Raw genomic sequence first — 72,089 nt, forward strand, 5'->3', positions numbered from 1 at the left:
CCGTCTCAAGAACCGCTGAACAGGGCCCTTCAAGCCAAGCACCGCTGAACAGGGCCCTTCAAGTCAAGAACCGCTGAACAGGGCACCGCCGTCTCAAGAACCGCTGAACAGGGCCCTTCAAGCTAAGCACCGCTGAACAGGGCCCTTCAAGTCAAGAACCGCTGAACAGGGCACCGCCGTCTCAAGACCGCTGAACAGGGCACCGCCGTCTCAAGACCGCTGAACAGGGCCCTTCAAGTCAAGAACCGCTGAACAGGGCACCGCCATCTCAAGAACCACTGAACAGGGCACCGCCGTCTCAAGACCGCTGAACAGGGCCCTTCAAGTCAAGCACTGCTGAACAGGGCACCGCCGTCTCAAGAACCGCTGAACAGGGCACCGCCGTCTCAAGAACCGCTGAACAGGGCACCGCCGTCTCAAGACCACTGAACAGGGCACCGCCGTCTCAAGAACCGCTGAACAGGGCCCTTCAAGCTAAGCACCGCTGAACAGGGCCCTTCAAGTCAAGAACCGCTGAACAGGGCACCGCCGTCTCAAGACCGCTGAACAGGGCACCGCCGTCTCAAGACCGCTGAACAGGGCCCTTCAAGTCAAGAACCGCTGAACAGGGCCCTTCAAGTCAAGAACCGCTGAACAGGGCACCGCCGTCTCAAGACCGCTGAACAGGGCCCTTCAAGTCAAGAACCGCTGAACAGGGCACCGCCGTCTCAAGAACCGCTGAACAGGGCACCGCCGTCTCAAGACCGCTGAACAGAGCCCTTCAAGTCAAGCACCGCTGAACAGGGCCCTTCAAGTCAAGAACCGCTGAACAGGGCACCGCCGTCTCAAGACCGCTGAACAGGGCACCGCCGTCTCAAGACCGCTGAACAGGGCCCTTCAAGTCAAGAACCGCTGAACAGGGCCCTTCAAGTCAAGAACCGCTGAACAGGGCATCGCCGTCTCAAGACCGCTGAACAGGGCCCTTCAAGTCAAGAACCGCTGAACAGGGCACCGCCGTCTCAAGAACCACTGAACAGGGCACCGCCGTCTCAAGAACGCTGAACAGTGCCCTTCAAGTCAAGAACCGCTGAACAGTGCCCTTCAAGTCAAGAACCGCTGAACAGGGCACCGCCGTCTCAAGACCGCTGAACAGGGCCCTTCAAGCCAAGCACGCTGAACAGGGCCCTTCAAGTCAAGAACCGCTGAACAGGGTACTGCCGTCTCAAGAACAGCTGAACAGGGCCCTTCAAGCCAAGCACCGCTGAACAGGGCCCTTCAAGTCAAGAACCGCTGAACAGGGCACCGCCGTCTCAAGAACCGCTGAACAGGGCACCGCCGTCTCAAGACCGCTGAACAGGGCCCTTCAAGTCAAGAACCGCTGAACAGGGCACCGCCGTCTCAAGAACCGCTGAACAGGGCACTGCCGTCTCAAGACCGCTGAACAGGGCCCTTCAAGTCAAGCACTGCTGAACAGGGCCCTTCAAGTCAAGAACCGCTCCGCTGAGCCCTTCATCTCAAGCACCGCTCCTCTGGGCACCGCCGTCTCTGCACCGCTCCGCTGGGTCCCTTCATCTCAAGCACCGCTCCGCTGGGCACCGCTGTCTCTGCACCACTCCGCTGGGCCCTTCATCTCAAGCACCGCTCCGCTGGGCACCGCCGTCTCTGCACCGCTCCGCTGGGCCCTTCAACTCAAGCACCACTCCGCTGGGCACCGCCGTCTCTGCACCGCTCCGCTGGGCCCTTCATCTCAAGCACCGCTGAACAGGGCACCGCCGTCTCTGCACCGCTCCGCTGGGCCCTTCATCTGAAGCACCGCTCCGCTGGGCACCTCCGTCTCTGCACCGCTCCGCTGGGCCCTTCATCTCAAGCACCGCTCCGCTGGGCACCGCCGTCTCTGCACCGCTCCGCTGGGCCCTTCAACTCATGCACCGCTCCGCTGGGCACCACCGTCTCAAGCACCGCTGGCCCATTGGCAGAAGGGGCAGGCCCGCATCTGTGTCGGGCAGGGCTGCACGAAGCACTCTGGGCACCATGCCTCCTCCAGAACCAGTGGAGTCTGTAATCCACTTGTGAGACTGTGGCTTTGCACTCCCCAGGATTGCACAGTGGGCAATCCACCCACTGTAGAGACTCGTGAGACTGTGGCTTTGCACTCCCCAGGATGGCACAGTGGGCAATCCACCCACTGTAGAGACTCGTGAGACTGTGGCTTTGCACTCCCCAGGATGGCACAGTGGGCAATCCACCCACTCTAGAGACTCGTGAGACTGTGGCTTTGCACTCACCAGGATGGCACAGTGGGCAATCCACCCACTGTAGAGACTTGTGAGACTGTGGCTTTGCACTCCCCAGGATTGAACAGTGGCCATGGAGGCCCCTCGTGGATCTGGCGTCGTGGACTCATCTGGCTGAGGTGCCCCCCCTTCCCTTCCCCCTGAGGTGCCTGTAGTTTTGCTATCTGATGCCCCTGCAGTGTTCTCTCCATTGGAGTCAGGTATCCTGTGTGGGCTTTGCCCATGTGTTTAGGCCCATTGGCCCACGAACAATGACTGATACCCAATTTGGACAGGACAATTTACATATGTATATATAGTTATAGATGTTTGATATATTTTTTGACTTAGCCGTACAATATACTTCAAATTTCATGGTCATTTTATTTTGTCTTTGCATTCTTCCGGGAGGTTTGGGGGTGTCACTCTGAGTTGTTTCTCTGCATTGATGTGTATGTAGTTGTGGGTGAGGGTGAGGGTGGGTGTGTCGCGTATGTGTGTCCCCGTAATTTTTTGCCTCCCCTGTGTCGTAGGTGCAGTACTCACCGTTGTCTTCTGCGCCGGCATTCGTGCTCCTGGTAGAGGAGTAGGAAGACAATAGCTGGTAGGATGTGTTGTTCGGGTTCCATGCTGTCCAGATTCCTCGTGGAGTGTGTAGAGGTGAGCGTTTTCCGTTCGTAATGTCTGTTTCCGCCGTGTTTTTATCGGTGGGGCTACCGCCCCGGAAAAGGTGGCGGATTGGTGGGTTGTGATAGGGTGGGCAGTACATTGTCTCCCGCCTGTCTGTTGGCGGTCACCGCCGCGCTGTTTGTTTGTCCCGCCGTGGCGGTCGGAGTGTTAAAGTGGCAGTCCCTGTTGGCGGTTTCCGCCAGGGTCAGAATTCCATTTTTTTTACCACCTGCCTGTTGGCGGGTTGGCCGCCGCTTTAACACCAACCGTCAGGGTTGGAATGACCCCCAAAATGTTGTGGTGCATGGATCTAGGTATTCAAGAGTCACATGCCCGTGAATTCGGTGTTACTGATATGTGAAATGGAGGCAGTAGACCCTCTTACATCACAAACGATGTTGCTACCATACTTGTAACTACTGTCTTTCTTTCTAGCTCTGTGAGTTACATTCCAATGGTATATGTAGTGGAAAATGAGTAGACTAAGGAGATTCAGGTGCAAAGTATTTTATTGGTGCTATTTACAATGTGATGATGATTGTACAGTCATTATGTGTAAAGGTTCTGTACTATGTAGAGTCTCCTGTGAACTCCTTGAGCAGTATTATGTAGCTCCCCCTCCAATTGTGCTGCACCGTTGTCATCATCTTCCATGTTGGGGACATCAACCAGTTCATCCCAGAGAACATTTGTTCATATACATACATTATGCAGGATTGAAGATGCCAGTATGATCATACATACCAGTGGTTGAGCATACAATAGGCTTCCTCCTGTCAGGGCCTGACACCTGAACCCTTACTTCAGAAGCCCAATTGTCCTCTACACCACATTGTGTGTTCTTCTGTGCCCTTCATTATATGCATGTTCTTCCATCATTGTGGGTTTGGCAAATGGAGTCATGACCCATTGGCTGTATGCCATAACCTTGATAGGCTGCAAAGGAATGAGAGGAGATGTGTTGGTAAAGCTTGATAATGGTTTGGAATACAAATGGCAGTTGTTAGTTGTATGGGGAGTGGTGACTCAGCTTGCTTCTGGTATAGTGTATGTTCCTGTTTTGTGAAATGGTTTGATAGATTTGTGATGATGAACATGACAATCATGGGTTGTGGTTCACGGACCTGGGAATTGTCAAATTAAATTCAAAGTGATGGCTAAACCATTACAAAGATGTGTTGTGTAGTCCATATTTGAGGCAGTCCCCTATTGTTGAATAGAACCTACTACCCCCTTGCACCACAGTGGTGTCATATGCAGAGACACCATGGTAGCCTTACAAAGCCAAACTCTGGCCTCTATATTACCATGTGGCACTACACATGCAGTGTGACACTTTGTGACCTTTTGTGCAGATGATGGTTGTGTCAGCCATTGAGTGTACAAGGGTATGAATCACACATTTGTAGGATGATCAAATTTAGTGCAGTGGAATATTTTTGCTTGCAATATATGATTTATCACAGACACTTTCAACACATGCACAGTGCAGGCTTTGGGAGGGGGAACACCATTTCTTTACGTGTGTCCCTATGTGCGGTGCATGAAAGGTCATGTATGTCCTCTATTCTCCTACAGAGTCCTACTATGGCATCCATTATCTTCACAGTTTTGCACAAACTGTGCACCATGGTGGACTGTTTCTTGTATATGGAACACACATGGTGGTGTTAGGGGACACTAAGGGGCGCATGTGAGGTTGCACTGGAGTAGGTGCTGCACTATTTCTCCTTTTTTTGCTCCATGGTCTTTTATGGCAGGTTAATTTTAATTCCTATGTGTACGACACAATGCAGTAGACAAATGAATGTGCACACTACAGGTATGTGTAGGTGTTGGAAAATGGGTTATTGGTAGGGCAGGTAGGTACCTACACCTAGCAACAAGCCACTAACCTCCACATAGGTACAGTTAGGTCTCAGTAAATTAATCCCAGCTCAACCCTTGGTAGCTTGGCAACGAGCGTCAAGGCTTAACTTAGGAGACAAAGTGTAAAGCATTCAAATATCACAAAACAGTAATTAAATAAAACACAAGAAACAGTTTAAAAATCCAAAACCAATTTATAAAAATAGTTTATATTTTTATCTTTAAACTGACACAAAAACGATTAAAATCGGTTCAGGGGAACCGGAGATATGAATTTTTAAAGTATTATAATTTTTCTAGCGCTTAGAAACAAAAAGGGCCAATTGGGTCATCTGGTTGCACCAGGACCGGGACAAAGTCAAAGTTTCAGGCCGACCGCGATGGAGCCCTGCTCGGCTACAAGTCGCGGGAGGCCTCGGTTGAAAAGATACCTTCTGACTTAGTCTTTATTTTGAAGTTTTTTCTTCACTGGGACGAACCTGCCAGTTGAATCCGACCTCCTGGAGCCCTTGTCCGGATACGCGATGTGGGTTTCCTCGGTCGTGGTTTCTACCTTCGGACTTAGTCGTTTTTTCGAGATGAAGATCCTTCGACCGGGGTAAACCTGGATCTTGATCCGACGTCCGTGGAGCCCTTCTCGGATACGATGGCTGGGAGGTCCCGGTCAACTTTTTACGTTCGGACTTAGTCTCTTTTTTGGATGTTTTTCTTTACCGGGACGAACCACGAAGTCAGGCCGGGTCGCGGTTGAGGCAAGCCGGCTAGAATTTCCGCGGCGGGTCGGTCCCTCTCTGGAGCTTTTTTCCAAAAATTCTCAAATCTTTTCCAAACTTCTGGGGCTTCACCCAGATGTTCTTTTAAGGTTCTTTTGGGGTCCACAGCTCACCCCAAGGGTCCAGAAGTTCTGTGATGGTCCTTGGGGGGTGCGGACTTCAACTCCCAGAATGCCCCTGGCGCAAACTCCTTTTTGGCCACTGGACAGTGGTCAGCTGGTCGCTTTCTTCAGGAGTTGGTGCAGGGGACTCTGGTTTAGCAATTTTTCACCTGTAGCAAACAGGGAGTCCCTCCTTGAACCAGTTGAAGCCAGGCAAAGTCCTTCTTGTGGTGAAGCCCAAGTGTGCAGCTGGTGCAGTCCTTCTGAGTGCAGGGTCCAGGTGCAGGCCAGGGGTCCAGCAGGGCAGTCCTTCTTCTTCTTTAGTTCCTTTCTTGTTGAATTCTGGAGGGGATCTGAGGTGTGGGTGCAGGTCTGCCAGTTTTATCCTTGCTCCTGGGTGAAAAGCAGGGGGGCCCTGGTTCTCCAATCAGGGACAGGGTCGTCCCCCTGTGATGACCACTTCCTGGGAAGTGTGGCAAAAATCCATCCCAGAAGGCAACAGTCTCTAAAAATCCAACATGGATGAATCTGATTTTTGGAGGTTACATCTGGCTGAGCCCACCCACTGGTGTGGCTAAAAATCATAAACACACCCCTCTCCTGCCCTCTCCTAATCTAATCAAGGGGGCACCTAGCTGTCTGGGGTTGCAGGATGTGGGGGTGTTGCTGGGTGCTGCAAATGTCCTTCTCTGCCTTTGAAGACTAGTTTGGCAGCCCTCCCCCTTCCTGCCTCACCATCTGCTGAGGGGAGATTCTCTCCCCCAAGCACATTCCTTTGTGTGAAGTCTGGCCACTTCACACCTCATCAAGGCAGCCTGGCAGAAGCTGCTGCAGGCTGGCCAATCAGAGCACAGCAGCAAAAACAATGCAGAGCTGAAATTGGCAACTTTTTAGGTAAAGTCTAAACTTTTTACCTGGACAAGTTATATTAAATCCAACAACTGGAAGTTGTGGGATTTATTACAACAATCAATTTGATACCAAATTCTTGGTATGTAACATTTAAGGAGACTTTAAAATTTAAAATAAAGTCTGCCCATTCTAGCCTATGAAGGCCATTTACTTCAATGAGGGAAAAACGAATTTGGCTGTTTTTACCTCACCAGGGCTTATAAATCTATTTTTATAAAGTCCCTGCTTATAGTTACATGGCACACAGCCCTAGGGGCACATAGGGCACACCTTAGGGGTGACTTATATGTAAAAATAAGGTAGTTTAAGACTTTGGAAGTACCTTTAATTCCAAAGTCGAATTTGCATATAACTTTAATTTAAAAGCAGCCAGCAAGGCAGGCTTGCTTTTAAAATGACACTGGGCACCTCAGCAATGCACCTAGGTGTGCACCACCTATGCTGTGGTCCCTAAACCTACATGCCCTACCATATACTAGGGACTTATAGGTAGGTTAACTTAGCCAATTATAATTAGCCTAATTTGCATATCCATTTTACACAGAGCACAGGCCCTGGGACTGGTTAGCAGTACCCAGGGCACCTTTAAAGTCAGGAAAACACCAGCAAAAAGTGGAAAATGGGGGCAAAAAGTTATGGGGCCTCTGCAATCAGCCCTGTTTTCTCACACAACCCCCCCCCAGCCCACACGCCCAGGAGACTCAGCCCAACCCTGGTAGAGTCTTCCTGGCTTGTTAGGCGAGGAAGACAGTGAAGAAAACTGGCTGTCCCTTTGCATGGCCTACTCTGCCTTACATCCCCCTGTCAGGGTCACTCCCTCTGGGTAGTGAAGCCATCCCAACAGTAAAAGGACCCAACTCAAACTGAAACTTCCCTCTAGGGGGGTCTTCTTCCTTTCTCTCTGCCAACTTGGGTAGTGAGGTGCCCACCTCCCCTACTCCAAACTTTGCTAGGGCAACACCTAGCTTACCCAAAGAGGTCACCCAACACTTGAGCAACCCCACCATGACCAATAGGGTCAGGGGGCCTACTTTGCTATTGGCCCTGGGGTCTGCCTCCCAGGCCAAGTACAGTGCTGCCTGGAAGGCTAGCACCCAGCAGAGGCTACTGACAGCTGTCAGTACACAGAACCACACCCTAAGCTCTCCACTGACAGGTGGCTGAGCTGCTTTAGGGGCATCTTTGGGGTCCTGGCACCCCTCTTGCTGTCTAGAGTGGGGGGCTACCACCTCCTGTGGCAGACACCCTCCTTCCACTCTCCCTTCTGTCAGTGCAGGGGCAACACCTTGCATCTGGACAGCTGCCTGACTACTCAGGACTTCCTTGGGGTCAGGTGAGGCCTCACCAGTGCCAACTCTGCCCCCCCCCCCCTACTGGGGCAGAAGGCCTTTGGCTCCCTGGAACTCTCTTTAAGAGTGGCCTACCCTTCCTTTTCTTCTTTCCTTTTCTTGGGGACCCCTGTCTCCTAACTGTAGGGACTGACTCCCCAGGACTTTGGGTTGGGGGGGCGCCCTGGGCGACCACCCCATCTGTGACCAGACTCACCTCTGGGAGGTCATTGCCCAGGATACAATCTAGGGGAAGGTCAGCACTGACTACCACCCTAATCCAGTCAAGGATAACCTCCCTCTCTAGGGGCACTATGGCTACAGGTTTGGAGGTGACCTCCCCTGTGGCTATCCTGACTTTCTTTGTCTTTCCTGGGACATACATGTCTGGGGTCACTAACCGGTCACTCACTATAGTATGACTGGCACAGGTGTCTCTCAGGCCAGTGGTAGGGATCCCATTCACTTGAATGTGGTGGAAGTGCCTACTCCCACCCTTAGGGATCACCAGCTTACCATCTGGTCCTGTCTCCCAGCTCAATGCTAAAGGACTTCATCATCTGAGGAATCCTCCTCTATGGCTACACTGGACAGCCCAGTGCTAACCACCTTCTTTGGACAGGCTGCACCTCCTCTGAAGTGACCTGTCTGCTGACAGTCAAAGCAAGCCCTACTGTCCAAGAGCTTTTTTAACCCTGGGTCTCCCTGTCTCTGCTTGTCAGAGTGGGAGTGGGATTTACTCTCCTCCTTCTTAGGGTTCTGGGGTACAGAGGGAGTCTCTGTGGTGGGCTTACCACCTCCCTCCTTAGGTTTTTGGGGACCTGTCCCCCCCTTCTTGGAGTCTCCCCCCTGGGACTTGACAACCACCCTGGTTCTCAACCACTCATCAGCTGCCTCCCCTAGCTCTCTAGGGTTGGTCTGCTTAGAGTCCACTAGATGCTGGCGTAACCTTTCTTGGGTACAGTTGGTCAAGATGTGCTCTCTCATGATCAGATTGTATAACCCCTCATAAGTATCTACTTTGTTACCAATAATCCAGCCCTCTAGTGCCTTTAGTGAAATGTCCACAAAGTCAACCCAAGACTGGGTACTGACCTTCTGGGTGTCCCTGAACTTCATTCTATATTGCTCTGGGGTCAGACCAAACTTCTTGGCTAAGCACCTCTTCATACTAGGGTATGAATCTGCCTCCTCCCCCCTTAAGGTCAGAAGCCTATCCCTCCCTGAGTTGGGGACCAACTCCCACAAAAGGGAACCCCAGTATTGAGGCCTAACCCTTCTCATTTGGAGTGCCCTCTCAAAGGCCCCCAGCCACTTATCTATGTCATCCCCCTCTACATAAGCAGGAACCAACCCCTTGGGTAATGTGGGGCAAACTCCCCCACCCATGGACACCTCAGCTTCTTTATCGCTGCTTCCATCTCTTTTCTCTTTGTATGCCCACTTTTTCTTTTCTAGGGCCAGCTTCTCTGCTTCCAAAGCTATGTATGCTAGCTGGGCCTCCAGCTCTCTTTCTCTGATGGATGGGTTCTCTCCTCCTGAAAGGACCCCCTTCCCACCACTAGCTTTGGATCTGCCCCTAGTGACTGTATTTACTGAGGACCGTTCTTCCTCGTCCTCACTTAGGGTCAGATGCCTTCCCTCCCCTGAGTGGTTAGAGCTTGCATCCTCCCTTCTTTCTCCCTCCTCTGGAGCTTCTTCTGACTCTACCTCTTGGGCCTCAGCCCATGCTGTCAGGGATGTGATCAGGATTTGCTTCCTGAGATCAGTGGTTGCAGGCAACCCTCTTTCAATACACAACCCCCTAAGCTGGACTACTGTCAGTGTGGGTAGGCTAGCCAGATCAAGCTCCATGGTTCCCTAGTTTTGTGTCAACAAAAACTTTTTGCAAAAATTGGAAACAAGAATTTAGAAAAAATACAAAAATTCAATAATTGAAATTAATCCAAATTAAAAATTAAAAACTATTTTTGCACTAGGTCAATTTAAAGGATTTTTAATTTGTTTTACCTAAAACTGTAACGTGATATTGAACACAAGTACAGGATCCCGTCGCTGCTTCCAATTATGTTGGAAAATGGGTTATTGGTAGGGCAGGTAGGTACCTACACCTAGCAACAAGCCACTAACCTCCACATAGGTACAGTTAGGTCTCAGTAAATTAATCCCAGCTCAACCCTTGGTAGCTTGGCAACGAGCGTCAAGGCTTAACTTAGGAGACAAAGTGTAAAGCATTCAAATATCACAAAACAGTAATTAAATAAAACACAGGAAACAGTTTAAAAATCCAAAACCAATTTATAAAAATAGTTTATATTTTTATCTTTAAAATGACACAAAAACGATTAAAATCGGTTCAGGGGAACCGGAGATATGAATTTTTAAAGTATTATTATTTTTCTAGCGCTTAGAAACAAAAAGCGCCAATTGGGTCATCTGGTTGCACCAGGACCGGGACAAAGTCAAAGTTTCAGGCCGACCGCGATGGAGCCCTGCTCGGCTACAAGTCGCGGGAGGCCTCGGTTGAAAAGTTACCTTCTGACTTAGTCTTTATTTTGAAGTTTTTTCTTCACCGGGACGAACCTGCCAGTTGAATCCGACCTCCTGGAGCCCTTGTCCGGATACGCGATGTGGGTTTCCTCGGTGGTGGTTTCTACCTTCGGACTTAGTCGTTTTTTCGAGATGAAGATCCTTCGACCGGGGTAAACCTGGATCTTGATCCGACGTCCGTGGAGCCCTTCTCGGATACGATGGCTGGGAGGTCCCGGTCAACTTTTTACGTTCGGACTTAGTCTCTTTTTTGGATGTTTTTCTTTACCGGGACGAACCACGAAGTCAGGCCGGGTCGCGGTTGAGGCAAGCCGGCTAGAATTTCCGCGGCGGGTCGGTCCCTCTCTGGAGCTTTTTTCCAAAAATTCTCAAATCTTTTCCAAACTTCTGGGGCTTCACCCAGATGTTCTTTTAAGGTTCTTTTGGGGTCCACAGCTCACCCCAAGGGTCCAGAAGTTCTGTGATGGTCCTTGGGGGGTGCGGACTTCAACTCCCAGAATGCACCTGGCGCAAACTCCTTTTTGGCCACTGGACAGTGGTCAGCTGGTCGCTTTCTTCAGGAGTTGGTGCAGGGGACTCTGGTTTAGCAATTTTTCACCTGTAGCAAACAGGGAGTCCCTCCTTGAACCAGTTGAAGCCAGGCAAAGTCCTTCTTGTGGTGAAGCCCAAGTGTGCAGCTGGTGCAGTCCTTCTGAGTGCAGGGTCCAGGTGCAGGCCAGGGGTCCAGCAGGGCAGTCCTTCTTCTTCTTTAGTTCCTTTCTTGTTGAATTCTGGAGGGGATCTGAGGTGTGGGTGCAGGTCTGCCAGTTTTATCCTTGCTCCTGGGTGAAAAGCAGGGGGGCCCTGGTTCTCCAATCAGGGACAGGGTCGTCCCCCTGTGATGACCACTTCCTGGGAAGTGTGGCAAAAATCCATCCCAGAAGGCAACAGTCTCTAAAAATCCAACATGGATGAATCTGATTTTTGGAGGTTACATCTGGCTGAGCCCACCCACTGGTGTGGCTAAAAATCATAAACACACCCCTCTCCTGCCCTCTCCTAATCTAATCAAACGGGGCACCTAGCTGTCTGGGGTTGCAGGATGTGGGGGTGTTGCTGGGTGCTGCAAATGTCCTTCTCTGCCTTTGAAGACTAGTTTGGCAGCCCTCCCCCTTCCTGCCTCACCATCTGCTGAGGGGAGATTCTCTCCCCCAAGCACATTCCTTTGTGTGAAGTCTGGCCACTTCACACCTCATCAAGGCAGCCTGGCAGAAGCTGCTGCAGGCTGGCCAATCAGAGCACAGCAGCAAAAACAATGCAGAGCTGAAATTGGCAACTTTTTAGGTAAAGTCTAAACTTTTTACCTGGACAAGTTATATTAAATCCAACAACTGGAAGTTGTGGGATTTATTACAACAATCAATTTGATACCAAATTCTTGGTATGTAACATTTAAGGAGACTTTAAAATTTAAAATAAAGTCTGCCCATTCTAGCCTATGAAGGCCATTTACTTCAATGAGGGAAAAACGAATTTGGCTGTTTTTACCTCACCAGGGCTTATAAATCTATTTTTATAAAGTCCCTGCTTATAGTTACATGACACACAGCCCTAGGGGCACATAGGGCACACCTTAGGGGTGACTAATATGTAAAAATAAGGTAGTTTAAGACTTTGGAAGTACCTTTAATTCCAAAGTCGAATTTGCATATAACTTTAATTTAAAAGCAGCCAGCAAGGCAGGCTTGCTTTTAAAATGACACTGGGCACCTCAGCAATGCACCTAGGTGTGCACCACCTATGCTGTGGTCCCTAAACCTACATGCCCTACCATATACTAGGGACTTATAGGTAGGTTAACTTAGCCAATTATAATTAGCCTAATTTGCATATCCATTTTACACAGAGCACAGGCCCTGGGACTGGTTAGCAGTACCCAGGGCACCTTTAAAGTCAGGAAAACTCCAGCAAAAAGTGGAAAATGGGGGCAAAAAGTTATGGGGCCTCTGCAATCAGCCCTGTTTTCTCACAGTAGGTGATATGTAGTTGGTAATTGCACCACTTGGGTGGCATTTAATATTGGTGCAGTCAATGTGGGGTTGTACCTATATGTGACTTTCTTTACATGGCCATGGCCTATGCCATCCACATAGCTGAGATATTCATTGTTTGGTGTAATGTGTGTGTGATATGTATTTCGTTGTCAACCAGTTGGCACTTCTAGTGTTTTGTGGCCAGCTTCTGTGTGCAAAGGGGATATAGCTCCACCTGTCCGCGCATGGTGTGCCAGTCAGGTGTGGCTGTGTTATGTGTATGTGGGTGTATGTGTCTGATGTGCAATGATTGTGGTTTAGTGTGGCATGTTGCATATGTGTTGTTGCCTGTACATCTGTGTGTCCCTGCCCATGTTTATTTAGTGTGGTGTATGTCTTGTTTGTCCTACATGGTTGGTGTGTTGTGTGTGTACTGATTGGTATGGTGGTTTACCTACGAGTAGCACATTGCCATATTGCCCATCCTGGAACTGCTTTTTGATAGTGGAATGGGGGAATATGTGGGCATAATGGAAGCTGATGGGATATTTGGCTAGGATACTAGTGAAGAGCCCACGGTGCTCCACAATGGCCTGCACATTGATTGAATGGGTGTGCTTGTGGTTCCTGTATAGATGTTCGGTTGCTGCAGGTGGCACCAGTTGGACATGGGTACCGTCCATTGCACCCAGCACATGCGGGAACCCAGCAATTATGTCGAAACCTTGCTTGGTCTCCAGCTGCAATCGCTGGGTGTTTGGGAAGCAGATGTGGTGGGGTGTGAGGTGTATGATTGCGACCAGGATCTTAGGAATAAAGAACGAGAAGAATGGCTGGGAGATACCACACATTTGTGCGCCCGTTGTCTGAAAAGATCCAGATGCCAGCATATGGAGGACAGCGAGGAGTTTGGTCATGGGTGGAATAGTTATTGGAGTTTCCACCCTTCCAGTGATGTCTGGTGCAATGTGGTGCAGCAGGGGTACAATGGACTCCCGGTTCCATTGTTGGTATGTCCTGATCACATCTTGTTCCCTGAGCCCAAGTTATGGATATTGAAAAATTCAGTTCTTAAATCCTGCATGGTTGTGTATTTCATTTCAAAAGGAAAGGTGTGTGACAATCAGATGAATGCTTATGTGCAGGAGAAAAGAAGAACAGATGGAACCAGGCTGGTCTTACAGCAGCTCACACAAGGCACACATACACAGCGACCCCACTACAGACTACACACAATCCTAGTGGACATACGTGTATGTGGCCTCCCAATGCAAGAGATGGACTTGATGCTGCTTCACCAATGGATAGTGAGAGGTAACAGGGCATCAGAGGAATATCTAAATAAAATCATTGAAAAAGTATGTCACTACAAGACAATCTTCAAAGAGTCATGCAACACCACAAGAGCAAGCTTTACAATGAACTCCAGCAATGCTCTTCATGCTCCATTTGAACTTTTGCCATTAACCAAAAACTATCCCGAGCGTCAGCAGGGTGACCAGCTCTGTACTCTTTAGACTTGAGCCCCGGATGGTGTGCTGTCAGAAGATCTCAGACCTTTGCACCAGTGTTCTTGCCCTTACTCACAACAGATTATACTATGAATGTAAGTGACAATGGACCAGATGTATTAAAATGCATTTTGCATTTCCTAAATAGCGTCCCCATAGAAATTGCTATTTTAGAAATGCAAAATGATATGTATGAAATGCAAAACCAAGGGTGGCTTTGTGCAAAAGGTCCCCGTGATGCACCCCAAAAATAATGGTGCACATGTAGAGCACACATATGCCATAGTGGCATGTGTGTGCTTTATTGCACTTTAAAAAAAACATCTTTGGTTGTTTTTTGTAAATTGCACATGCTTATCATTGACTTGGAGTCAATGGTAATTGTAATTCCTAAATGGCCAATTCGCATTTAGGAAATGCTTTGTACGTGTTATTAAGAATCGCAAATAGGTAATCCCTATTTGTGATTTCCTATTTAGAGGATAGCAGACTGTGATTTCTACTGGGTAAAAAATGGAATTTGTGATTCCCTAAAGGGCTTTGTACATCTTAAGAGCTCATTTAGCATTTCTTGGCAGCCAGAAATGGTGATTCGGACAGTTAAGAAATACTAAATGGCTTTGTACATCCGGCCATAAGTCCTATTGCAGTCAGCCTCATTTGTCCATATATTAGTTGCTGTCCTGTTTATTGCCTATGAAGAATTATAGACTCAGTGGTGTCCAGTTTGTTTTGCTTTGTCTCAAAGTTGGACTCCTTGAACTTTCTTTTTTTTTTTTAGAAATGTAGGGGGTCATTCTGACCATGACGGGCGGCGGAGGCCGCCCGCCAGAGTTCCCCCCTCCGAAATACCGCTCCGCGGTCGAAAGACCGCGGAGGGTATTCTAAGTTTTTCCCTGGGCTGGCGGTCGCCAAAAGACCACCCGCCAGCCCAGGGAAAAACTCCCTTCCCACGAGGATGCCGGCTCGTAATCGAGCCGGTGGAGTGGGAAGGTGCGACGGGTGCTGTTGCACCCGTCGCGTATTTCACTGTCTGCCAAGCAGACAGTGAAATACTTGTAGGGGCCCTCTTACGGGGGCCCCTGCAGTGCCCATGCCAGTGGCATGGGCACTGCAGGGGCCCCCAGGGGCCCCGCGACCCCCCCTACCGAGAACTGGATGGCGGTAGGGGGGGTCGGAATCCCCTCGGTGGCGCAGCTAGCTGCACCGCCTTGGAGGATTCAAAAGGGCGGCGGTACACTGGCGGGAGACCGCCAGTGTTGCCGGTCCGACCGCGGCTTTACCGCCGCGGTCGGAATGCCCCAGGGGCCCCGCGACCCCCCCTACCGCCATCCGGTTCCCGGCGGGCGGACCGCCGAGAACTGGATGGCGGTAGGGGGGGTCGGAATCCCCTCGGTGGCGCAGCTAGCTGCGCCGCCTTGGAGGATTCAAAAGGGCGGCGGTACACTGGCGGGAGACCGCCAGTGTTGCCGGTCCGACCGCGGCTTTACCGCCGCGGTCGGAATGCCCTGCGGAGCACCGCAGGCCTGTCGGCGGTGCTCCCGCCGACCCTGGCCCGCCGGGGTCAGAATGACCCCCGTAGTGTCCTAGTGAAAACATCACAGGTCAACCCATCCCTTAGGGATGTCCCCATGCTCAGATCACACACATACACAGCATGTGTCACCAGTCAGGTGACTGCCAATAAAAAGGGCCGGGCCCTCAAGCGCGGGCCAGTTACAAATACTACATCCGGTACTTGTGTTGTTGTTTTATTTAGCATGTGAGGTTAGGGCATAGGACATAACAAATAGAATAAATGTAGGTTGTAATATAGGGAACAACATCATACAGTGCATGCAATTGCAAGACAATCTAGATAGATCCTTGTTTATTTAGAAAAACACAGAAGAGTTGCTCTTCACAGCGTTGAGGTGAGCTCATCCATTGAGAGATTATAGATGACGAGTAAATAATTTGGCATGCCAAACTGAATTATCCATTCTCAATTCTTAACCCCTGATACACACGCTTGAGATGGTGAATTTAATTTCCCTTTCCCTGACAGTCTAATATCCTTTTCTTCACAGCCTCCACACTGTCAACGCTTTCCCGTTTGCTTCCCAGGGGGCACACGGCCCATCCCTGATATTCTGTTGTGCTCTTTGCAAGTTGTAGTGGCATTTGTTCTTTTTATTAGATTACCTCACTTTGCTAAAATATACCTTGATGTTAATAAACAATTTCATGGCAATTTGATTGATATTTTGTAAAGCAAACGCTCCTCGGATTACATCAGGATGTGGGGAGAGAGATGCGGGAAATGCGCTGATTCAATCACGCTCATCTAGGGCTGCTGAAATGGCGTGCATGGCTTCTAATTTGATTGGCCGTGCTTACAGACTGATTTCACCGAAAGGCCGGCTCATAAAGCGGCATTGAGGGTGTGAAGGTCTGTGTGACTCGGACTTGGTGCGGGAAGGGCAGGTCAGCAGAAGATTACAGAGAAAAAGATGCAGACGCAGCTGAAACTGAAAATCGTACAGGACCACGCTGTTAGAATATCGAAGCAGAAATCGAAAGGTTAATGCCACATAACTAAAAGAGATCAATGAAGCGCAAAGAGACAAGCATGAATTAATTTACCTGGGAAATAGGAAATCGAAATGAAATACACAACCATGCAGGATTTAAGAACGGAATTTTTCAATATCCATAATTTTGAAAATATTAGATTTGAATAATAGCAGTGTTCATTTGCTGCAGAAAACTCGTATAATAAACTCAGAGGCATATTTATCAAACTGCCATGCTGCCTGAAAGAGAGAGGTCAGGAATGCACTATGGGGCAGATTTAAAGAAAGGGGCGCTGCACTCAATGAAGAGCCACTTTCCTTGGGCCTCTTAGCGCGCCCCTGCCGCCACTATGTGTGTGCCGTATTTATAATAAGGCGCAACATGGCGCAGTGTAGGGGCAATAGTGTAATTTGTTTTTTTACGTTATTGATGTACTCTGCAGGAGTAGCACCAAACTTTTGGCGCTACTCCTGCAGAGTATATAGGAGTCCATTATAAATAATGGTGTGCCGAGTAGGCGTTAAAAGTGCTGATAAAATGGCATTAGGAAATCTTTTAGATTTATTTGTGCCATTTTTTCAGCCCCCCATTACGGGGGAACGCCCCCTTGCATACATTACACCTGACGCAGGCATAATGTGGCGCAAAGGTTTACAAAGTGGCACAATGCATGCATTGCACCACTTTGTAAATATGGCACAGGAACAATGCCACTTTAGCGCCACCTTAGCGTAAAATAAATGACTCTGTGGCTGCGTTAAGGTGGCGCAAGGGGCTCTTAAATATGCCCCTATGTATCAAAGATATGGTGCATTCCTGTTCTCTGACTGCCCTGGCTCACAATTAGCACCCTAGTGCCAACACGGGCACCTTTGCATCATGATGAAAGGGTGCCTGCATTGTAGCCAGGATTATTTTTGTGAAGGAAAGGATACCTTCCTGCACAAAAACAATACTCAGGAGTATTTTCCTCTTTCTATGTGTGCAGCAGAATACAGCACATGTAGAAAGAGGAAAGAATGAGTAGAAAGAAACATATTTGTCCTTGTTATGGGTCTATTTAGCATGCATGGTAGCCCCACTCTCACATGTATTTAATTTCTTTCACAGTGCTACTCATATAAATGTAGTGTGCCAGTGCACTTTACATTACACACATACACAGATGATGCATCATGCAGGTGTGTAAATCAATTTATAGGAAATGTTCCATAAGACAATGAGGACTTCAAAGTCTAGGAGTCCTCTATACTGGTAGGCAGTGTATTTTAAGAGTGCTAGGTCTGGTGAAGCACAAACTCAAGATTTAAAATGTAACTTTAATGAAAATGCTTTATGTAGGAAAGTCCTCCTTTTTGCCCTGGTCACCCCCACACTTTTTGGACAAGTACTGGTGGTTACTGACTCTTGGCTGTGCCCTGGGTACTGCTTACCAGTCCCAGGGCCAGTGCTCTGTGTAAAATGGATATGCAAATTAGGCTTATTATAATTGGCTAAGTTAACCTACCTATAAGTCCCTAGTATATGGTAGGGCATGTAGGTTTAGGGACCACAGCATAGGTGGTGCACACCTAGGTGCACTGCTGAGGTGCCCAGTGTCATTTTAAAGGCAGGCCTGCCTTGCTGGCTGCTTTTAAATTAAAGTTATATGCAAATTCGACTTTGGAATTAAAAGTAGTTCCAAAGTCTTAAACTACCTTATTTTTACATATAAGTCACCCCTAAGGTGTGCCCTATGTGCCCCTAGGGCTGGGTGCCATGTAACTATAAGCAGGGACTTTATAAAAATAGATTTATAAACCCCGGTGAGGTAAAAACAGCCAAATTCGTTTTTCCCGCATTGAAGTAAATGGCCTTCATAGGCTAGAATGGGGAGACTTTATTTTAAATTTTAAAGTCTCCTTAAATGTTGCATACCAAGAATTTGGTATCAAATTAATTGTTGTAATAAATCCCACAACTTCCAGTTGTGGGATTTAATATAACTTGTTCAGGTAAAAGGTTTTAGACTTTACCTAAAAAGTTGCCAATTTCAGCCCTGCATTGTTTTTGCTGCTGTGCTCTGATTGGCCAGCCTGCAGCAGCTTAGTCAAGCTGCCTTGATGAGGTGTGAAGTGGCCTGGCTTCACACAAAGGAATGTGCTTGTGGGAGAGAATCTCCCCTCAGCAAATGGTGAGGCAGGAAGGGGGAGGGCTGCCAAACTGGTCTTCAAAGGCAGAGAAGGACATTTGGAGCAACCAGCAACACCCCCACATCCTGCAACCCCAGACAACTAGGTGCCCCCTTGATTAGATTAGGAGAGGGCAGGAGAGGGGTGTGTTTATGATTTTTAGCCACACCAGTGGGTGGGCTCAGCCAGATGTAACCTCCAAAAATCAGATTCAGCCATGTTGGATTTTTAGAGAATGTTGCCTTTTGGGATGGATTTTTGCCACACTTCCCAGGAAGTAGTCATCACAGGGGGACGACCCTGTACCTGATTGGAGAACCAGGACCCCAATGCTTTTCACCCAGGAGCAAGGATAAAACTGGCAGACCTGCCCCCACACCTCAGATCCCCGCCAGATTTCAAGAAGAAAAGAACTAAAGGAGAAAAAGGACTGCCCTGCTGGACCCCTGGCCTGCACCTGGAACCTGCACTCAGAAGGACTGCACCAGCTGCACACTTGGGCTTCACCACAAGAAGGACTTTGCCTGGCTTCAACTGGTTCAAGGAGGGACTCCCTGTTTGCTACAGGTGAAAAATTGCTATCCAGAGTCCCCCTGCACCAACTCCTGAAAAGTGACCAGCTGACCACTGTCCAGTGGCCAAAAAGGAGTTCGCGCCAGGTGCATTCTGGGAGTTGAAGTCCGCACCCCCCAAGGACCAGCTCAGAACTTCTTGACCCTTGGGGTGAGCTGTGGACCCCAAAAGAACCTTAAAAGAACATCTGGGTGAAGCCCCAGAAGTTTGGAGAAGATTTGAGAATTTTTGTAAAAAAGCTCCAGAGAGGGACCGACCCGCCGCGGAAATTCTAGCCGGCTTGCTTCAACCGCGACCCAGCCTGACTTGGTGGTTTGTCCCGGTAAAGAAAAATCTCCGAAAAAGAGACTAAGTCCGAAGGTAAAAAGTTGACCGGGACCTCCCAGCCATCGTATCCGAGAAGGGCTCCACAGACGTCGGATCAAGATCCAGGTTTACCCCGGTCGAAGGATTTTCACCTCGAAAAAACGACTAAGTCCGAAGGTAAAAATCTCCACCGAGGAATCCAGCATCGCGTATCCGGTCAAGGGCTCCAGGAGGTCGGATTCGACTGGCAGGTTCGTCCCGCTGAAGAAAATCTTCAAAATAAAGACTAAGTCAGAAGGTAACTTTTTAACCGAGGCCTCCCGTGACTTGTAGCCGAGCAGGGCTCCATCGCGGTCGGCCTGAAACTTTGACTTTGCCCCGGTCGTGGTGCAACCAGATGACCCGATTGGCGCTTTTTGTTTCAAAGCGCTAGAAAAATAATAATTCTTTAAAAATTCATATCTCCGGTTCCCTTTATCTGATTTTATTTGTTTTTGTGTCATTTTAAAGATAAAAATATAAACTATTTTTATAAATTGGTTTTGGATTTTTAAACTGTTTCCTGTGTTTTATTTAATTACTGTTTTGTGATATTTGAATGCTTTGCACACTGTCTCCTAAGTTAAGCCTTGACGCTCGTTGCCAAGCTACCAAGGGTTGAGCTGGGATTAATTTACTGAGACCTAACTGTACCTAAGTGGAGGTTGGTGGCTTGTTGCTAGGTGTAGGTACCTACCTGCCCTTACCAATAACCCATTTTCCAACATTGTTGGTGGCAGCGGTGGGATCCTGTACTTGTGTTCAGTATCACGTTACAGTTTTAAGTAAAACAAATAAAAAATCCTTTAAATTGTCCTAGTGCAAAACATTTTTTTATTTTTTATTAATTTGGATTAATTTCAATTATTGAATTTTTGTAATTTTTCTAAATTCTTGTTTCCAATTTTTGCAAAAAGTTTTTGTTGACACAAAACCAGGGAACCATGGAGCTTGATCTGGCTAGCCTACCCACACTGACAGTAGCCCAGCTTAGGGGGTTGTGTATTGAAAGAGGGTTGCCTGCAACCACTGATCTCAGGAAGCAAATCCTGATCAAATCCCTGACAGCATGGGCTGAGGCCCAAGAGGTAGACTCAGAGGAAGCTCCTGAGGAGGGAGAAAAAGGGGAGGATGCTAGCTCTAACCACTCAGGGTAGGGAAGGCATCTGAGCCTAAGTGAGGATGAGGAAGAACGGTCCTCAGTAAATACAGTCACTAGGGGCAGACCCAAAGCTAGTGGTGGGAAGCGGGTCCTTTCAGGAGGAGAGAACCCATCCATCAGAGAAAGAGAGCTGGAGGCCCAGCTAGCATACATAGCTTTGGAAGCAGACAAGCTGGCCCTAGAAAAGAAAAAGTGGGCAAACAAGGAGAAAAGAGATGGTGGCAGCGATAAAGAAGCTGAGGTGTCCCTGGGTGGGGGTTTTTCCCCTAGATTACCCAAAGGGGTGGTTCCTGCCTATGTAGAGGGGGATGACATAGATAAGTGGCTGGGGGCCTTTGAGAGGGCCCTCCAGATGAGGAGAGTCAAGCCTCAGTACTGGGGTTCACTTCTTTGGGAGTTAGTTCCCAACTCTGGGAGGGATAGGCTCCTAACCATGAGTGGGGAGGATGCAGACTCATACCCCAGTATGAAGAGTTGCTTGACTAAAAAGTTTGGTCTGACCCCAGAGCAGTATAGGCTCAAGTTTAGGGACACCCAAAAGACAAGCACCCAGTCCTGGGTGGACTTTGTGGACATTTCAGTAAAGGCACTGGAGGGCTGGATACAGGGCAACAAGGTAAGTACCTTTGAGGGGCTGTACAATTTGATTATGAGGGAGCACCTTCTAACCAATTGTGTCCAAGAGAAGCTCCGCCAGTATCTAGTTGACTCTAGGTTGACCAACCCCAGAGAGCTGGGGGAGGCAGCAGATGACTGGTTAAGAACTAGGGTTAACCAGAAACCCCCAGGGGGTGATCAGAAAAAGGGAGGACATGGTTCTTCTCAGGGGAAGAACCAAGGGAAAGATGATAAAAAGCCCAAGGAGTCCTCACAAGAGTCCCCAAAAACTTCTCAGGGAGGGGGAGCCCCGAGCCATTTCACTTTTAAAGGGAAAGGGTATCAGGGAAAGAATTATGATCCTGCTAAAGCAGGAAGGTTTCAGGAGCTTGCTAAGGCCGGCAAGTGTTTTGACTGTCATCAACCTGGACATAAAAGAGGAGATGCTATCTGCTCCAAGAAGCCCCCCACTGGTGGGCAATCCCAGGGGATTGCTAGTGTAGGGTTGGGGGTGGAAGTTGGCCCAGGGCTGGAATCAGGGTACACAGAGGTCACCTTAGTATCCATGGGTGGGGTGGACATTGCAACTATGGCCACCTTACCTCCCATCATGGAGAGGTATAGGCAGAGGCCTAAAGTCAATGGGACTGAGGTGGAAGCTCTGAGAGATACAGGAGCCAGTGTGACAATGGTCACAGAGAAGCTGGTTTCTCCAGAGCAGGTCTTACCTGGTGTCTTCCACCAGGTGACTTATGCAGATAGCAGAACCAAACTCCATCCCATGGCCATGGTGAGTCTGGAATGGGGAGGGGTGACTGGCCCTAAGAAGGTAGCTGTAGCTCCTGCCCTCCCAGTAGAGTGTCTGCTGGGAAATGATCTTGAAGCATCTGAATGGTCAGAAGTGGAGAGAAGGGTCCATGCACAGATGCTGGACCTCCCTGAATGGGTCTGTGCTGTGACCAGGTCACAGGCAGCACAACAGGGAAGTGCTGGACACTTAGACCCTGGAACAATGGGCCAAGCCTCCAAGAAGAAGAGAAAGGGCACTGGGTCTGGCTTGCCAGCCCCTACAAGTACAGAAGGTCAAGAGGAATCCAACCCTGAGGGGGAGGATCTGACCTCTGAGGGAGGGACACTTCCCCTGCAAGCTCTGCCTGACTTGGCAGAACTGCAAGGGGCAGGTGGGCCCACCAGAGAAGATTTGTGCCAGGGACAAAGAGAGTTTCCCACTCTTGAGGGCCTGAGGCAGACTGCTGCCAGGCAAGAACAAGGGGATACCAGTGGGACCCACAAGGTTTACTGGGAGGATGGAGTTCTCTACACTGAGGCAAAGGCCCTCAAACCAGGGGCTGCTAGGAGAGTAGTGGTCCCCCAGAAATATAGAGAATTCCTCCTTACTTTAAGCCATGGTATCCCCTTAGCTGGACATTTGGGACAGACCAAGACCTGGAACAGGCTGGTCAACCATTTTTATTGGCCCCAAATGTCAGAAAAAGTCAAGGAGTTTTGCAGCTCCTGTGTCACCTGCCAAGCCAGTGGCAAGACAGGGGGCAAGCCAAAGGCTCCCTTGATACCACTGCCAGTGGTTGGGACTCCCTTTAAGCGGGTGGGGATTGACATTGTTGGTCCCCTAGACCCACCAACTGCCTCAGGTAACAGGTACATTGTGGTGGTTGTGGACCATGCCACCAGGTACCCTGAGGCAAAACCCCTCCGGACAGTCACTGCTCCCACAGTGGCTAGGGCCCTACTTGGTGTGTTCACCAGAGTGGGGTTCCCAAAGGAGGTGGTCTCAGATAGGGGCACAAACTTTATGTCAGCCTATCTGAAAGCCATGTGGGATGAGTGTGGTGTTACTTATAAGTTCACCACCCCCTATCATCTACAGACCAATGGTCTGGTGGAAAGATTTAATAAGACCCTGAAGGGCATGATCATTGGATTGTCTGACAAACTCAGGAGGAGATGGGATGTCCTCCTCCCATGCCTTCTGTTTGCCTACAGAGAGGTGCCACAGAAGGGGGTTGGATTCAGCCCCTTTGAGTTACTGTTTGGGCACCCTGTAAGAGGCCCATTGTGCTTGGTGAGAGAGTCTTGGGAAAAGCCTCTCAAAGAGTCCAAGGAGAATGTGCTAGATTATGTGCTGGGCCTGCGGTCACGCATGGCTGAGTACATGAAGAAGGCAAGCAGAAACCTGGAGGCCAGCCAGGAGCTCATGAAGCTCTGGCATGATCAAAAGGCTACCATGCCTGAGTATCACCCAGGACAGCTGGTGTGGGTTTTGGAGCCCATGGCTCCTAGGACACTTCAGGCCAAATGGACTGGGCCCTATCCAATTCTGGAGAAAAAAGGTGAGGTCACCTACTTGGTGGACCTTGGCACCCCCAGGAATCCTCACAGGATCCTGCATGTTAACAGGATGAAACCCCACCAGGACAGGGCAGACATGACCATGCTGATGGTCACTGATGAAGGGAAGGAGGAGGAGGGTGAACCTATGCCAGACCTCCTGTCCTCAAAGGCACAAGATGGGTCAGTGGAGGGAGTGGTACTTTCTCCCAAATTGACAGATCAGCAACAAAAAGACTGCAAACAAGTTTTGAAACAGTTTGCTAGTCTGTTCTCCCTGACCCCTGGACTCACCAATTGGTGTGTCCATGATGTTGACACTGGTGACAGCTTGCCTGTCAAGAACAAGCTGTACAGGCTGTGGAATTAAAAGTAGTTCCAAAGTCTTAAACTACCTTATTTTTACATATAAGTCACCCCTAAGGTGTGCCCTATGTGCCCCTAGGGCTGGGTGCCATGTAACTATAAGCAGGGACTTTATAAAAATAGATTTATAAACCCCGGTGAGGTAAAAACAGCCAAATTCGTTTTTCCCGCATTGAAGTAAATGGCCTTCATAGGCTAGAATGGGGAGACTTTATTTTAAATTTTAAAGTCTCCTTAAATGTTGCATACCAAGAATTTGGTATCAAATTAATTGTTGTAATAAATCCCACAACTTCCAGTTGTGGGATTTAATATAACTTGTTCAGGTAAAAGGTTTTAGACTTTACCTAAAAAGTTGCCAATTTCAGCCCTGCATTGTTTTTGCTGCTGTGCTCTGATTGGCCAGCCTGCAGCAGCTTAGTCAAGCTGCCTTGATGAGGTGTGAAGTGGCCTGGCTTCACACAAAGGAATGTGCTTGTGGGAGAGAATCTCCCCTCAGCAAATGGTGAGGCAGGAAGGGGGAGGGCTGCCAAACTGGTCTTCAAAGGCAGAGAAGGACATTTGGAGCAACCAGCAACACCCCCACATCCTGCAACCCCAGACAACTAGGTGCCCCCTTGATTAGATTAGGAGAGGGCAGGAGAGGGGTGTGTTTATGATTTTTAGCCACACCAGTGGGTGGGCTCAGCCAGATGTAACCTCCAAAAATCAGATTCAGCCATGTTGGATTTTTAGAGAATGTTGCCTTTTGGGATGGATTTTTGCCACACTTCCCAGGAAGTAGTCATCACAGGGGGACGACCCTGTACCTGATTGGAGAACCAGGACCCCAATGCTTTTCACCCAGGAGCAAGGATAAAACTGGCAGACCTGCCCCCACACCTCAGATCCCCGCCAGATTTCAAGAAGAAAAGAACTAAAGGAGAAAAAGGACTGCCCTGCTGGACCCCTGGCCTGCACCTGGAACCTGCACTCAGAAGGACTGCACCAGCTGCACACTTGGGCTTCACCACAAGAAGGACTTTGCCTGGCTTCAACTGGTTCAAGGAGGGACTCCCTGTTTGCTACAGGTGAAAAATTGCTATCCAGAGTCCCCCTGCACCAACTCCTGAAAAGTGACCAGCTGACCACTGTCCAGTGGCCAAAAAGGAGTTCGCGCCAGGTGCATTCTGGGAGTTGAAGTCCGCACCCCCCAAGGACCAGCTCAGAACTTCTGGACCCTTGGGGTGAGCTGTGGACCCCAAAAGAACCTTAAAAGAACATCTGGGTGAAGCCCCAGAAGTTTGGAGAAGATTTGAGAATTTTTGTAAAAAAGCTCCAGAGAGGGACCGACCCGCCGCGGAAATTCTAGCCGGCTTGCCTCAACCGCGACCCAGCCTGACTTGGTGGTTTGTCCCGGTAAAGAAAAATCTCAGAAAAAGAGACTAAGTCCGAAGGTAAAAAGTTGACCGGGACCTCCCAGCCATCGTATCCGAGAAGGGCTCCACAGACGTCGGATCAAAATCCAGGTTTACCCCGGTCGAAGGATTTTCACCTCGAAAAAACGACTAAGTCCGAAGGTAAAAATCTCCACCGAGGAATCCAGCATCGCGTATCCGGTCAAGGGCTCCAGGAGGTCGGATTCGACTGGCAGGTTCGTCCCGCTGAAGAAAATCTTCAAAATAAAGACTAAGTCAGAAGGTAACTTTTTAACCGAGGCCTCCCGTGACTTGTAGCCGAGCAGGGCTCCATCGCAGTCGGCCTGAAACTTTGACTTTGCCCCGGTCGTGGTGCAACCAGATGACCCGATTGGCGCTTTTTGTTTCTAAGCGCTAGAAAAATAATAATTCTTTAAAAATTCATATCTCCGGTTCCCTTTATCTGATTTTATTCGTTTTTGTGTCATTTTAAAGATAAAAATATAAACTATTTTTATAAATTGGTTTTGGATTTTTAAACTGTTTCCTGTGTTTTATTTAATTACTGTTTTGTGATATTTGAATGCTTTGCACACTGTCTCCTAAGTTAAGCCTTGACGCTCGTTGCCAAGCTACCAAGGGTTGAGCTGGGATTAATTTACTGAGACCTAACTGTACCTAAGTGGAGGTTGGTGGCTTGTTGCTAGGTGTAGGTACCTACCTGCCCTTACCAATAACCCATTTTCCAACATTGTTGGTGGCAGCGGTGGGATCCTGTACTTGTGTTCAGTATCACGTTACAGTTTTAAGTAAAACAAATAAAAAATCCTTTAAATTGTCCTAGTGCAAAACATTTTTTTATTTTTTATTAATTTGGATTAATTTCAATTATTGAATTTTTGTAATTTTTCTAAATTCTTGTTTCCAATTTTTGCAAAAAGTTTTTGTTGACACAAAACCAGGGAACCATGGAGCTTGATCTGGCTAGCCTACCCACACTGACAGTAGCCCAGCTTAGGGGGTTGTGTATTGAAAGAGGGTTGCCTGCAACCACTGATCTCAGGAAGCAAATCCTGATCAAATCCCTGACAGCATGGGCTGAGGCCCAAGAGGTAGACTCAGAGGAAGCTCCTGAGGAGGGAGAAAAAGGGGAGGATGCTAGCTCTAACCACTCAGGGTAGGGAAGGCATCTGAGCCTAAGTGAGGATGAGGAAGAACGGTCCTCAGTAAATACAGTCACTAGGGGCAGACCCAAAGCTAGTGGTGGGAAGCGGGTCCTTTCAGGAGGAGAGAACCCATCCATCAGAGAAAGAGAGCTGGAGGCCCAGCTAGCATACATAGCTTTGGAAGCAGACAAGCTGGCCCTAGAAAAGAAAAAGTGGGCAAACAAGGAGAAAAGAGATGGTGGCAGCGATAAAGAAGCTGAGGTGTCCCTGGGTGGGGTTTTTTCCCCTAGATTACCCAAAGGGGTGGTTCCTGCCTATGTAGAGGGGGATGACATAGATAAGTGGCTGGGGGCCTTTGAGAGGGCCCTCCAGATGAGGAGAGTCAAGCCTCAGTACTGGGGTTCACTTCTTTGGGAGTTAGTTCCCAACTCTGGGAGGGATAGGCTCCTAACCATGAGTGGGGAGGATGCAGACTCATACCCCAGTATGAAGAGTTGCTTGACTAAAAAGTTTGGTCTGACCCCAGAGCAGTATAGGCTCAAGTTTAGGGACACCCAAAAGACAAGCACCCAGTCCTGGGTGGACTTTGTGGACATTTCAGTAAAGGCACTGGAGGGCTGGATACAGGGCAACAAGGTAAGTACCTTTGAGGGGCTGTACAATTTGATTATGAGGGAGCACCTTCTAACCAATTGTGTCCAAGAGAAGCTCCGCCAGTATCTAGTTGACTCTAGGTTGACCAACCCCAGAGAGCTGGGGGAGGCAGCAGATGACTGGTTAAGAACTAGGGTTAACCAGAAACCCCCAGGGGGTGATCAGAAAAAGGGAGGACATGGTTCTTCTCAGGGGAAGAACCAAGGGAAAGATGATAAAAAGCCCAAGGAGTCCTCACAAGAGTCCCCAAAAACTTCTCAGGGAGGGGGAGCCCCGAGCCATTTCACTTTTAAAGGGAAAGGGTATCAGGGAAAGAATTATGATCCTGCTAAAGCAGGAAGGTTTCAGGAGCTTGCTAAGGCCGGCAAGTGTTTTGACTGTCATCAACCTGGACATAAAAGAGGAGATGCTATCTGCTCCAAGAAGCCCCCCACTGGTGGGCAATCCCAGGGGATTGCTAGTGTAGGGTTGGGGGTGGAAGTTGGCCCAGGGCTGGAATCAGGGTACACAGAGGTCACCTTAGTATCCATGGGTGGGGTGGACATTGCAACTATGGCCACCTTACCTCCCATCATGGAGAGGTATAGGCAGAGGCCTAAAGTCAATGGGACTGAGGTGGAAGCTCTGAGAGATACAGGAGCCAGTGTGACAATGGTCACAGAGAAGCTGGTTTCTCCAGAGCAGGTCTTACCTGGTGTCTTCCACCAGGTGACTTATGCAGATAGCAGAACCAAACTCCATCCCATGGCCATGGTGAGTCTGGAATGGGGAGGGGTGACTGGCCCTAAGAAGGTAGCTGTAGCTCCTGCCCTCCCAGTAGAGTGTCTGCTGGGAAATGATCTTGAAGCATCTGAATGGTCAGAAGTGGAGAGAAGGGTCCATGCACAGATGCTGGACCTCCCTGAATGGGTCTGTGCTGTGACCAGGTCACAGGCAGCACAACAGGGAAGTGCTGGACACTTAGACCCTGGAACAATGGGCCAAGCCTCCAAGAAGAAGAGAAAGGGCACTGGGTCTGGCTTGCCAGCCCCTACAAGTACAGAAGGTCAAGAGGAATCCAACCCTGAGGGGGAGGATCTGACCTCTGAGGGAGGGACACTTCCCCTGCAAGCTCTGCCTGACTTGGCAGAACTGCAAGGGGCAGGTGGGCCCACCAGAGAAGATTTGTGCCAGGGACAAAGAGAGTTTCCCACTCTTGAGGGCCTGAGGCAGACTGCTGCCAGGCAAGAACAAGGGGATACCAGTGGGACCCACAAGGTTTACTGGGAGGATGGAGTTCTCTACACTGAGGCAAAGGCCCTCAAACCAGGGGCTGCTAGGAGAGTAGTGGTCCCCCAGAAATATAGAGAATTCCTCCTTACTTTAAGCCATGATATCCCCTTAGCTGGACATTTGGGACAGACCAAGACCTGGAACAGGCTGGTCAACCATTTTTATTGGCCCCAAATGTCAGAAAAAGTCAAGGAGTTTTGCAGCTCCTGTGTCACCTGCCAAGCCAGTGGCAAGACAGGGGGCAAGCCAAAGGCTCCCTTGATACCACTGCCAGTGGTTGGGACTCCCTTTGAGCGGGTGGGGATTGACATTGTTGGTCCCCTAGACCCACCAACTGCCTCAGGTAACAGGTACATTGTGGTGGTTGTGGACCATGCCACCAGGTACCCTGAGGCAAAACCCCTCCGGACAGTCACTGCTCCCACAGTGGCTAGGGCCCTACTTGGTGTGTTCACCAGAGTGGGGTTCCCAAAGGAGGTGGTCTCAGATAGGGGCACAAACTTTATGTCAGCCTATCTGAAAGCCATGTGGGATGAGTGTGGTGTTACTTATAAGTTCACCACCCCCTATCATCTACAGACCAATGGTCTGGTGGAAAGATTTAATAAGACCCTGAAGGGCATGATCATTGGATTGTCTGACAAACTCAGGAGGAGATGGGATGTCCTCCTCCCATGCCTTCTGTTTGCCTACAGAGAGGTGCCACAGAAGGGGGTTGGATTCAGCCCCTTTGAGTTACTGTTTGGGCACCCTGTAAGAGGCCCATTGTGCTTGGTGAGAGAGTCTTGGGAAAAGCCTCTCAAAGAGTCCAAGGAGAATGTGCTAGATTATGTGCTGGGCCTGCGGTCACGCATGGCTGAGTACATGAAGAAGGCAAGCAGAAACCTGGAGGCCAGCCAGGAGCTCATGAAGCTCTGGCATGATCAAAAGGCTACCATGCCTGAGTATCACCCAGGACAGCTGGTGTGGGTTTTGGAGCCCATGGCTCCTAGGACACTTCAGGCCAAATGGACTGGGCCCTATCCAATTCTGGAGAAAAAAGGTGAGGTCACCTACTTGGTGGACCTTGGCACCCCCAGGAATCCTCACAGGATCCTGCATGTTAACAGGATGAAACCCCACCAGGACAGGGCAGACATGACCATGCTGATGGTCACTGATGAAGGGAAGGAGGAGGAGGGTGAACCTATGCCAGACCTCCTGTCCTCAAAGGCACAAGATGGGTCAGTGGAGGGAGTGGTACTTTCTCCCAAATTGACAGATCAGCAACAAAAAGACTGCAAACAAGTTTTGAAACAGTTTGCTAGTCTGTTCTCCCTGACCCCTGGACTCACCAATTGGTGTGTCCATGATGTTGACACTGGTGACAGCTTGCCTGTCAAGAACAAGCTGTACAGGCTGTCTGACCAGGTCAAGGCCAACATCAAAGCTGAAGTGGCTAAGATGTTGGAGCTCAAGGTAATTGAGCCCTCTGATAGTCCTTGGTCCAGTCCAGTGGTACTGGTGCCCAAACCTAATCCCCAAGGTGGGAAGAAAGAATTGAGATTTTGTGTGGACTACAGAGGTCTAAACGCAGTCACTAGGACTGATGCTCACCCCATACCTAGAGCTGATGAGCTCATTGACAGGTTGGGGGCTGCCAAATTCCTGAGCACATTTGATCTGACCTCAGGATATTGGCAGATTGCCTTAAGTCCAGGAGCTAAGGAGAGGTCAGCATTTTCCACACCAGAGGGCCACTTTCAGTTCAAGGTGATGCTCTTTGGCATGAAAAATGCTCCTGCCACCTTCCAACGGTTGGTGAATAGAGTCCTGTCTGGGTTGGAATCTTTCAGTGCAGCTTATCTGGATGATATAGCTGTATTTAGTTCCACCTGGAAGGACCAACTGGTCCACCTGAAGGAAGTGTTTCAGGCCCTGCTTCAAGCAGGCCTGACTATCAAGGCGAGCAAGTGCCAGATAGGGCAAAGCTCAGTTGTGTACCTGGGCCACCTTGTTGGTGGAGGCCATGTACAACCTCTCCAGCCCAAGATCCAGACTATCCTGGATTGGGAGGCTCCTAAAACCCAGACTCAGGTCAGGGCCTTTCTTGGCCTGACTGGGTACTACAGGAGGTTTGTTCAGAATTTTGGGACCATAGTGGCCCCTCTGACTGAGCTTACCTCCAAGAAACAGCCCAAGAAGGTCATTTGGACCCCAGAGTGTCAGAAAGCTTTTGACACCCTAAAACAGGCTATGTGTTCAGCACCAGTGTTACTGGCCCCTGACTATAGCAAGGAGTTTATAGTGCAAACAGATGCTTCAGAGGAAGGGATTGGGGCAGTGTTAGCACAAGTTAAGGAAGAGGGCCAAGATCACCCAGTTGCCTTCATCAGCAGGCGACTACTCCCCAGAGAGAAGAAATGGAGTGCCATTGAGAGGGAGGCCTTTGCTGTGGTCTGGTCCCTGAAGAAGTTGAGGCCTTACTTGTTTGGCACTCACTTCTGTGTACAAACTGACCACAGACCTCTCAGATGGTTGATGCAGATGAGGGGGGAGAACCCAAAACTGTTAAGGTGGTCCATTTCCCTACAGGGGATGGACTTCACAGTGGAGCACAGACCTGGGACTGCCCATGCCAATGCAGATGGCCTTTCCAGGTTTTTCCACTTAGCTGATGAGGACTACCAGGGTGTAGGTTAGTACCCATCACCTTTCATCTGGGGGGGGGCAGTGTAGTAAAGTCCTCCTTTTTGCCCTGGTCACCCCCATACTTTTTGGACAAGTACTGGTGGTTACTGACTCTTGGCTGTGCCCTGGGTACTGCTTACCAGTCCCAGGGCCAGTGCTCTGTGTAAAATGGATATGCAAATTAGGCTTATTATAATTGGCTAAGTTAACCTACCTATAAGTCCCTAGTATATGGTAGGGCATGTAGGTTTAGGGACCACAGCATAGGTGGTGCACACCTAGGTGCACTGCTGAGGTTCCCAGTGTCATTTTAAAGGCAGGCCTGCCTTGCTGGCTGCTTTTGAATTAAAGTTATATGCAAATTCGACTTTGGAATTAAAAGTAGTTCCAAAGTCTTAAACTACCTTATTTTTACATATAAGTCACCCCTAAGGTGTGCCCTATGTGCCCCTAGGGCTGGGTGCCATGTAACTATAAGCAGGGACTTTATAAAAATAGATTTATAAACCCCGGTGAGGTAAAAACAGCCAAATTTGTTCTTCCCTCATTGAAGTAAATGGCCTTCATAGGCTAGAATGGGGAGACTTTATTTTAAATTTTAAAGTCTCCTTAAATGTTGCATACCAAGAATTTGGTATCAAATTAATTGTTGTAATAAATCCCACAACTTCCAGTTGTGGGATTTAATATAACTTGTTCAGGTAAAAGGTTTTAGACTTTACCTAAAAAGTTGCCAATTTCAGCCCTGCATTGTTTTTGCTGCTGTGCTCTGAGTGGCAGGCCTGCAGCAGCTTAGTCAAGCTGCCTTGATGAGGTGTGAAGTGGCCTGGCTTCACACAAAGGAATGTGCTTGTGGGAGAGAATCTCCCCTCAGCAGATGGTGAGGCAGGAAGGGGGAGGGCTGCCAAACTGGTCTTCAAAGGCAGAGAAGGACATTTGGAGCAACCAGCAACACCCCCACATCCTGCAACCCCAGACAACTAGGTGCCCCCTGGATTAGATTAGGAGAGGGGTGTGTTTATGATTTTTAGCCACACCAGTGGGTGGGCTCAGCCAGATGTAACCTCCAAAAATCAGATTCAGCCATGTTGGATTTTTAGAGAATGTTGCCTTTTGGGATGGATTTTTGCCACACTTCCCAGGAAGTAGTCATCACAGGGGGACGACCCTGTACTTGATTGGAGAACCAGGACCCCCCCTGCTTTTCACCCAGGAGCAAGGATAAAACTGGCAGACCTGCCCCCACACCTCAGATCCCCGCCAGATTTCAAGAAGAAAAGAACTAAAGGAGAAGAAGGACTGCCCTGCTGGACCCCTGGCCTGCACCTGGAACCTCCACTCAGAAGGACTGCACCAGCTGCACACTTGGGCTTCACCGCAAGAAGGACTTTGCCTGGCTTCAACTGGTTCAAGGAGGGACTCCCTGTTTGCTACAAGTGAAAAATTGCTATCCAGAGTCCCCCTGCACCAACTCCTGAAAAGTGACCAGTTGACCACTGTCCAGTGGCCAAAAAGGAGTTCGCGCCAGGTGCATTCTGGGAGTTGAAGTCCGCACCCCCCAAGGACCATCTCAGAACTTCTGGACCCTTGGGGTGAGCTGTGGACCCCAAAAGAACCTTAAAAGAACATCTGGGTGAAGCCCCAGAAGTTTGGAGAAGATTTGAGAATTTTTGTAAAAAAGCTCCAGAGAGGGACCGACCCACCGTGGAAATTCGAGCCGGCTTGCCTCAACCGCGACCCGGCCTGACTTGGTGGTTCGTCCCGGTAAAGAAAAATCTCAGAAAAAGAGACTAAGTCCGAAGGTAAAAAGTTGACCGGGACCTCCCAGCCATCGTATCCGAGAAGGGCTCCACGGACGTCGGATCAAGATCCAGGTTTACCCCGGTCGAAGGATTTTCACCTCGAAAAAACGACTAAGTCCGAAGGTAAAAATCTCCACTGAGGAATCCAGCATCGCGTATCCGGTCAAGGGCTCCAGGAGGTCGGATTCGACTGGCAGGTTCGTCCCGCTGAAGAAAATCTTCAAAATAAAGACTAAGTCAGAAGGTAACTTTTTAACCGAGGCCTCCAGCGACTTGTAGCCGAGCAGGGCTCCATCGCGGTCGGCCTGAAACTTTGACTTTGCCCCAGTCGTGGTGCAACCAGATGACCCGATTGGCGCTTTTTGTTTCTAAGCGCTAGAAAAATAATAATTCTTTAAAAATTCATATCTCCGGTTCCCGTTATCCGATTTTATTCGTTTTTGTGTCATTTTAAAGATAAAAATATAAACTATTTTTATAATTGGTTTTGGATTTTTAAACTGTTTCCTGTGTTTTATTTAATTACTGTTTTGTGATATTTGAATGCTTTACACACTGTCTCCTAAGTTAAGCCTTGACGCTCGTTGCCAAGCTACCAAGGGTTGAGCTGGGATTAATTTACTGAGACCTAACTGTACCTAAGTGGAGGTTGGTGGCTTGTTGCTAGGTGTAGGTACCTACCTGCCCTTACCAATAACCCATTTTCCAACACTTTATTTCAACCCAAACCCTTTTAGCAACCTTAGGATGATGAAAGACTTGGGAAAAAAATAAGGTTCTAAACATATGCCATGTAGATACAAAAGTATCTTTGTGACAAAAGCAGTAATCCTGTGATCTATCTACAAAGAGCAAATTCTGTGATCAGCTTGTTGCACGTGGTATGCAATAGGCATGAACAGTCTGCACTACTTTATGATGAGTCAAAACCTCTATTAGACAAAACTCCGATCTCTCTAGCAGGTACATCAAACACAAGAGATATCTTGACAATTTTATTATTTCTTGAAAAATTGCTGGGCACACAAATAACGCTACAGCTGGTGCTTTGAAACCCATAAAACATACTATTCTGGGGTTCTTTGTGTGGGATGCTGGAAGAAGTGTGGTTCAGAGTTCAGCAGGCCACCAGATTGAGTCCCAGAGCCAGGTGTTTTTGCCAAAGATTAGTTCTTCTGCCTTGTCTGTGTTGTTCCTGAGGCAGCTGTTTTTCGTCTGTCTGTTGACTTTGGTCCTGCATGCAGAGAAACTGGTCAAGTGTTTGGTGTTTTATCAGAGAGGAAAAGTAAGTACTGTGTTTGTCAGCATTGGATATGATGTTGATTTTGTGGACGTGAATGATGCTGGTGAGTAGGTTCATGTAGGATTTGAACAGAGTGGGGCTGAGTGGGGATCCTTGTAGAACTCCACAGATGAGATTGGTGGGGTGTGAGTTGAAGGGGGCCATGCTGGTGGACTTCCTGCAGCCTGTTAGGAAAGAGCAAATCCAATGATGTGCAGGACCTTGGATGCTAGCTTTGGCCAGTCATTGGATAAGGAAGGATGGTGGAAGACAAGGTGGATGACTGAAGAAAGGTCTGGTGGGATGTGGGCCACAGTTTCACCTGTCTATGATCATCCGGATGTCATCCATGATGGCGATGAGGGCGGTCTCTGTACTGTAGTTGGGCCTGAGTCCGGATTCTATGGTGCAGGCAATGGGGTTGTCAGTGAGGTGGGTGGCTAGGTGTTTGTTTGCTTCTAATATGTTAATTTGCTGGGTAGGAAAGCAGGGAGATAGGTCAGTAGTTGGGTATCCTATTCTGGAATAATATTGGGATTTGGGAACAAGGAAGGGATGAACCAAGCAAAGTAGTAGGGAGAGAGATCAGGCATAGCAAGATATAGAGAAACAGAAAGTGGAAAAGTGCGACAGGCCAAGGGATGGGGAGAAAGTAGTGTGGTGTTGAGTAAGATGACCAGGTTTGTAACATTTAAGATACAATGAATATGTTGAAAAGAATGGAGCAGAACTCCACAGTTGACAGAGGAGAGTAGTAGCAACCATAGTCTGACTTCTCTGGGTTTGTAAATAATAGCAGAGAAGTACAGCAACAGTGCTATTCACTGCATTTCTCTACATATTCTTTCAATAAAACAGCTATGCTGGACAATGTCAGGGACTGGAGAAGGTTGCGTACCTCACCCTGGATCTCATGAGGGTATTAGTTGAAGTATGCTTGGGTCAGAACCAGATATCAAAGAAGTGTGAAATTGTCTGAATATGTGAGTGTCATTAAAGTGTTAAATTAGGATGGCTGCTGAAACCTCTAGTGTATTGTTGTGCTTTGATGGGCCTGTAGTTGAGAGGGGCTGTCCCAAAAGAAGATATCTTAAGGAGCTCCACCAGTGTGGCTTGCATGAAGGCCAGGGGTCCTGACACTGCCTTAAAGGCCATGGGTGCTGACACTGAGGTGAAGGAACAGTTTATGAACTTCACCATTCATTAGGCGCAGATGGACTTGTTGAAGTTTGTCTGCCAGTGAGGTAGGTAGTTGTTATAAATAATGATGGATCCTTTGTAGGTTGTAAGATGTAGGTTTATTCAGCTTGATTACAGGTTAACTCCAAGTCCAGTCCAACTAAACACTATCCATTTACTTAAATGATGCTAGTTCACATAAATGACTGATGAAACGCCCATAACTTCTGTTGGCTTTGGGCTGTCCCATGTCCATGACACTGGTGGGGATTCCAGGGCAATTAATACCCTTTTCTTTTAGTTTTCCTCTTAGTTTCATCTGTGGGTTCAGTTTGTGTTGAATTTCCTTCCACGTGTAGATTCTTTCTCCAGGCGTCTCCAGTGTTATACAAAATGATGGATCCTTTGTAGGTTGTAAGATGCAGGTTTATTCAGCTTAGCTACAAGTTGTAGGTAACGCCCCACCAGGAGCAGCATCCTTGATGCTCAGCCCACTCTCACCAACTGACCACTCACACCAAACAGGCCCTAATCAACACACACTAGCTGAGCAGCAGATTTCTGGCAACTAAGGAGAGAATGAATAGCAACAATTCAAGTCATAAGAGTAGTGCATTGGGACTTGGAACAGTCTGAGATAGGCCTCATCTATTATACATTAAATATTTGACCACTTGACTTATCACAAGCATCTAGGATAACCTTATCTTGTGTTCCTGAGTAAATGCATTTTTTTAAATATTTAACAGCTGGTAAATAGGTGGTATTTGGAGACACAAATTGCTCAGCTGACATGCTGTTAATTAAATAAAGATTGAAGCTAATTAATGATCGCTCAATGAAATCCACAAAATAATAACTTAAGGGAATTAGTACCATCAGTCCCTATGCTTGCTGCCAACAAAAACAGCATTGGATTGGGGCCATGCATCACAATAAATCAGAACAACATGCAAGCACTCAGAATTCTAGTAATAATTGTACAACTTATCCTAAGATCTAAGGTCTCTAGTGAACCTTTAGATCACTAGATTGTTTTCATGCTACATCTGCAATGCCATATGGAAATGTTCAAGAGTATTCTCAATACTATTTTTTCCCCAAATATTTTAATTTACTGACAGTGCTGCCAACAAATAAATCAGATAAAATATAAATGCATGCTAAGTGGAGTTTTTAGTGGGTGCTTCATGGCATCTTTACAAATGAGAGCATGCAAATGCTTTTTCAAATAGCCTACATTGCGGCTAAGTGAAATAGATTTCCTAATCCTTTGATTCTCCATTTGTACTGTCCAAAGGCTCACTTTATTGAAATATAATGTAAATGTCCTTAAAGAGTAATTTATACAAATCTGATCATGACAATTACTTCTACGGATAACTGATAGAATGCTTGACCTTACACACTGTCATTAGCACATAATCAGGTTCTTCACCTGGATATGTAGTTCTGAAGCTCTGCATTTTCTATCTGAATAATATAGATGTGTTAAACCTCTCTTTCTATATTGCATGCTCGCATTCTATGTAAATTTCAGAGTTAGGAGAAATTTGAATATGTATTTATCTTCATCTTCTGCCTAGAATATGGGCACTTGCAAAAAAAATTCCAGGGGCCAAAACGTATGATCTGTGGTTTGACTGAAGGCTACATTGATGCCAGCGTGCTGGATTGGGGGAGGTGGAGTCCCCAATTGGCATATGTTGCTCAAGCACGTACATGTTGTGGATTGTGAGTTGTGGAGGTATTTTGAGGGTTTTAATCCATACATTCCCATACATTAAGTCACTGCCTCTAGAAAAGACATGGATTTGACAATACTGTGTGATACTGTGTCTAACCTGCTGTCCATCTGCTGCACCTTGGAATAGGATTTCTCTGCTTACTAGCACTTCCGAGGAACGTTAAGTGTACAAAAGATGTACATTGATTAGTGAACTGGACTGAAACTATCTTGGTGCTCAGAATTTTCTTATGCTTTGCAGGCCAGATTCACAGAGGTGCCACACAGTGCATGGCAGCACCCAAAGATGCTGTGCTGCACTGCACTGCGTTGCATGCCAGGAAAAGAGCAGAAGAGAGGGCCATACCTACAAAGATATGGCTCTCGCCTCCTTGTTCCCTAGAGCCGGTGCATAATTGTGCTACTAAGCACCACACACACACCTTTGTGCCATAGTGCAAGGGTGTGTGTGTGAGTCTAGCATTGGTTTTGTACTGGAAGGGTACCCTTTCAGTACAAAATACTATGCCTAGATGCATTTAAAAGTCTTTCGTAGGTGTGCTGTACAGTGCAGCACACATGCAAAGTCAGAAAACAAAAGAGAAATGAAACACCTCCTTTTCAGATGTGTTATTTTGTGTCGCAAAACCCTATCTACTAATGCTAGTAGACAGCGTTTTGCATCAAAAAGCATGGGCAGTTGCATGGGTACTCCCATGTAGCACCCATGTAATGCCCCTTTGATGCCTCGAGCTGGTTTGTGTTACTTTTCGTTAAAAACCAATGCAAATAGCAATTTGTACATCCCCAAAAATGGTTTTGCATCAGGTTTGCGTTAAAAAAGTAACACAAACCTGATGAAAAACCTTTGTAATTCTTGGCCTGTGTCTCTTATCTGTAAACAGTAGTAGTTCTTAGAAAAAGGCTTAATTAAGGTGGTGATTGCTAGTAAAATTAATTAACAAAGACCCATCAACAGGTGTGCAATTTTCTGAGGTGGGCAGACACAAGCACCCAACCTCCACCAATAGATGGGTTACAGAGGGAAAGTTTTAGACATAGCAGCAAGAGACATAGGGCCTCATTACGACCCTGACAGTCATGAGACCGCCAGAGCCGTGGTGGAGGTCGGACCGCAGCTAAAGCAGCTAAAGCAGCGGTCCGGCCTCCATATTACGACCGTGGGAAAGCCACTACGGTTGGACTGCCAACACCGCCATGTTGCCGCCTGCCTCGCAGTGCCGGTGGTCTCAATTCACCTTTCTGACAGCCTTTGCATGGTGGTAGCCCCACCATGCAAGGGCTGGTAGAAAGGGGGAGCCAGGGGTCCCCGTGAACAGCCTGTTGCGCTTTTCATTGCCCAAACTATGGGCAGTGAAAAGCATGACAGGTGCTGTTGCACCCGACGCACCACCACATTGCCGCTGGCTCAATTATGAGCCAGTGTAGGTGTTAATGCCCTATTCCCCGCTGGGCTGGCGGTTGGAAGACCGGTGTGGCGGACTTCAGTGTGAATGAGTTTGGCAGGCGGCCTCCACCGGCCGCTAACCTCATAATGAGGGCCATAACGTTTAATCTTTACCTCTTTGCCAAAATGTGTTAGTTGTGACCTGTGCATGAAAGGTCTGGGCAGGTTCCACAACACAGTGATATTTCTCTGCTGAGAGTCATCCCTGAATCTCACAGTCAGAACCACTCACACCCCAGTTGTTGTGTTATGAGTATGATGGAAACTATGGAACCAGAAAACATGTATCTTCCCGGCCTTCCCTTTTGACAACCTCTGTGCTCTCGGTAATCACATTTTAAATATATTTCTATGCTTAATTTTTTTACAAAGATAGGAAGAACATAAATCAAACTACACACCAATAGTAAGTATGTGACAGGCAAACAAGACAGTAACCCAATAATCATTTATTTTTACCTAAGGGAGAGAGAACACCTAGTTTCATAATCCACTCTATATACTGTAGCTTAGTTACTCCTCACCAAATGTTTTGATTATAGTCAAAATATGTCTTTCCTATCCCTTGGTTCCCTTAATTGGCACAATGTGATACAGGTGGGTGAGCCACTGAAGCTCAGGTTAAGCTGGCCTGGCAGCTCAACTCAAGATTCTCTTGTATCCTTAAGCTTTAATGTGGCTTCTGTCTACCACCAATGGCCTAATCCCATGTACCAGGACCTTAAAACAAAACATTACATTTTGATGTAAAAAAAGAGGAAGGAATTCAGATCTATTGGCTGAATTATACAATGTCAAACTATAAAAGCTGGGATCAATCCTGTCTTCCCTGCTTGACAAAATTATATCATCATAGGCAAGGCCAGCTTGAAAGTGGTGTGACCAGTGCCACTGCTGCGAGAGGCGAGCTGGGGGAAAGGGGAGCTGTATTTTGAAATATTTTATAGGAATAAAAGCACCTGCCACAGAGTTCCTTGTGTGCTAAGCCATTTTCAGGTAACAATAAAACATCAAGTTAACTCTGGTGATTAATCTGCCTGCTGCAGAAAGACAGAGTTTTGTCTAGTGGCAGTTTTGATTTACAATAAAGTAGGGTTCATAAGACTACTGCAAAAAATGCGTACCATGCAGATCAAAGAATTGTAATTTATGTAGTTAGCCCAGTGGGTTAATGCTTTTGTCACAGAGATCATTTTGTTAATTAAAAAAAAACCAACCACTGTGTTATGTTTTAAACTCTGAATTTGTGCTTCTCGAGACCAAGCACCCTTAAAATATACTGCTTACCAGTATGGATGATATAGCCCTCCTCATTGTCTTATGAAACATTTACTATACACTGATTTACACATGTATAATTCATTATCTCATTATAATGTGTGCAATGTAAAGTGCTCTGACTCCCTACACTGGTATGTGTAAAGCTATAAAATAAAATAAATATCTCTGAGAGATAGTCTATGGGGAGATGAAGGGCACTTTTGCAGTGGCAGCTCCTTCGCTATGGCGGAGGAGCGCCCCCCCACCCCCCACGGGCAGCAGCCACTGCACACCTTTAATAAAATGGTAATAACTGTGTTTATTATCGTTTTATTAGTAAATAGGCTGGGCCATGGGGGCTGACAGATACAAAGGGAGAGTGCACAGCACTTACCCTCAGTGCACAAGTATGTTTGGCCAACCGTGTCGGGCCGGCCAAACACACATGCGCACTTTGCTCTCTCCGACCCCGCACTGTGTTGCTGGGCTGCAGAGAGTAGGCACATGCTCCCAGTTTGCCTGGGAGCACCCAGCCAGGGCGCGTCAGCCAGTCATAACACTGCTTTCATGCAGGATTAGGATTGCTGCAGGGCAGGCTGGGAGCCTGTGCCTCCAGTGACCAGGAAAGAAGAGCGGCGCAGCAGAGAGGCAGGTAAGTTTTTTTTTTAATCGAATGTTTATTTTATTCTGCCCCCCCATGGTGTGCCACCCCACCCCTTCACCGCACAGTGAGCCATGACTGCACTGATGGAGAGTGGAGAGTGGTAGTCACGGAATCCATGGAGAAGGTGGTAATCGGGGGGCCCATCAAAGACTGACTCACTGGGTGCCATCAATGCTAAAGCCAACCCTGATACTCAGCAACCATATTTTTCTTCATTATCATGTATAAGAGGACCTTGAATGAGCTCCTCTTGTGCCACTAAAATGTTGCTCGATGTATAATATCAACTGAGCCACATTGAGGGTGCATATGATAATTGACTTGCCTCTTGGTTCATTATGGCATTTTCATCAGAGATGGGGGAGAGCATGAAAGTTCTTAAGTTCAGGTCTGAAAACTATTACTTCTAATACATTCCACTCAAAACACTGATGTGCTAAGATGAAACACTTCCATGTTAAAGAAATACATTTGTTTACTTTTGAAGAAACTTTATCATAATTTTGCATGTTCGTTACATAATGGTGGTCATTACAACCCTGGCGGACGGTGTTAAAGCAGCGGAAGTACCGCAAACAGTCCGGAGGACAAAAAAAGGGAATTCTGACCCTCGCGGAAACCGCCAACAAAGACAGCCACTTTAACACTTCGCCTGCCACGGCGGTACAGACAAGCAGCGCGGCGGTCACCGCCAACAGACAGGCGCCCACACTATCACGACCCGCCAATCCGCCACCTTTTCCGGGGCGGATTCACTGTGGATAAAAACACGGTGGAAACAGCTTTTGCTATGGGAAAACGCTCACCTTAACATATCCCACTAGGAATCCATGGAGCCGGAACTCCAAATACTCCCTGCCCTTGTGTTTCTGCTCTTCTACAACCAACAGCTACGTAGGCGCCGCAGACAACGGTGAGTACTGCACCTACGACATGGGGGAGGCAAAAGTTAGGGACACACACACCCAACACCCCCACCCCCACCCTCGCATATTACAACATACACACCAATGCATTCACAAAAATCACAGTAACAACCCACAATCCCCCCGGAAGAATGAATACACAAAGCAAAAATCGGTCAAACAATGTAATGTGCCAATATACATGTCATACAAAAATATACAGATATATATTTGAAAATCAGTCAGAATTATATACAAGACGAGAAGTAGTGCAGATATGTACATAACAATATCCATGCACCACCAGTCCAAAAATACATGGGTGAGGCCCACAAACGATACCTGACCACAATCGGAGAGAACACTGCCGGGGCATCAGATAGAAATTCTACAGGCACCTCAGGGGGAAGGGAAGGGGGGCACCTCAGCCGGATGACTGCAAAGCCAGATCCACGACGGGGCTCCATGCCCATTCATGCCCTCCTGGGGAGTGCAAAGCCACAGTCTCTCAAGTCACTACAGTGGGTGGTTTGCCCACTGTGCCATCATGGGGAGTGCAAAGCCACAGTCTCTCAAGTCTCTACAGTGGGTGGTTTGTCCACTGTGCCATCCTGGGGAGTGCAAAGCCACAGTCTCTCAAGTCTCTACAGTGGGTGGGTTGCCCACTGTGCCATCCTGGGGAGTGCAAAGCCACAGTCTCTCAAGTCTCTACATTGGGTGGTTTGCCCACTGTGCCATCCTGGGGAGTGCAAAGCCACAGTCTCTCAAGTCTATACAGTGGGTGGTTTTCCCACTGTGCCATCCTGGGGAGTGCAAAGCCACAGTCTCTTAAGTTGATGCAGGTCTCTACTGGTACTGGGGGGGACTGGTGCCCAGACTGGATGAGTCTCCCCGTGAAAGGTCGTGTCCTGTCACTGTCCCAGCTGCACATGGGATAAGGATGCCTGATGTGGCGGGCCATTCATTCCTACCCGGTGCATTGCCCTTTTCAGCGGTGCTTTGCCATGGCGGTCTTTGCCCTGTTCCGCGGTGCTTAGCCATGGCGGTCTTTGCCCTGTTCAGCAGTGCTTTGCCATGGCGGTCTTTGCCCTGTTCAGCGGTGCTTTGCCATGGCGGTCTTTGCCCTGTTCAGCGGTACTTTGCCATGGCGGTTCAGGACAGTTCAGCGGTGCTTTGCCATGGCGGTCTGTGCCCTGTTCAGCGATGCATTGACATGGCGGTCTGTGCCCTGTTCAGCGGTGCATTGACATGGCGGTATTTGCCCTGTTCAGCGGTGCTTTGCCATGGCGGTTCAGGACAGTTCAGCGGTGCTTTGCCATGGCGGTCTGTGCCCTGTTCAGCGGTGCATTGACATGGCGGTCTTTGCCCTGTTCAGCGGTGCTTTGCCATGGCGGTTCAGGACAGTTCAGCGGTGCTTTGCCATGGCGGTTCAGGACAGTTCATCGGTGCTTTGCCATGGCGGTTCTGATAAGGACATTGGTGTGTGGCATGACGTTTCATCATTGCCCAGCGGGGCTGTGGCAGCCGGAGCCCTCCAGAGCACTGACTCCAGTGGTGGCAGTGGTCTCCTGACCAGTGACGATAGTGGGGCTCTCCTGGGCACTGACTCCGGCGGTGGCGGTGGTCTCCTGCCCAGTGACGATACTTGGGCCCTCCTGGGCTGTGACTCTGGCGGTGGTCTCCTGACCAGTGACAATACTTGGGCCCTCCTGGGCTGTGACTCTGGCGGTGGTCTCCTGACCAGTGACGATAGTGGGGCCCTCCTGGGCTGTGACTCTGGCAGTGGTCTCCGGACCAGTGACGATAGGGGGGCCCTCCTGGGCTGTGACTCTGGCGGTGGTCTCCGGACCAGTGACGATAGTGGGGCACTCCTGGGCTGTGACTATGGCGGTGGTCTCTGAACCAGAAACGACTGTGCTGGCGGTTGTGTCTCGACCGCCGGAAATTATGGCGCACTTCTCCGCCGTGACACTCACAACAGGCTGGGCAGACTTCCTCTGGCCCTTCCCCACCTTTGGTGGAGTCAAAGCTGACTCTCCAATCACCTTGGAACCCATGTCAGTTGTTTTCCCACCAGGAGTCTTAACACAGTCCCGTCGTCCACTCTCCAATTTTATTGCCTTTACAGGGGGTGGGCTGCCAGTGCCTTATCTCCGGGTCCTACTGCTTGCCCTGGTGGCCGGTGCACTCCAAAAACCTTGAACAGGCACCACTGGTATTGGAGGCTTTTTGGCTGAGGCGCTACGACAGGACTGATGAATTGGAGGGGGTGGGGTGGGGGCAAAAAGGTCAACTTTACAGAGGGACAGTTTCTGACGAACACTGGGATGGGTAGCTGGAGGGGGTCTGGGAGTGTAGGAAGAGGAGGTGGTTGTCGGAGGTGTCACTTTAGGTGTTTTGGGTGCAGGTGCAGGTAATGGAGGCTGTTGTGAGGTGGATGGATGTTGGGTGAGTGATTGCCGGCGTTTGTGTACTTTGGGAGGGGGCGTCACAGACACACTGGGAGAGGACACAGGGGACGTGTAAATGGCAGTGGAGGTGGTGAGTGCAGGTGAGCGGGGTGTGGTGCTGGGTGTTCTGGTGCGAGTCCTAGCGGCTGTAGATGTAGTGCATGCAGGTGAGAGTGTAGACGACACTGGGAGGGAGGAGGGAGAAGAGGAGGAGGGGGACACAGTGGAGGCAGTGGATGTTGTTGTGTCTGTATGTGGGTGAGGCTTGCGTGAGTGCTTGTGGTGTGTGTGGTGCCTATGTTTGCTTGAGCTACTTGGGTGTGTTGACTTGTGTGCATGCTGGTCTGTAGGTGTGCTTGGGATGGACTGGGGTACAGGAGATTGGGTCTGGGTGGAGGAAGTTGGAGGGGGGAGGCTAGACACAGGGACAATTGCTGCCATCAGTGCTGAGGCCAAAGATTGCAGGGTTCGCTGAAGGACAGCCTGACCAGAATGAATGACCTCCAGGAATGCATTACCGTGTTGCAACTCTCGTTCTACACCCTGGATGGCATTCACAATGGTAGACTGCCCAACAGTGAGTGACCTGAGGAGGTCAATGGCCTCCTCACTGAGGGCAGCAGGGGTGACTGGGGCAGGGCCTGAGGTGCCTGGGGCGAAGGTGATGCCCACCCTCCTGGGTGAGCGGGCACGGGGCGAATGCTGAGGGGCTGCTGGGAGGGCGGTGCTGGTAGGGGAGGTGGCAGCTGTACCTGTAGAGGTGGGGGCACAGATGGTGCTGCCACCACAAGGGAGCTCCCATCGTCGAACGAGTCCGTGTCGCTGCTTGGTGATCCGGTGGCCGACGTGAAGCTCCCCTCGCCCTCCGTCCCACTGGTGCATTCAGAGTCTGTGGTGTGGCCCTCCATGGCCATGTGGGATGCAGCTCCCTCGTGCTCTGGTGCCACTGTACCTCCGCCTGTTGATGCTGATGTACAAAAGGACAGGGAGAGCAGACAAAGGGGGGGAGACAGAAGAAAGAGGGTTTTAGGGCTAAGCATACCGCTACCGTTGGCGGACAAGACAAACACAGATGGCCCCTGCATTACGCCGTGCTCCTGCCCTCTGCACATGCAATTTCTGGGATATGGCCTATATGGCAATGGTGGACATCGGTGCACATGGATGCCACAGGGGCAACTATACCTCGACTTGGCACTCTGGTGGTGGGCATTTCATCGTCCTGGCTAGTGTCAGGGGCCCCTTGGAGTGCCACGGTGTCCCTCAAGGTCTGCTGTATGTCCTTCAGCACCCCTATGATGGTGCCCAGGGCGGAGCTGATGGTCCTGAGCTCCTCCCTGAACCCCAAATACAGTTCATCCTGCAGGAGCAGGGTCTCCTGCAACTTGTCCAGAACCGTCGCCATCGTCTCCTGGGAGTGGTGGTATGCTCCCATGATGGAGGAGAGGGCCTCGTGGAGAGTGGGTTCCCTTGGCCTGTCCGCCCCCTGTCGCACAGAAGCCCTCCCAGTTCCCCTGTGTTCCTGTGCCTCCGTCCCCTGGACCGTGTGCCCACTACCACTGCCCCTAGGTCCCTGTTGTTGTTGGGGTGGTGGGTTAGCCTGGGTGCCCTGTAGTGGTGGACACACCGCTGATTGACCTGTCCTGGGTAGGGAGGTTTGGGCCCGCTGGGTGGGTGCTGTGCTGGTGTTACCAGAGGGTGGAAGGTCGGTGATGGGCTGTGCCTGTGCAAGGGGAACCGACTGTCCCGAGGCCCACGATGGTCCGGACTGGTCATCAGGATCCAGTAGGGCAGAGCTGCTATCGTCACTGTGGGCCTCTTCTGGGGGTGGAGTGGTGTTGTCTGGACCCTCTGGTGTGGTGATGGTCCTTCGGGTTCCTGCAGGGGCATAAGAGCATGATTATTGCATGTGTGTGTGTAATGGTGTGCAATGGGTGGGTGTTTGTGTACCCCAGTGCATGCATTCCTGTGTGTGAGTTTGTGTGGTGAGGGTTGGGGGGTGTACTGGGTATGTGCAGTGGGCATGCTTTAGTGAGGGGTGTCCATGCTTAGTTGTGTCATGCAGGGCTTGGTGTTGGGATGGGTGGTTTGAGTCATGGGTACATTAGTGCGAAGTTGTAGTGATAGGGGAGGGGGTGAGGGAGGGGGTGTGTGATAGCATGCAGGTAGGGTGGGGGATATGATAGTTAAGATTTGACTTACCAGTGTCCCATCCCCCACCGACTCCTGCGAGGCCCTCAGGATGCAAGATGGTCAAGACTTGCTCCTCCCATGTTGTTAGTTGTGGGGGAGGAGGTGGGGGTCCTGGGGACCGTTGAACATACTTTCCCCCGTAGGTCATTCCACCTCTACCTGATGTCCTCCCTATTTCTTGGGTGCTGTCCCACGGCGTTGACCCTGTCCACTATTCTGCGCATATCTCCATCTTCCTGGCTATTGATGTGTGCTGTACCTGTGAGCCAAATAGCTGTGGCTCTACCCGGACGATTTCCTCCACCATGATCCTGAGCTCCTCCTCGGAGAAGCGGGGGTGTCTTTGGCGTGCCATGGGGTGGTGTGGGTGATGTGTGGGGTGGTGTATGTGGTGATGAGTGTGGTGAGTGTAGTGGTGTGTGGTGTTTTGTGCGTGGATGTTGTGTGGGTGATGGTGTTGTGTGCCTCTGTGTAGTGGGGTTGTCTATTCTGTGCTCTCTCTCTGTCGCCTTCGTGTCTAATTATTGGTCGTAGGGGTTTGTGGGTGATGTGGGTGTGTGTTTTATATTGTGTTTGGTGTGTGGGAGTGTTGTTTGTTTGTGTACCAGCAGTGTGTATTTGTAATTGCCCAATGTGGCAGTGTTTTGGAGATGTGTGTGTATTTTGAGTGCGGCTGTGTGTACCGCCAATGGAATACCGCAGTTGAAAGACCGCCACGTGGATTTGTGGGTCGTAATAGCATGGGCGTGTTTCTGTTGGCGTGGAGGTGGAGGATTTGTTTCCGCCAGTTTATCACTGACCTTTGGTGTGGCGGTGTTGTGTGGGTGTCTGAATTTCGGCAGATTTCAAGATGTGTGTCATAATAGCTGTGGCGGAATGCCGCCGCCGCGGAGGTGTATTGGCGGTCTTCTGCACGGCGGTAAGCGCCTTTTACCACCAATGTTGTAATGACCCCCAATGTCTTTAAATAGGACGGTGTTTCTAAAGACCATTGGTAAAGTGCACCTTCTGTGCTTCTTTTCCTTTACTTCAGTTAAGTGTAAAAAAGCCTTGCTCATTTGTTTAATAACCTTTTAAATGTTAATGCTCAGATAAACAGCAGCCCAGTGCTGCTGTTTACCAGAGAACCTTTTTCTTCCGCATCCTACACATGCTGCAAAATATCTTCAAATGGTTGTCTCAAAACACCAGATGGACCATCACCCAAGCACTCATCACCAACAGGCTGAACTATTGCAACAGTCTGTACACCGGAATTTCCAGACAACTCAGACACCAGACCATCCAGAATGCTGCCACAAGACTCATACATGACCTCCCACGCCGCACCCACATAACACCACATGTCAGAAATCTTAATTTGGCTCTCCATTCACAAGCACAGCCAATTCAAAGTTCTCATGCAAACATACAAACCCCTACAGAACACAGAACCAGAATACCTGAACAGCTGCATATACCTTCCACAACTCCCAGACACCTACGCTCTGCCTCACTCTCACTCATACACATGGTCCCGCATCCAGAACAAGAAAATTGGACGTCATTAATTCTCCATCACACACAAGAATGGAACAGCATCCCTGGACAGATTAGAGCCTCCTCCCCACTTCTCGAATTCCACAAGAATCTGAGGACCTGGCTCTTCGTAAAGCACATGGGGACACACACCTGCCCAAACACCTGGATAACATATTGGGTGATTAGTGCTTTATACACATTGACATAACATAGCATAACATAACATAATACAGCTTAGCATACCATCACAGAACATAACATAACACAAAATAACATAACGTAACATAACATAATATAACATAACATAAAATAATACAACATCACCAGAGAGCCATATGTAAACATCAAGCAGACTGCAAGTGACCCCAAGATGCACATGAGTACCCCTGGCCTAGAAGGTATGGAAGTGTGTAAATGTGAAATTGTTTGCAGAATGCACACCATGGAATTAATTGACTCGAGGTGCCATTCACCTGTGCCATTAAAGGGCTACTCTAGATAATCTGCTTTTTCAAAAGCCTGTGGAAGGAGCTGAAAGACTGATGTAAAGCTCAAAAGAGGTTTGTTAGAAATGGTGTCTCTAGTTGGCAGTGGTTTGCACCATGTCGAAGTAGGGACCCTCACTGTAGTCAGGGTGAGAGAGTAACACAGCTAAGATAACCCCTGCTCACCCCCTTAGTGGCTTGGCATGAGTAGTTTGGCTTATCTCAATGGCAATGTGTAAAGTATTTACACCTACACCTACACACACACACAAACACATAGTAACACAGTGAAAAAAGTACAAAAAGACTCCACACCTGTTTAGGGAAATCACTTATATTTATCTGAGTAAAAAAAGACTAAGCAACACAAAAGGATGATGGATGGAGTGCTGAACAATGCAACACTCACCCCCAGTCACATATCTGGGTTTAATCTATTGTTCTTTTGCTTACCATGCCACCCCAGTTTGGACCCAGCCATATGCATATCAGTCTTGACCCTGTTCCTCATGGGAACAGTCCAGCCTGAACTGCCAGGCTGGGTCCTCCTTGGACCGGAAACAAGCATCCTGGGATCGGTTTCAGGGTATCACCCTTTATCAGCCAGGCTAGCTTGAAACCAGTGACACAGTGAGCAAGGGCCCCGTGGGCAACACTTCCCACTAGGGCAACTTTAGCAACACAAAAGGATGATGAACGGAGTTCTGAACAATACAAGCACTCACCCCCAGTCACAGATCTGGGTTTAATCCATCATTTGTTTGCTCACCATGCCACCCCAGTTTGGACCCAGCCATATGCAAATCAGTCTTGACCCTGTTTCTCATGGGAACAGTCCAGCCCTCACTACCAGGCCGGGTCCTCCCTGGACCAGAAACAAGCATTCTGGGACCAGTTTCAGGGTATCACCCTTCATCAGCCAGGCTAGCTGACGCTAGCTTGAATCCAGTGACACAGTGAGCAAGGGACCCACATCTGGGAATACCCTTCCCACTTAGGACAACTCTAGCAACACAAAAGGATGTGTTTCAGGGTATCAGCCAGGTGCCCGGTTGCTTGTTTCCGATCCAGGGAAGACCTGGCTTGGCAGTTTGGGCTGGACTATTCCCATGAGGAACAGGGTCAAGATTGATTTGCATATGGTTGGGTCCTAACTGGGGTGGCATGGTGAGCAAAAGAAAGATGGATTAAACCCAGATCTGTGACTGGGGGATGAGTGTTTGCATTGTTCAAAACTCCGTCCATCGTCCTTTTGTGTTGCTAAGGTTGCCCTAAGTGGGATGGGTATGCCCAGATGTGGGTCCCTTGCTCACTGTTCCACTGGATTCAAGCTTGCCTGGCTGATGAAGGGTGATACACTGAAACCGGTCCCAGGATGCTTGTTTCCGGTCCAGGGAGGACCTGGCTTGGCAGTTTGGGATGGACTTTTCCCATGAGGAAGAGGGTCAAGATTGATTTACATATGGCTGGGTCCAAACTGGGGTGGCATGGTGAGCAAAAGAATGATGGATTAAACCCGGATCTGTGACTGAAGATGAGTGTTTGCATTGTTCAACACTCCGTCCATCATCCTTTTGTGTTGCTAAGGTTGCCCTAAGTGAGAAGGGTATGCCCAGACGTGGGCCCCTTGCTCACTGTGCCACCGGATTCAAGCTAGCCTGGCTGATGAAGGGTGATACCCTGAAACCGGTCCTAGGATGCTTGTTTCCGGTCCACGGAGGACCTGGCTTGGCAGTTCAGGCTGGACTGTTTCCATTAGCAACCGGCTCAAGATTGATTTGCATATGGCTGGGTTCAAACTGGGGTGGCATGGTGAGCAAAAGAACTATGGATTAAACCCAGATCTGTGACTGGGGGTGAGTGTTTGCATTGTTCAACACTCAGTCCATCATCCTTTTGTGTTTCTAAAACAAGACTAAAACAACAAAAATCCAACATACACAGGTTAAGATACAAATTTTCAAAGATTAAGGGGGTCATTATGAACATGGCGGTAAACACCGTCGTCCAAGTGGCAACGGTGAACAGAAGACCGCCATTGGCGGTGAACAGAAACCCGCCATACAAAGTTGCCAAAAACAGAATCCGCCAACATTTCTGGTTCCACCAGCCACCGCCAGGGCTTTGTCGGTGGAAAGGCTGCACATCCTACCTTGCCACCTCCAAGCACACAAATCCCCCACCCCCAAATAATGATGCACAAATCGCTGTGCCGGTTAGTGGATGCCGAAAGACCTTTGGCGGTACAGACCACCACTGCCAGAAGTGGGACCCAACAGCAGGTTATGCACACATTGGCAAGTTTGAAACCCACACACCTGACACACATTCACCACACTATAAAACACTCACATACACACCCCACACTCCTTTGCAACACCAATAGGATAAGCCAGATTAACAACAGTACACAGAGACACTGAATGCAACAACACACACCGCTGCACCCCCGAAGCACCCATGCTTCAGAGAAAGGGAGCTAAGAACAATGGTGGATGAGATACTGAAGGTTGAGCCACAAATCTTCGGGGCACAGGTACAGCACACACCCATCGCCAGGAAGATGGAATTATGGCAGGCCATAGTGAACAAGGTCAATGCAGTGGGAAACCATCCTCGCACAAGGGACGGCATCCTCAAGAGATGGAATGACCTGCGCGGGAAGGTGAGGTCCATAGCATTGAGGCACCATCGCTGTCCAGAAGACTGGTGGATGAACACCATCTACACCCCCCGAATACACCGACTGGGAGGAAAAGGTGCTGGCCATCATGCCCCCTGAGGGCCTCACTGGACCTAATGGCAGAATGGACATGGGTAAGTCATCTACAATTACCCCATATCCACCACACCTGTAATGAAGGCACCACCCCACCTCTCCAACTACCACCAGGACCATTACCCCACCCAGGCCACAATCACTACATCCAGTCACCGTGCATGCCCACAAACACATCAATAGGCCCACATCCCTCCGCCTGTGCACAGCCACCCACCCCTGCAAGGTATCACAATGGCACTACACCACCAATAATCCACCACCACATCCGATGAAAAATGCAATGGCAACCCCACAAAAGGTCCATGCATGGCCCAACAGGGGAATAAACTTCACTAAATAGGCCAGAGCTGTGCACACTCATCTGAATTAGTCAATGTAACATACATGTCCATTCCCCCCCACAGGCACCACCACCCATGCCACCCTGACGGAAAGGACAAGGAGTGCCAGTGCCCCACATGGAGACAGAGGTACCACTCAGGACACTGGAGAGGGAACTGTGGACACAGAGGAGTACCATGGTCCGTCACACAGTCCTGGACTGTCACCCTCCAGCAGCCCCAACCAGGACACCACTGACACACCTACCACCTAGGCAACAACATCTGCACATGCCAATCGACCCCTCACCAGTGTATCCAGGCCACAGACTGGTGGAACGCAGGTACAGAGGCCACAGTCTCCACGTATCCAACAGGCAGGATGACGATGGCCCTAGTACAAGTGGTACCACCAGATCTGTGCAGGGGACACAGGCACACAGGGCTAGGCCCAGTGGTAGGGCATCAGTGGCCCAGGAGGGAGGCAAACGTATGGATGCTGCAGCCCAGAAGGTGATCTCAGAGGTCCTGGGAGCATACCACCATACCCAGGCCAGGGTGGGCCAGACACTGGCCACCCTGGAGCAGAGTCAAAGGCTGAAAATAGCCTAACATCAAGAGACCATGGAACAGTGGAAACAACTCAATGTCACCATGGCCACTATTGCAGGGGTACTGCAGCACCACACCCCAACCCAGCCTGAAACCTCCACAAACCAGGAAGCCCCTACCACAGCCCAGGACACTGACCAGACATCAACATCAGCAGCAGGAAGTGAACTGGTGTCACTGTCTGAGGACACACAGGAAACCACCACCCCTACCCGTACAGCCCAGCACCAGACACTCAAACGGTCCCTGAGACCCAGATATGGCACTGGAACACCTGCCAAGACCAAGGGACCCTCAAAGAAGTGACTTTGACACAAATGTCTCCCAAGTGTGCCACTGTGCCACCATCCTCCGCAGCCAATAGCAAACAAACAACTTGCAAGGTACAGATGGACCAATACCCACTGCCGCCGATCGTTGAGACCATGTAGCCTGTATGGACATCCACCATCAGCCCACTCCCTGTCACTGTAAACAGCACCAATGCATCCTTGATACACATGTACACCAATTTTAATGTCCCCTGTCATTATGTTGATTCAATTGTAATTGTGAATGCATTTGCCAGTAAATATAAAAATCATGCCTTTATTGCAGGAATGGCACCCCACGCACAACATTGTGTGGAGTGAACAGAAATGTACATCATGTTGGTTGTCAAGTCACATGGCACCTGAAATTCATGTAAAAGTGTCAATGGCTGCAGATCCCACACCCCCATAGTGAATAAGTCAGACTGACCTTATGCAGTGCCGACAGCATCATCAGTGAACAGTACCTCCTAGTCACTGGAAATATAGTTGGATCAGTTTGTTGCTGGAGTGAACATCTTCCCCCTCTCATCATCACCATCACTCTCATCCCCTCTCAGAGGAAGCTGGACTGGATATACACAACCCTCCTCCACCAGTAGGGGGATGGATTTCCTCACAGACACAATGTGCAGCATGCAGCTGGCCACCACTATTCTACACACCTTCTCAGGGCCATAGCACAGGGATCCCCCAGAGAGATGGAGGCAAAGGAATCTGGCCTTCAGGAGACCTATAGTGCGCTCTATCACCCTCCTAGTACATCCATGGGCCTCATTGTAATTCCTCTCAGCATCTGTTATAGGATTCCGCACTGGTGTCAGGAGCCAATGCATGTTGGGGTAGCCAGAATCACCCTCAAAAGTGGGCGAAGCAGGACTGTATCTAACTACCCTCAGTTGCAGACAGCCTGACTGTCAGCTATGTACAGTAACAGTGTCAAACACACTCACCTATGATCCATCCTCTGTCCCTTTGTAGTTGTTCCATCATGTGTGGCACACTGCTGTTCCTCAGCACAAATTAATCATGGACTGATCCAGGGAACATGGCATTTACATGTGAAATGTACTGGTCTACAGTACACACCAATTGTATGTTCATTTAATGGAAGTTCTTCTGTTTCTGTACACCTGTTCACTTACTCTTGGGGGATGAGAGCTATGTGGATGCCATCGATAGCACCTATCACATGGGGAATGTTGGCAAAGGCATAAAAATCTGACTTGATGGCAGGTAGTTCAGCACTTTGGCGAAACTTTACATATGTCTGCAGGTGTTGTACAAATGAATCCAGAAATCTGGACAAGATAAGGCAAAACATTGGCTTTGAAAACCCTGCACCCATGCCCACTGTCACCTGGACAGAGACCACTTGCACTTCAGTAGGGATGGCATGCTGATTCCGATTTGCAGGTCTCCGTACAGGATCCAGTAATGCACAAAGTTCATGGATAGTAGCATAAGTGAGTCTGTAATTGATAATGATGTGATGTTTCACCATGGGCTCCAAATCAACAAGAGGTCTGTACACAAATGGGGCCCTCCCTCGCCACATAGGTCTGTACCTTAGCGGAGTAGAGAACACATTTGAGGGACAGAAATTCATTTGCACAACCTGTAGTGTATTAAACATTGGTGTCCAACATGTAGGTTACCCAGAAGCAGTGTAGTATGTACAACTGGAGTGACATGTCTTAATTGATGCGTCTGGACTGTTGTGGTGATTAAATTGTCATTTGTGCATGAGAATTAGGGCCTGCGTGGGGCCAATGACCTAAAAATATCTGCGTATTACTTGCAAAATGCAGCCCCCTGTCATCCTGATTTGTAGCACTGGAAGTTACCTTATACCTCTAGCGGTTGTTGCAATGGCGTAAGGCCTTGTTCACGGTCGTGCACCCATTCATTGGTTTAACACGGATGTCAATGGGAAATATGGGCCTATCATGATCGCCGGCAGCGGTGATGGTGCACACCGCCGCGGAGCGTACGTGATTTCGTCACCCAAGGTTCACTTGACTCCCGGATTCCATGCATGCAAGAACTCCACTGAGTGTGCTGCTGTGTCCTGACTCTGGTTTCTCCAATGGAACAAGCCACAGGGCCAAGGGCCCCGGCCTTCACCACAGAGCAGTTGGACAAGCTGGTGGACGGGTCCTACCCCTGTATGCCAAGTAATATGGGCGACCAGAGGTGCAGGTAAGTAGGCAGATAGGGTGCATGGATGTGTGTGATGGTGGTGGATGCCTGTATGCATATGTGCATGATTTGTCACTGCACAGGTGTTGAATGTTTGACAATCAGCGTGAGTGAGGTGGTGGAATGATGTTGTAAAGTGTCTGTCCCATAGGGAACATATAGCCAGCAGTATCAAAATGGCATTGTCTGACCTCTGTTTCTCTTTTCTGTGTGTCCCCTACAGGTCAGCGCCCATCAGAAGAGGAGACTCTGGCAAGCCATTGCCAGGGAGGTCCGGACCCTGGGGATGTACAACCAGTGGAGCATCCACTGCAGGAAGCTGTGGGAGGACCTGCGGTGCTGGGCCAAGAAGACCTGCGAGAACCAGCTGGGGAAGTCCTCCCAATGAGTAAGGGGTGCTCGTCGGGTCCTGACCCCCATAATGCACCACATTCTGGCAGTTGCATATCCAGACTTGGATGGGCGCTTGAAGGCTGCACAGCAGACACAAGGGGGTGAGTACCAAGACCAATTTATGCCTCCTTAATGGATGTCTGAGGGTGCTGTACTATGTATGCTGTCTAGTGGCAGGGACTCTGACTGGTGTCTTATAGCAACACGACCACCATGGGCAATTAGTTGATAAGGGGCAGGTCTGCAGTTCTTCAGCTCCTTCTGTAATGTGCAAGATGGTTGTATACTAGGAATGAGGCCACTACTCAGTGGCATAGGCATGACTATAGGTGTAGGTGCTGTATGTTTGTGTATTAGCTGGGTGGGTGTATGAGTGAACCAAATATGTACTTCCATTCAGGAGTTAATATTTTTCTCTCCTGTTTTGTCTCCCGCCCCTGTACTCTTGTGTTGTCCATGTACATCAGCATCATCTGGCGAGGGAGCAGTGGCACCGGCGAGTGGGGATGCAGCAGCCCACGGTTCCAAGGGGGCAAAGTCTACCGACGCCAATGGGACCAGTGAGTTGGAGGGCGATGGGACTACCACTGGAGGTAGTGACTCTAATACTTCCCTGGTGGTGGTGGATGCTAGTGGGCCCACCCATTCTTTGACATCTTCCGCCACCCCCATACCATCACCGCCCTCCCAGTTGCACCCCACCCAGTTGCCCGTCCCCGCTCACCCAGAAGGGTGGGTGTCTCCTTCGCCCCAGGCACTTCATTCCCGGCCCCAGTCAGCCCGGCTGCCCTCAGTGAGGAGGCTACTGACCTCCTGAGGACTATCTCTGTAGGGCAGACAACCATTGTGAATGCCAACCAGGGGCTAGCATCTCAGATGCAGCAGTGCAATGCATATCTGGAAGGCATTCATGGTGCCATGTCTGGCCTACAGAGATCTTTTCAGGCTCTGACCTCCTCCTTAACGGCAGCCAGTGTCCCTGGTCTTTCCGTCCCCCCCTCCAACCACCTCTGCCCCTTCCAACATCCCACTCCTTTCACCCATCCCAAGCACACGTTCAGACAGCCATGCACACACCTCAACACACACAAAACATAGAGAAACACAAGCACCACACTTCCCACCACAGGCATACACACAGCCACCATACAAAGGCACACACAACAACATCCACTTCCCCCACTGTGGCCACCTCTTCCGGCTCCCTGTCTGTCACCTCTACATGCACACTCACAAGCACTGCACCCTCATTCACTGTTGCTGGCCCCATTCTTGCAGTCACCACATCAGACATCCAGTCATGCACCCCAGACACCACACCTGCACTCACCACAACAACTCTGAGTAACACTTGCAGCACACTCACCAAAATTGCAGACACCCAGACAACAACCATTTACACTGGCAGCCTGTCTTGTCCCACTGTGTCCACCTCTCCTCCCATTACACTCCGATGCCCCAGACACCCACCCAACACACATCCACCACACCTCAGCATACTGTACAGGCACCTGCATCCACGTCACGCACACCTACACCTCTTACAACCACTCCCTCTACCTCCACTCCCACACCTTTCTCCAGGTCCACCCCGACTGCCCCTAAAAAACTCTTCCTGTCCTGTGTAGACATTTTTGAACCCACTGGCCCACCCCATCTCGTCCCTAAACGTGCACACCTCCTTGCCCTGTCCACTCCTTCCACGTCCAAGTCCACCGTATCTGCCCTTACCATTCCTGTGCCCCTTCGCTAGTGAGCAAGAGGCCCCATGCAGGCCCTGGTCCATCTGCCACCCCGCGGTCCAAACCCGCTCCCCCACCTTCCATGGGCAAGCCCAAACCCCCTCCACTTCCCAAACGGAAGCCCAAACCCCACTGCCCAAACATAAGTCCCCACCCCCACCATCCCCTGCCCCTATTCCCTGAGGTATCTGGCTGCCCCATTGATGTCCCTTTATGGTGGAGTACCATGTGCACATGTGGGTGTCAAATTTGGGCTATTTGGACCCGTCAGACTTTTTGATTTGGACTGGCCAATGGTCTCATTTGGACAATCTGTTGCTACAGGAGATTTAATAAAGTTTGTGTGCCCAGTGTTGGTTTTGGCACTCTCAGGATACGTGGTTCATCGTTTCATTGTGGTGTGGTGTTGTGCACATGTATGTACTTTGGGCAGGTTGTCTTGGCCTTGTGTCGGGTAAGTACCTCTTGCTCAGGTGTGTGTGGCTTGTGATGTTGTGAGGGCTTGTGGGTGCGGTGCAGTGCAGGGTGGGTGATGTGGGTGGGTATGTAACTGTGCCCTTTCTTCCCTTGTTTAGTAGGTTGCTATACTTACCATTGTTGTCTTCGTCGAAGGGCACAGTCGCGGAGGTATATGGCAAGGAGCAGCACTGGCATGATTTCCAATTCTCTCTCCATGTCTGCTTCGGCGTGTTTCGTTTCCGCCTGAATTTGAGTGGGGGTGGTTCCCGCCCGGAACTGACGGCGGTCTAGTGCATCATTATTTGTTGGACGGGTAGGGCCTTTCTGTCGGCCTATGTGCAGCCTCTTCCGTCGTTGTCAACACTCCTCTGCTGGCGGTGAGTGTTTTTCAGGCTGCCTGTTTTTCACGTGCTTCTCTATTTGGCGGTCCAGACCGCCAGCCTGTTGGCGGTAGTTACCACCACTGCTGGTGGTGTCGTATTCCCCTGTGTTTATAATGATGGCATAAATCTTAGTATAGCACTTACAAACACAATAGCTTCAACTGGGGCTATCATAGCCTCTTGAAGCCGTCATTCCCAACAGCCCCAACAGGCTACTCGCGAAAGAGTGCGGGCCAGTCACGGAGCCGCATGGACCCCAGTTACAGTACCTTGGAAAATAATCAGGAAACAAAGATGTTGCATGGAGTTGGGGAGGTGAGGCATCGCTGGAGCCAGTGTGGCATCAGTTTCTTAATGCCACCAGGGAGGTGAGATGTTGGTTCCTTACTGCTAGACAGGCGAGATGAAGTGTTGGTTCCTTCTGGTTGCAGGGAAGGTGATGTGGCCTTGGCGACGAGGCCTCAGTTCCTTACTACAAGGTGGGGTTGATGAATACAGCTGGTCAAGACGTGAGGTGTCAACTTTGTGGTGTCGCTATCATACCACGGGACCACTGGTGCTGCAGCAGAGTCGGTGATACAGACATCTGTGGCACAGCGCTCTAAATGTGCGCTGTGGTGGGACTTTGGAGGTGCTGCGGCAGCAGCAGGTCTGCAGCATTGGTCGCAGATGTTGCACTTAATGGGACTTTGGCTCCGGTAAAAGCAGCGGCGTGGGGTCAGAGAGTAGCACCAGTTACAAAGTCGTTCTTGGGGTTGATGCACTTGTTTCTTTCTTGGTACATGATAACTCACTACCAAGGGCCCCTGAACTGGATCTGGGACTACTTTGCATGTCAGGACCCTCAGCAAGAGAGCCCAGGTGCTGGCAGGTGAAGTATTTTGTTTCCCTGACACTTCTTAACATAAGGCAAGCTCAAGCCAAGCCCTTGGAGAACCTTTGGAAGCAGGATGTAGAGTATAGTTCTTTCACTCCCAAGACAGAAACAGCAAGCAGCAGGCCAGCACAGCAAAGTAACAGGCAGAGTGGCAGTTCCTCCTACAGCATCCAGCTGTTATTCATGGCAGAATGTCCTCAGTCCTCAGTCCAGAAGTGTTCTAACTATGCATGGCAGAGGTCTAGTGGTTATATCCATCTCTGTCCTTGAGGTAGGCAAACTTCAATGAGAAGTCTTTGTAGTGCACAAGACCCTGCCTTGGCCCTGGACACACTCGGGGGGTTGGAGACTGCTTTATGTGAGGACAAGCATAGCCCTATTCAGGTGCATGTGTCAGCTCCTACCACCACTCTAACTCAAGAAGACCCATCAGCCTGGTAATGGGCCATCAGGATATGCAAGGCACACCTCAGTTCCCTTCGTATGACTGTCTAGAGTGAATGCACAAACAGCCCAACTGTCATCGTGACCCAGACGTGTATTGAGCAGACAGGCAGAGGCACCGAATGGTTAAGCAAGAAAATGTCTATCTGATCCCAATGGGAAATTACACTTAAAATGTATTTCAAGGCAATCCCCATGTTACCCTGTGGGAGAGTGAGGTCTTGCAATAGAGAAAAATGAACTTAGTAGTGTGTCACTACCAGGACATGTAAAACATACCGGTACATGACCTACCATTTAAATACACTGCACCCTGCCTATGGGGCTGCCTAGGGCCTACTTTAGGGGTGACTTACTTCTAGTAAAAGGGAAGATTTGGGTCTCGCAAGTGGGTGCACTTGACAGACCAAAATGGAAGTTTAAAACTGCACACAAAGGCACTGCAGTGGCAGGCCTGAGAAATGTTTACAGGGCTACTCATTTGGGTGTCACAATTTGTCCTGCAGGCCCACTAGTAGCATTTGGTTTACAGGCCCTGGCCACATGCCATGCACTGTACTAGGGACTTACTAGTAAATCAAATATGCCAGTCATAGAGAAACCAATCACCAATAGATTTTAGAGAGAGAGCATATGCACTTTAGCACTGGTTAGCAGTGATAAAGTGCCCAGAGTATTAAAGCCAACAAAAACAGGTCAGAAACAAATAGGAGGCAGAAGGCAAACAGTTTCGGGATAACACTGCAAAAAGTGCCAGGTTTAACAAAGTTATTCAACAAAAGAAGATATTGGATAGAAAAGTACTGCTGGTCCTTTAAGGCAAACTTAAAATTTGGTACAGAAAGCAAACCACTACTGAAAAAACCTTGTCCTGATGGTAGCAGCAGCACCAAAGGGGCTGGAGACAAATGAATAGTTAACACATTGTTTTTATGCAATAGGTAATCCTTCACAGGGAACCAGTGAGATGCTCAGTGGTGTTGTCATATATAATCACTACAATCCAGGCTCCAAACCAGCTAACTGGTCATTTTCTGGGAAGGACAGAAATGGTCCATGTCCATCAGACTGTGTCTTCCAGTAGCCACCTGGTGCATTCATTGCTGCACCCTCCACCCATAATTCTGTCACAAAGGGAATCATCCTTTTTAAGAAGTCCAGCATTCAACAACAGCATTTATTCCCATTAGTTAGTTATGTGTTGAGCTATCTGTGGGGTAAAAGCCATATCACAAATAACAGACACTCTTAGGGCAGAGCTATGTTTTTGCTCCAGGCCAAAGAGTTTCACGTCTGTCTTGGCACAAGTGAGTTGGAACAAACTGTTACATAGTCAAACGTTAGTGCTGCGAAGATTTTATATCAATATGTAATAGAATCAGAAAAGTATCTTGGAGTGTCTTCAAAGGGAGGGCACCTAATATCAAAGTAATCTATTGTCTTAAACCACAAACATGTGGTTAAAAAGGTCTCTGACTTAAAATGGAGCAACTTTGTCAGCTGGTAAATGGATTTCAGGGGAAAGAAGAACCATTACAAGTAATAAAGGAAAAATAGTAAATTTTTATGGGGCATACTGACAGCACAGAGTGATTCACTATGTCAAACGCTATGACAAGATCCTAAAGTACAAACTTTGCCACCTATCTCCATCCCAAATTATTATTTGCATGGTGGCCACTGGATGCCAACTAGAACGGAATTTACAGTATTCCAATCTTACTCCTTAATTTGAAAGTATTCTCCAAGTTCTTATTAAATCCATAGTTAGTAACCCAGCCCAAAAAGGTCTCAGAGATTGTTTGTGTTGGAATTTTCCCTTATGCAGGGTCATCCCGAATCTTTTTGCCTCCTGCCTCCTATTTTCTTCTGACCTGTTGCTGTTGGCTTTTGAACTCTGAGCACTTTACCACTGCTAACCAGTGCTAAAGTACATATGCTCTCTGTCGAAATTGTATTGTTGATGGGTTTATCCATGATTGGCATATTTGATTTACTAGTAAGTCCCTAGTAAAGTGCACTAGAGATGCCCAGGGCCTGTAAATCAAATGCTACTAGTGTGCCTGCAGCCTCGGTTGTGCCACCCACAATAGTAGCTCTGTAAACATGGCTCAGACCTGCCACTGCAGTGTCTGTGTGTGCAGTTATGAACTGCCAAATCGACTTGGCAAGTGTACCCACTTGTCAGGCCTAAACCGTCACTTTTCTTCCATATAAGACACCCCTAAGGTAGGCCCTAGGTAGCCCAATGGGCAGGGTGCAGTGTATTTTTAAGATAGGACATATACTAATGTGTTTTACATGTCCTAACATAATTTAGTTTCCACTGTTGCAAGGCCTGTCCCTCTCATAGGTTAACATGGGGGCTGCATTTAAAAATGATTAAACTGTAGATTCACTTTGGGAGTGAATAGACATAGAGTTTGAGGTCTCTGAGCTCACAATTTAAAAATACATCTTTTAGTAAAGTTGATTTTGAAATTGTGTGTTTGAAAATGGCTCTTTTAGAAAGTGAGCATTTTCTTACTTAACCCATTCGGTGACTCTGCCTGTTTGTGGATTCCCTGTCTGGGTCAGTTTGACAGTTGGGCTGTTTGCACCTCTCTCTAGACAGTGGCTCAAAGGGAGCTGGGGTGTAGCCTGCATATCCTGATGAGCCATCTGTGGTAGGAGGAAGGGGAGGAGTGGTTACTCACACCTGAAAGGGCTGTGCCTGCCCTCACACAATGCAGTCTCCAACCCCCTTGTGTGTGTCTGGGGCCTGGCCTGGGCAAAGCAGGATTTCACAAACAAGAGAGACTTTTCTTTGAAGTTAGCCTACTTCAAAGGGCAAAATGGGTATAAGAAGGGCACCCAAAACCACAGACTTTAGACCACTTCTGGAAACCAAGAGGAACCTCTGCCTGGAGAAGAGCTGAAGAGCTGAGGAAGAAGAGCTGCCCTCCCTGTGACTGTGCTGTGTTGAGTTATCCTGCAGTTGCTGCTTCTGCCTGCACTAGAGGACAAAGACTGGCCTTTGTGTGCCTTTGCTTGTGAAGAACTCTCCAAGGGCTTGAAATAGAGCTTGCTTCCTGTTGTTGAAGTCTCAGGGACAGCAAAGACTTCTCTCTGCCAGCACCTGGAGCCTCTGCTGAGACTCCTTCCCTTCCAAGTGGTGCCCATCCAGTTTCTGGGACCCTGAAAGAAGAAGCTGGCAGAACAAGAATAAGAAATCCACGCACAGACCACCGTGCAGGGAAAAGATCGACACAACTCCGAGACACGGTTGGAAGATCAACGCACGCAGCTGGAGAAACGACACGCAGCATCGCTGATGGAGGCTGGTGAGATTACAACCCACGCTGCGTGGTTTTCGAATCATCCTGTGGCAGGATTTCCAACACAAACATCGCTGAGCATGTAAAAACGACGTAAGGCGTGCCCGGACCTGAGAGTACTGTTAGGATCGACGCATCGCTCTCCTGCGGAGAGAAGAAACGACGCACGCAGACCCAACTGAAGGAGAAACAACGTACGGTCTCTCTCGTGAGTGATATTGATGCATCGCAAGCCCCTTTTGAAGCACACTCGCCTGTGCAGAGTTATTTTTGATGCGCATTTATCATTCATAATCTTCTTGCATTTCCATGCTAACATCGTTAGCGTTGTGTTTGAAATCACATGAAGACTCATTTTGGTTTTTAATTGATAACTTGACTTGTGTTTCGTGGATTTTTGTCATTTTGGTCTTGTTTTGTTTAGATAAATATTTCCTATTGTTCTAAACCTGTCTTGTGTCATTTTGTAGTGTTTTCATGGAATTACTGTGTGTGTTGGTACAAATACTTTACACCTAGCACTCTGAAGTTAAGCCTGCCTGCTCGTGCCAAGCTACCAAGGGGGGGAGCGGGTGTTAGCTGAGGGTGATTCTCTTTTACCTTGACTAGAGTGAGGATCCTTGCTTTGTCAGGGGGTAACCTAACTGCCAACCAAAGACCCCATTTCTAACACCCACCACTTCATATCATATCAAATTTTAAAAAATCCAGATGCCTCAGTGAGGTTTACCCTATTGGAAATTGAGATATTATCTATGCTTTCTAGTGTCTTCTGTAGGCAATTCACATAGGTACCTCTCGTTATTCCTCAAGAATATAGAGTCTCATTTAATATGTTGTAGCCGTATCATACTACTATCAGTTTAACCCGCTCTGTGCTGAGGACGATGTGGTGCCGCTCTCAGCCGCAGTAGATATATGCTGAGGATGGCACCATGCCGTCCTCGCTCTAACCAATGAGAGAAGCACTGGTGCTACCCATGTGGGCTGTCCTTTCAAGCCCACAACCAGGGATGGCAGCGGAAGTGCTTCAGATCCGATCCCTGATCCCCCCTTGGCAATTGATGACGATACCGTGAATGCAGCAGACCAGTGTCATCAAAAGCCGCAGGGACATGTGTCAGAGCAGAAAGGTAGGTTTTTCTTCCGGGGAAGGTTTAGGAAGGTTAAAGAGGTGTCGGGGGAAAGGAAACAGTTTTTCTTTCCCCTGATGTCTCTTTGCAGGGCATTTCTGCTGCGCGATTGCGGGTGGGGTCACAATCGCGCAGCAGGAATGCACACACTATACCACCAGGGATTTCTCTCCTTTTGATTTTGTTTGGGGGGAAGGGTTGTTCCCCTTTGTGGGTCATACATTTTGGTAGTTTCTGCCCTCTAGACACTAGGGATGTTATTTAGTTATATGTTGGGAAGCGGCCCCTTTGGCAAGGGTTGCTTCCCTTTATTGAGGAATATATTTTGGCTGTTCCTGCCCCCTTTGGGACAGATTGGCCATATTTTTACTCCCATCTGCCCCCAACGGGGGCAGAAAGCCACTAGAAGACAGGGATTTTATTTATTTATATGTCGGGGAGAGGACACTTAGCCAAGGGTCACTTCTCTTTATTGGGCCGCGTCTGCCCCCTTGTGAGGCAGATCAGCCATATTTTTAGGTCCATCTGTCCCCAAACTACTAGACACCATGGAAAGTTTCTGTGTGTGTGTGAAATGGAGTTTGGCTGACCGTCTGAGTTTACTGACGTTTGGCTGGCTGTGTGTATACTGACATTTCGCTTGCGGTGTTTGTGGACTTGTGTTTGGCTAGCGGTGTGTTTGGACTAGTGCTTGACTCGTGGTGTGTATAGACTAGTGCTTTCCTGGTGGTCTGTGCAGAGTGGTGCCTGGCTGGTAGTGTGTGTGGACTTGCGCTTGGCTGGCCGTGAGTTTGAACGAGGGATGATCTTGCTGGTGGTGTGTGTCGAGTGGCATCTGGCTGATGGTGTTTGTTGACTGGCTTCTGGCTGGTGACTGGTTGGATATACCCTTGTGCCAAATCCGACCAGTATGTGTATGTACTTGAGGAATAGATGGTTGTGCAGCAATATTTGTCTTTTCTGTCTTTCTCTGCCAGTGGGCACATTGTCTCTAGAGAAAATCAACCAACTCTAAATATTTTCATAAACTAGATACTCAGAGTAGTGCATAGTGGTATACCTCTCATGGATCTCATCACGTTTTCGTACCAACAATGCCCTGCAAACCTAAAAATGTGGTTAAATCACACATTTTCCTTGCATTTCTGTGCCATGTTCTTCTAGAATCAGAAGAAAACTACAAAATGCCTACCACCCAACATTTCACCACTTGTCCCGATAAAAATATTGGACCACTTGTGTGGCTGAGCCTAGTGCATGTGACAGGAATGGATCTACCAAACATCAATGGGAGTCCTTGCATGGGACCCTCATTGACTTGGGTTTGATTGGTTCTGTAACACGCACTAGGCCCAGCCATACAAGTGGGGTACTATTTTTATCAAAAAACTTGGGGAAGTGCATTGTGGAAGGATATTTGCAGCTCCCCACAGATTCAAGAACTTTCCATCACAGACATATTAGGAAACTGTGTTTGTTCCATCAGAGATTGAGGTTTGCAAGGGATTCTGGGTACCACAGCCTCGTGAAAGCCTTGCAAGTCACTACATGCTGGATTCCTTTATGTGACTAGTTTAAAAAAATGTACAGGTTTGCTAGATTTCCACAGTTGCCGGCTAAGCTAAGGCCCAAAATCCACAGATAGGCACACTGCAAAAAAAGGGACGTTTTCAGTGGAAAATGTGGTGTCTATATTGTGTTTTGGGCAATTTCCTGTTGCAGGTACTAGGTCTACCAACACAAGAGGTGTACCAATTTCTTTCGGGAATCTTAGGGGAGTACAGAATAGTCAAGCAAGTGTTATTACCAATTGTATTTCTCTGCAGTTGCACCTTCCAAATGTAAGACAGTATGTAAGAAAGAAGTCATTTTGAGAAATGCCCTCTGATTCACATGTTACTATGGGTACCCACAAATTCAAAGATGTATAAATAACTACTTCTTTTAAACTACATGTCTTGTGCCCATTTTGGAATACATAGATTTCCTTGATACCTATGTTTTTTCATTCTTTATATTTTACCATATGAATTGCTGTATACCTAATACACATTACAAGGTGGAGCCCAGTTATTGGCTCGGGGAACCTCAGTTCTCAGAAAACCCACAAACCGTTCATATCCCCGCAAGTGGAAGGGGTATGGTATTTTGGTATATTGATATATTTATTCTGTAAATTGGCCATTATGACAAAAAAACTAAAAATGAAAACATTGTCACAAATGGCTGTTTTTTCCTACAAATTAAAAAAAAAATTAAATACTTATTTTCTTCTGGAAAACCTCAAGGAATCTACACAAATTACCGTTTGCTGAATTCAGAATTTTGTATAGTTTTAAACATGTATAACTTTTTGGGATCCTCCATGTGTTTCACACCTGTTTCTACCACAAACTGGAAGGAGGTTGAATGCACACAAAAACAGAAAGTGGGCTGTCTCCTACTAAAATGCTAAAACAGTGGTAAAAAAGTGGTTTCCTGAATCAAGTCTGCCTGTTCCTGATAGCTGAGAAGTTTGTGATTTTAGCACTGCAAACGTTTTGTTGATATCTTTTGCAAGAGCAAAAGACAGACACTTTCTTCTTCAGCATTTTTTCCCATTTTTCCGTCAGAACAAAATTTAGCAATTTTTGATAATTTTTTGTCCCATCCAGGAGAATCCACTAACCCTGGGTATCTTGAGAATATCCAGGATGTTGTGAAAAAAGGACACAAATTTGTCATGGATAGTTTATGTGGAATATACGTTATGGTGGCCTAATGCTAACCACCCCCAAGTAGTAAAAGAAAAAGGCTTAGCACGGGGGGTAAAAGGCCTAGCAGGGAAGGGGTTTGCAATGAACTCATCTCCATCACACCAGAAAAGGAAGGCCAGATACATTTAAAGGTTCGTCCACAACAGGACTTTTATCATGAGGTGTATCTGGTGGGGGGGTGACCACATCTGTGAGTAGTACTTTTCAAAACCACTGTGGTTTACGCAGCAGTTTCGAATTAGTGTGAAACTACCAAAAATGATGAAATATATTAGATAACTCATTAGGGCAATTGATCATGTTTGTGGTAAACAGGAGCCTCTCATTCTCATGATAATTTGTTTACCACATACCTTGCTCTGTGTGCTCCCAAATAAATGAGCTAGATATTTCTTCTTTTACAGGCATATCCATTCAGGCTCAAAACATCAATCTCGCCCTTAAATGAATACATAAAATACATTAGAAAATATTATCTACACAGCAGAATGCAGCACACATATAAAGAAGAAATAGCAAGGAGGAATAAAGATATTTCTCCTCAGTTCACCTCCCCTGGAGATAATATAGTTTTGTTGCATTCCCAGGTTTACAGATCCTTGTAAATCTGGAAATACGTAAAAACCCATGGGTGTTGCGTGAGAAAACCCACTGCAACACCTATTGGACGCCTCCCTGGTGCAAAATAAGGCAACTCAGCGACTTGGGCTGCATTGCCTTACAACATATCTATGAGGCCATGAAAAGCCACGAAAAGTAGCCCTGTAGATATGGGTCTGCAATATGCACTCATGGAGTCATAAAAATGACTCACTGGTGGTGCAAGGGGCTTATAAATAAGTCCTTCAGTACTGTATAGTTATTCCTTTGGCAACTCCTACAGCCCATTGTACAATTAAAATTCCAGATACAAAATTCATGCAGCTACCATATGCTGATCTGGTTTCCTTTATAAACTAATATCAATAATTTATGTTTGGAAATAGAATCTCAGCAGTGTCAAACAACATTTAGACACTCTCATAAAAGTAATTTTTCAAATTGAAGACTCATTTGACCCCCTTGATAACCCACACAGCACCACGAAAAACAAATATGGTTTCAATCATTCTCAAAGACTCTCAAACAGACAGTGAGTTGACTTGGCCCATGCACACTAGGTCATCTAAACTAACCTTCCACAATACAGGCCAACACATAAAAAAGCACAACATTTTCAATGGATGTAATTATGATTTTTACCTCTATTCCACTGAAGTTGCAAGCAATTCACTAAATAAATCCCAATAGTCTCACAACAAGCAACCGGTTCTTTATCCCCAAAATCAAACCTTTTAAATGCATTAAAAGATTAACAAGGCTCTGTTTGGGAAACAAAGCCATTAATGTAGTGATAGAGGTCAAATTTTACTAATACATTAGGAAACAGAATTGAACATTTGGTGACTTACAAATCTTCATTTAAAGCCTAGCAGACAGTTAAAAATATGTTACAGATTTTAATTCAAATCTAGAGACATTGCAAGCATGAGATCACCTCGCATGAAAATTCACATTAAAGAGTTGATGCAGAGTATCCAAACATGAGGAGCATTAGATAAATGGGATGAAAGATGGGCAAAGAAAAGAGACCAAAAGAGGTTGAGGGAGCTGTAAAAATGAGGCCAATGAGAGAAATTCCATGAGGAAATTTTGTTCATGTCCCATGGAACAGGACTGCCATATTGTCATTTACCAACGATTACCTGAAGTTGAGAGAGACGCCAGTGGAATGGTACCAGCAGCCGGAGAGGTTTGTGAAGCTTGCAAGGTGTCTGTGGGGAGATTTGAACGCTTTATTTGATACTGTGGTTCCAGCTGATTTGTGGGTTGAATGCAAGTGTAGTATGATTGGCTAACACTGGAACTACCAACAGATTCAGTGACAGGTGCGCCATCAGAAGAGGTGATGAAAAGTTATTATAAGGTGATTGAATTTTTGAAAACTAGAGGTTCTCCTGAAGATGTTGTTTGGCAAAGGATTGACAGGACAGCCCATGAATCTAAGGAGTCCATTCATGCTTACTATGAGAGACTGTTGCAAGCATTTAAACAATGCAGTGGTACTGAGATTACTGAACCAAGAGATATTGAGGAAATTCGATTTTTAATACGATCGTATCGACCCGCCATTTTGTGGCCCGCAGCCATTTTATGTTGCCTTCACTCAGGCAGCACAGCGAACGAAGTCCATTCTGCCTTTTCTGCTTATTCTGCAACATGGTGTTCAAAACAGCCTTCTTCCTCTATCTTTACAAGACTGGTATTAAGGTCTGACCGAGTACACTAATCCCTGTCTGGTTTTCTAATCCTTGTTTCAACTATCTGTAGGCTCACACTATTCTCCGCCGATCTTATCTTATCGTCTGGCCTTCGCTGTCCTTTGCTAGTATTCTCTCATTTCACAACTGTTTTCCAAACGCACACAAACTTATCGCACCACATGCAACTTCGTTGTGGATCGGTTAATGAATTAGTTCAAGGGAGGGGTGACAAACACAGCTGGAGGGGAGGCAACCTTAAGTCACTTGATACTTTGTTCTGTCTTGTTTTCCGACATTTCTATTGACTCTGTTCTATCTTTACATCATTCTTACTGGCTCCTTTCTATGTGTTCTGGGAGTGTATGTAGTTAATAAATGTTTTTTATACGGTATATAAGATTGTGCGCCACAAAGTAAAGTGGCAGTCTCCTGAGAACATACCTTGTGTACTTCTTGGACAACTGTACTAGCTGCAGCTAATAAATCTGATCTTTTACGCCTGACAGAGTGTCCCGTGTCTCTGTTAGTTGAGGCAGGTGAATCCAAGGAGATTTTAGGCGTACCCTGCGCCGCCAGGCCCAAAAGGTTCTGGTTCTTCAACTGGCGCCCAACGTGGGGCGGCTTCAGCGGTACCGGTTCTGCCTGAAGGTCGTGAGGAACCCCGCAAGAAAATTCTGGAGGAATCGCGAGCCACGTCAAGCGACCCCTGTATGTCGAAGTGGTCCGAAGGTCTTTTTCAGCGCGGTTACTCCTTCCTGACGGCTACTGACGACTGCTGCCCTGACTGCCGCCCTGCCTTGGCCCTTTCTTTGATGATGTATGGTAAAGCGAGACGATAGACGGGCCTCTGTTGGTGTAAGAAGACATCCTTAGTTAAGTATTTGGTGGGTCGCGCCCACAAATTTTGGTCTTTGTTTTGTCCTTAGGTCCTTAGATTTGGCCATTGCAGTGGCCAAAGCCGAGGGGTAAGTGCATTTGTGCTGTGTAAACTGAAAGTTTTACCCCCTTGATGTTTGTGAACAGCCAGTAAAATCGTGAGATGTCTGGTCTGACTAAGTTTGGAAAACTTTGTTGCTTTGGTTGTAATAGGGACTCCCAGCTTGAGGACTCCTGTCCGATTCCTTCGGTTGGAACTCCCACATATGAGCTCTATTCTAAACATGGTGTTGGTCCTATTGCCTTTAATAAGACATGGACCCGATATACAAAGAAAGATGGTGTTTTAAAATGGCCAGAAAATGGTAGTTTCGAAACTGATGTGCTAGATAATTTGGAAGCAACGTTATTTAAAAGAAAAGCCCGGCCGGCAATGTTTGACTCTTTTCGCCTTTGGCGTAAGGAAGCCAAACAGAGAGAAATTAAACAAGCGAAACGAGATAGGAAAACACAGGGAATGACAATTATACAGGCTGCTCAGCAATTCAAAAATGATGAAATAGATAATGCAATGGAAATTTCAGACAGACAGCATCGAATGGCAATAGATAAATGCTATCCGACGTTGCCTATCTCTTCCCTTGATAAAAGAAAAGATTTTGAGGAAGATTCCTTAATGTCCCACTTATTGAAATTGCCTCCGCCCTATGTACAAGGTGCTAATGCACCCCCGATGTTACAGCCTGTTCAGCCGCCAGTTGTGCTTCCGCCTGCTCCAGCTTTTCCACATTTGCCTCCTCAAGTATTGCCTATGCCAGCTTTGCCTTTAACTCCTTTGCCTTCTGCTCCTTTGGCAATTCCTAATGCTCCTTTAGTTAATTCACCTAATACCTTGTCCCCTATCCTTATGTCAAATTCTCCATCTACGCGTAAGCGATTTACCGATACTGTCTCTGGTCTCTTATCACCTTTCTTTGAAGCTTTAAACGTGTCTCCAGCTTTTTCTCGAAGACAGTCTCGTAGTCAATTCCCAGACTCCGAAGAGCGAGAAAAATTGGACTCACTTGCTTGTAGATAGATCAAGAAGAGTCCCCAATATAGTACGTCTGATATTATGTCCACCTTTCTGCAATGGAATGCACCTACGCAGAGATATGTTTTTAAAGTTATGTGCGATACTCTCGCTAAAGAATGGGAGGATATGAATTTGGGTTCGGTCCCACAGGATCTGTTAGATGTTCAGGCTGACTTTGACAAAGGACTTATTGTAGGTCCTAAGGTTGAAAACGCTGTCAGAACACTTATTTCTTTCAGATCCCTATTGTTCTCACAGACTTTTCCTGATTCTGATCCTTCAGTTAGGACAGTACTGAAAAACTATCCCATGAGAGAGGTTTCTCCAATATGGAAGGAAGAAGTTGCAGCAGCAGGTGCTAATCCAGCTATTCCTGCGCATTTTCAGCGCATATGGATACATGTCCCCTGGAAAAGGTCTGAAGTTTTAGCACTTAAACAGTCACTACCAGATTCACGCAAAAATCCTGCTGGTTACTATAAAGAGTTGTCGCAAACAGTTGATGCATGTACTATGAATTTAGCAGATATTGACATGTTGATGGGAAATGTAGTTCCACAGACAATATGGGCTAATATTCGTAGAGAGGATCACGCTCAACAATTAGGCGGCGATTGGAACGCTATTATTGCCGCAGATAGAGGTCAAGTAGGTGGTGCAAAACCGGACGCTTTGATCTCAGAACTCCCTGGTAGGATTATTACATTAATGAAAACAATGATGCCTGCTTTGAGAGTTAATTGGGATAAGCTAGCAGCATGTAAACAAAAGAAAGATGAAAGTGTTTCCGATTTCTTTACCCGATTTGAGGAGACATTCATTGATCACAGTGGTCAAGATATGGCTACAGAAGGGGGACAGCGATTATTTGTGGATAAGTTCGTATATAACTTGCTTCCTGAACTATCACACAAGCTAAAAGACTCCGAGAGTTCATGGGCAGTTTCTTCTTCCGCCCAGATATTGGCTACTGCACAATATTATGAAAATAGAGACAAAGAAGAAAGGGAAAAACAAGAGAAAAAGACGAAAGAATTAAAAACTAAAGTTCTCTTGCAACAGGCTTATCCTCCTCGTCATGTTCAGCCTCAGTTTCAACAGCCTCCGCAGTTTCAGAGGTTGTATCAAAAGCCTGAACCATTCATTCCAAGACCTTTGCTAGGTCCCAATCAATGTGCTTATTGTAGGGAGGAAGGTCATTTTAAGAACAATTGTCCGGCATTGTTGCAGCGTAATGGAGCAACATCTGCTTCACGAGGTCGTGGTGGTCTTCAGTCAGCAAATAGAGGTAGAGGTCGAGGTGTGTTAACCCAAGGGCAGCGTTCTTTTGTTCCTCCAAATTCCGGAAATTACTTTGACCAGCAAAATGTTAGGTCTACACAGTATTACAGTGAGGATCAGTATATTGAAGGAGGGAATGAAAGTCTTCATTTTGAATAGGACAGCCATGGACAAAGTAAGGGGGTTACGTCAATTCCAGTGGATCAGAATGGACCTTATGTTAATGTCACTACAATGGGTGTTTCAGAGCCATTTCTTTTAGATACTGGTGCCATGAGAAGCTCTATCATTCATTCTAAACTCCCTGGCGCACCTTTGTCTGGCTTAACGAATGTATCTGTAGGATTTTCTGGCGCCCCTGTTCGCAATCCAGTTTCTTGCCCTTTGCCTGTTTCAATAGGCCCTTATGATTTAGAAGCTCCGCTTCTTCTGACGAATGGTTGTGGTGAAAATCTGTTGGGTTTAGATCTATTAAAAAGAATGCATGCTACGATATATTGTTCACCTTCTGGTGTATACCTCACTCTAGGACAGAAAATGACTAGTCCAATGTACTTATCAAAAGATCAATTTCCACCTGAATTGCTTTCTCTTCCCGAAACGCTTTGGGCTACGGGTCCGAATGACGTTGGT

Source organism: Pleurodeles waltl, chromosome 1_1 (assembly GCF_031143425.1).
Source record: "Pleurodeles waltl isolate 20211129_DDA chromosome 1_1, aPleWal1.hap1.20221129, whole genome shotgun sequence".
Classification (NCBI taxonomy): Eukaryota; Metazoa; Chordata; class Amphibia; order Caudata; family Salamandridae; genus Pleurodeles; species Pleurodeles waltl.